Consider the following 72,089-nt stretch of genomic DNA (forward strand, 5'->3'; position numbering starts at 1 on the left):
AAAAGTGTGCAGCAAAGCCTAGGGAATCTAGCACTCATACACAGTTTTCAGTCCTTAGGGTGTGTCGGCAGCATGAACCAAGGCAGGCCTCTCCCATAGAGGAGCTTCTAGAAGAGGCTCAGTTGAGTGGGGTCCAAGTGAGTCATGGGTGTAGGATGATGTATATTTGCTAGGTCAACAGAGAGCATGAATTTAGCACCTTCCTGCACTGGACCAGCTGCTGGGAGGAGAGGTCAACAAAGGAACAATGGTGCCAGCGATTCTGTCCCTGGAGAGAATGCCTCACTCTCTGCCCTGCTCTCACCTAGAAGTTAGTCAGCTTAATTCTTCTCACATGTTCCTGTCACTTGGCCTCTGTGCTGGAGCTTAGAGTGAATGAAAGTTTGTACTGGCCCTTTAAGAGCAGCATGTCTAGTCTTGCCCCCAACCCCAAAGACTTTTGTCTGTCTGGTATGCAATCCCCACTGGTATTCATAGCCAGGTGTCATGGGGTCTCCTCTTCCCAGCACTGAATTTAGGAGCCCCAAGTGAGGCTGGGACTGAGATATCCCTCCTGTTTACTCATGACACTTGGGTGTGGGACCTGCCCTTTCTGCATCTCCACTCCTCCTACTCATCTCGATGTGATTTCTGCTTTATGTCATTAGCTATAGGAATTCTCTTCAGCTAGTATTCAGGTGGTTCTCAGTGATGGCTGTTCCACAGTTTAGCTGTAACTTTGATGTGATAGTGGGAGAAAGCAATCTACTCTGTCATCTTGACTGGATGTTGTTGTTTTTTGGTTTTGTTTTGTTTTGTTTTTCAGTCAAGAACTTTTACAAAGTTATGATACTCTCAATTTCTCCCAAGAATATAGTATTTGGTTTTTTCCCCCATTGGTGATTTTTGACAATAACTTTATTTTATGTCTGTGCATGTGTGTGTGTGTGTGTGTCTTTTTATTTTGTTTTCTTTATTGATTAGAGACAGAGAGGAAGGGAGAGAGAGAGAGAAAAAAAACATCAGTTGGCCTCCTGCATGCCCTTAGTTGGGGATCGGGCCCACAACCTGGGCATATGCCCTGACTGGGAATGGAATTGGCAACCTCTTGGTGCATGGGTCGACGCTCAACCACTGAGCCACACCAGCCGGGCTCTCTCTCTCTTTTTTCTTTCCCTGTTGCCTACTCTACAAAACTCATTTTGTGCACTAACTCAATTGATGATAAGGCACCCAATTTGCTAGAGCAAATCTAACAATAGATAGTGCTATTATTGTGGTCATGAAGCCACGTTGCTGTTACTTCTGTCAATACCTCAGATTGAAGCTCACTGTGATTGCTTTTCCATCTTTCAAATCACTCTTGGGTATAGCCCAGTAGGGCCTAAAATCCTGCCATATGTCTTAATTTTTTAATTGAGACATAACTGACATATAACATTATATTAGTTTCAGGTATACAAGAAAATGATTTCATATATGTATACATTGTGGATCCCACAAGTCTAGTTAACTCCCATCACTTCACATAATTACATTTTTTTTCATGTGATCAGAACTTGAGACCTATCATTTTAGCAACTTCAAATATACAGTACAGTATTAATAACTATAGTCACCATGCTATACATTACATCCCTAGAACTTACCTATCCTGTAACTGGGAGTTTGTATCTTTCTTTCTCTCACACAAAGAACCAAAATTTTTATAAATTTACTGTTAAAATCAGCTTATATTTTTTTCATGCCACAAGTTATATTGTGAAAATAATTATAACATCACATCAATTTATGTAGATTTGTTGATCTTGAGATTGTTTAAACTAATAAAATTAAATTTCCTGTTCCTGGTGTGTTGGAAGTCTTTTGCCTTACAAGATATTATCATATTTTTTTCAGCTGCAGAATGATCTTGAAATAAAACACAAAATCAAGGCACAAGCTTTAATTTACCCTCACTTACAGATCGTGATTCTTATATGCCATCTTACAGAGACAATGAGTATGGTATCTTGCTGACAAGGAACATGGCCATAAAATCTCTGGATTTATATATCCCTGATATTGAGACATTTCTCCAGGCAGTGAGAAGTAACCAACATATGCCTCTGGAATCAAGACATTTGTTCAAGTTTGTTAACTGGAGTATTCTCTTACCCAAGAAGTATAGAAAGAACTATGTTTATACTGAGCCAGTTCTTGGAAGAAGTAATTTTTCATTGCCAGCTCTAATGGATATTAGATTGTCACCCTTATTGGCCAATGATTCTCAGTTATAGAATTTGCCATCAACCTATATTATTACCTGTGAACATGATTTACTGAGAGATGATGGACTTATATATGTTTCAAGACTTCAAAATGTTGGAGTTCAGGTTGTTCGCGAACATATTGGGGATGGATTTCATAGGGCTTTATCATTTCTTGCATCACTCATGTATCTACATCTAGGTCTCAGGATAAGAGATATGTGTATTAGTTGGCTGGATAATAATTTATAAATATATAGAAAATATGTATGGCATCACTCGGTTGTAATTTGTGATATTCTGTAGTTATAGTACAAAGAATAATGTCATTTGTGTTATCTAAATCTACATTTAAATCAGTTAAAATTATTACTGTGTATCCTTGAACTAGTGATATTTTTGACTCACAAAACCTACATATGTAAACTGGCTATTTTCCCATTACTTACAGTTATAATTATGTTGGTCCTAATAGAGACAAATGCTTATTAAAGTTTTGAAATAACAGCAACTAAGAGAAGACAATTTCCAGACAGGTACAGAAATTGTAGTAGTAAGTGGGAAGAGAAAGAAATAAGAAAAAAATTGTAAGATGATTGTATTAGTTTCACATGGCTGATATAATAAATTACTACAAATACAAATTTTGTGCCTTAAAACAACAAAATATATTCTCTTAGAGTTCATGGGCCTGAAGTCCAATATTAGTATCACTGGGCCAAAATTATCACTAGCAAGAGACACGCTCACTCTGGATGTTGAAGATGGCTGAGCCCTTGCTTCATCCAGGGGTGGCCAGTATTCCTTGCTGCAGCCAGATCACCTTAAACTCAAAGGCCAGCATCTTCAAATCTCTCTCTGCTCCCTCTTCACATGGCCTTCTCCTCTGACTCCTCTTAAGATACATGTGTTTGCATTTAAGGTCTATCCAAATAATCCAGAACCATCTCCCCACCTCAAAATTCTTAATTTAATTACATTTGCAAATGTCTCCTTTTTTTTTTTTTTTTTTTAATCTCTATACAAGGTAACATTCATAGGGATTAGGATTTATTTGTGGGAGGCCCTCTTTGCATTTTCAGTCAAATTTAATTTTTTATGAAAAGCAACGTATCACCATTATAATTCAGTCTAATCTAAATATTCATTTGACAGTGTAGTCCTTTTGAGTATATAGTGAAAAGGTTTTCTACAAACACCCTTAAATGTATCATCCCAAAATACCCAAAAGGTAAATCACTTCTGCAAGCCTTTTGTTGAGTGGAATCATATACTAAAACTGAAGACTTACTGCTGTGAAAAAAAAAAAAATTTAGTACAGTGGTATGAATCTTAGGTATTAAGCATATTCAGTTGAGTCAAGTTAAGTTAAAAATAAAAATGTGGCAAAAAATGTGTGTGTGTGTGTGTGTGTGTGTACCTGTAAGTGGGGTGGGGTTGGGACGGGGAGAAATCTACAAGCCATTTGACCTAAGAGCAACTGAGATATCTAACTTTTTCAGTTGAGGACAGACATTATATCATACCTACTATTTTCAGAAGGCAATTAAAAATAACAATTTCAACAGTCCATAAAACATGCACTTTTTTTCTTTTTGATTTTAGAAAGAGAGAGGAAGGGAGAGGAAGAAAGAGAGAGAAACATCGATGAGAGAGAACACTGATTGGCCGCCTCCTGCATGCCCCCCACTGGTGATTGGGCCCACAACCTGGGCATGTGTCCTGACGAGGAATTGAACCAGTGACCTCTTGGTGCATGGGTCAATGCTCAACCACTGAGCCACACCAGCCGGGCAAACACATATATTTTTAATGTAGAAAGAAATAAACTATGTGCAAAAAGCTATTTCTATTCAGCTCAATTTAAGCACCCAGAAAATAAAAAAAAAATCCATGATTCTCACAAATAAAAATAAAATGAATGGTATTTGAATCAGTTACTTTTCCCCACTAAGGTTTATACAATCTATACAAAATTTGATACTATAACAAATTATATTGTCATCGTTCTAATTTCCTTTAAACTTTCTTAAAATGTATTTTTTGTTATAAATAATTTTTTTTCCGTAATACTGAATCTGATTCAGTTCTCTATTATCATTTAGAATACTGGCTAGCAGTTCTAATCAGAGAAAAAACCTCTTGGAAATCTCTTCATTATGACAGCACATTCAGCAAAAATAATGGATGTGCAAGCACATCATAGAAGTACAGCTCTCACAAAAGCATGTTTTGTCAATTGACCTACTGTCAACATTTGTCACAGTGACTCTTGATGAAAGACTGTCAATCTTGTGAGGATTTGTGCGTCATCTCACCAGCATGTAGTTTCACATCCTTGGATAGGAAAGCCAGCTCACAGCTAGAGAACAGCTCCAGGAGTTCAAGTTTTAATTCCTGCAAACCCTTACATCCTGCTGAGCAGGGAAACACTTTCCCTTTTTGTGGCATCTTATAAATGTGGCGGAAATGGATGCTAAAGTAGCCCACTCAATCCCCACTTATTTATTCTGTAAATCTGGTCTGAAAATATTTCTGGAAGAGAGACATTTTAAGGGATCCACTGCTGGGCAGGCTTTCATTGCAGCCTCCAGACCAGGCACCTGGCTATCCTATTCCGTGGTTTTATCCAGGCATTGGTTACTGTTCACATGCGGCAGGGTTCGTTTTACCAAACTGTACTCTCAAAGTTGGTTGCCTCATAGATTGTGGATTTGAACATCGTGATCAAGCCATCCAAACAAAAGTTATCTGTTGTAATTTCTTTAGTGGAAGTACAAGGGAAGACCTGATTACATTCTATAACCACACAGCTAAAAATTCCAAGCTTTTTTTTTTTAATCCTCACCCAAGAATATTTTTCCATTTATCTTCAAATAGAGTGGGAGGGGGGAGAGAGAGACATTGATGTGAGAGAGATACATTGTGGCTGCCTCCCCCATGACCCTGCCCAGTGCCAGGGACCAAATCACAACCAAGGTATGTGCCCTTGACCAGAACAGAATCCAAGACTCTTTGGTCCACCAGCATACACTCTAACCACTGAGCAATACCGGCCAGGGCTAAAAATTCCAAGCTTTTCATTTTATTTTATGGCTATGCTATCCATATATTGATTTGTTTCGACATTGTGTAACTCTCCCAAAGATAAATGCAGAATTTGAGAATCAGGATAAATCTTCTTTAAGTATCAAGAGAAGGATTTGTATTGCGGTTTGTGTCTTAGACTAAGCCTTGATGATTTATATCTATAATCTACCTTTGTAACACCTTGGGAAATGATACAGAAGAGATTCTAGACTTCATCTTTCCAAACTCATGCATGTCATCTGTTACTTTTATTGATAATCTTTCTGGAGTCTCAGAAACGTACAAAGTGTAGATTTCCAAAAATGTATATCCAACATGTAAACAAGTAACAATTTCCAAAGTATGACAACAGTTATCAACATAAAGCAAATATCAAGATTTTCTCCTTTTCAAATATTCATTCTGGCATTATATTTGTTTGCTAGGATTGCCATAACAAAGTGCCATAAACTAAGTGGCTTATACAAAATGAATATGTTATCTTACAGTTCTGAGGGGTCAAAGTTTGAAATCAAGGTGTTCACAGGGCATTGAGAAAAATTTGGATATAGCCATACTTATACCTGACAAAATAGATTTTAAGACAAAAAAAGGGAACAAAAGACAAAGATAACAAAAGATCATTATAAAATGGATAAAGGGGAAAATATACTAAAAATATATAAAACTTATTAATATATATGCACCCAATTTGGGAACACCAAAATATATAAAGCAACTACTAACAGAACTAAAGAGAGAAACTGAAAAACACAGTCATAATCGGGGAACTAAATTACTCATTGACAACCATGGATTGATAATCCAAACAGAAAATTAATAAGAAAATATTTGTCTTAAATGACACATTAGAAAATATGAACATAACTGATATTTACAGAGCCTTTCATTCCAGAACACCAAATTAAACATTTTTCTCTACTGACATAGGACATTCTCAAAAGCAGATCATATCTTGGGACACAAAACTAGGTTCCGCAAATTAAAAAAACTGAAATCAGCCCTGGCCGGTTTGGCTCAGAGGTTAGAGCGTCGGCCCATGGTCCAGAGAGACCCGGGTTTGGTTCCTGCTAAGGGCACGTACCTCGGCTGCAGTTTCTCCCTGACTCTGACTGGGGTCATGTGGGAGGCATCCACTCAATGTATCCCTTTCATGTCAATGTTTCTCTCTCTCTCTTTCCCTCCTGCTCTATCTGAACAAAAATGGAAAAATGTCCTTGAGTGAGGATAAAAAACAAACAAACTGAAATCATACCAAGCATATTCCCTAAGCTCAGTGCTTTGAAATTGAAACTCAACCACAAAAAGAAAGGAGAAAAAAATCACAAATATGTGGAGATCAAAAAATATGCTACTGAATAACAACTGGGTGAAAGAAAAATAAAAGGAGAGGTCAACGCAAGTATAGAGACAAATGAGAATAACAATACACTGTATCAAATCTTTTGGAATACAGTATAAGTGGTAATAAGAGATTTTATACCATTACAGACCTATCTCAAGAAACAAGAAAAATCTCAAATAAACAACCTAACACTGTAACTTAAAGAACTAGAAAAAATAAGAGCATATAAAGCTCAAATCAGCAGAGGAAAAGAAATGATAAAAATTAGAGCAAAATTAAAGGAAATTAGAGCAAAATTAAATGAAACGAAGGACAAAAAAGACAATAGAAAAAAATGATTCAACAAAAAGCTGATCCTTTGAAAAAATTAATAAAATTGATAAACCTCAGGCTAGACACACTAAGAAAAAAAGATAAATGACTTAAGTAAACAAATTCAGAAATGAAAGAGAAGTTAAAATGGACACCACAGGAATACAAAGAAGCATACAAAAATACTATAAAAGACTATATAGCACAAAGTTCAATAACTTAGAAGAAATGGGCAAGTTCTTAAAAATATATGATCTTCCTAGACTGTAGTATCAAGAACTGGAAAATCTAAATAGACCAATCAACAGTAAGAAAATTGAAATAATCATCTAAATCTCCCGAAAAGTAAAATTCCAGAACTAGATGGCTTCACTAGTGAATTCTACCAAACATTCAAAAAGATTTAATACCTATCCTTCCAAAGTTTCCCAAAAATTTGGAGAAGAAGCAATACTTTATAATTAATTTTATGAGGCCAAAATTGCCCTGATACCAAAACCTGGTGAAGATAAGAAAAAAAATAAAAATAAAAGAAAGAAAACTATAGACTGATATCTTTGATGAATACAGATACAAAAATTATAAACAAAATACTAGCAAGTCAAATATGAAAATACATTAAAAAGATACAATACATCATGATCAAGTGGAGTCCATTTCAGAGATGCAAGGATGGTTCAGCACATGCAAATTAATTAAAGTGATATACCACATTTAACAAAATAAAAGACAAAATCATATGAAAATATCAATAGATGCTGAAAACGCATTTGACGGGATACAATATTTATTTATGATTAAGACACAAAATCAATAAAATGGGTCTAGGAGGAAAGTACCTTAACACAACAAAGTCCATATGGGGCAAACACTCAGCTAATATCATACTCAATGGTAAAAACCTGAAAAGCTTTTCCACTAAAATCAGGAACAAGACAAGAATGCCCACTCTCACCACTGTTATTCGAAATAGTCAGAGCAATCAGGCAAGACAAAAAAAAAAAAAAAGGCATCCAAACTAGGAATGAAAAATGTCACTTTTTGCAGGTGACATGATTCTTTATATAGAAAACCCTTAAGACTCTACCAAAAATTATTAGAAACAATAAAAAAATACAGTAAATTTGCAGGATGCAAAATAAATACAAAAATACATTATGTTCCTATACAGTGACAATAAGATTTCAGAAAAATAAGTTTAAAAAATTTCTTTTTGAAATTGCAACAAACGAATAAAGTACCTAGAAATAAACACAAGAGAAGATGTGAAGGACCTATACTCTGAAAACTACAAGACATTATTACAAGTAATTGAAGAAGACACAAAGAAATGGAAACATATTCCATGTCCATGGATTGGTAGTATCAACATAGTTACAATGGCCATATTATGCAAAGCCATATACAGATCTAGTGCAATCCCCATCAAAATCCCAATGTCATTATTAAAGAAATTTTAAAAAACCCAAACACCCAGATTTGTATAAAACCACAGAATTCTAAAATATCCAAAGCAATCCTAAGAAAAAGAACAAAGCTAAAGGTTTCACACTTCCTGACTTCAAATTATACTACAAAGTGACAATAATTACAACAGCATGATATTGGGAGAAAAACACAAGAGAATAGAATTGAGAGCCCAGATATAAACCCATAAATTTACAGGCAAACATTTTCAACAAAGGCACAAAAAATATGCAGTGGAGAAAAGAAAGCCTCTAATTATTGGCACTGAAAAACTAGAAAGCCACATGCAAAAGAATAAAACTAGACTGCTATTTGTCATCATACACAAAAATGAACTCAAAATGGATCAACACCCTGAAACAATAAAATACATAAAAGAAAACATAGATACTAAACTTATGGACCTTGGATTTAGATTTTATACATTTGACCTCAGGGAAGTATAAAGTTACAACTAATGAATTGGACTATATCAAACTAAAAATCTACTGCGTAGCAAAAGAAATCAACAAAACAAAAACGCAACCAACTGAATAGAAGAGACTTGCAAACCACATCTCTGAAATATATAAAGATATTATATACATCTCAATAACAACAACAAAAAATCAAATTAAAGAATGAGCAGAGGAACAGAACAAACATTTCTCCTAGGAAGACATTAGAAATGGCCAAAGGTCCATGTAAAGGTGCTCAATTGCACTAGGTATTAGGAAAATGCAAATCAAAACCACAATGAGATACCAACTTACATCCGTTAGCATGGTTGTTATCAATAAGAAAAGAAATAAAAAGTGTTGGAGAGGTTGTGGAGAAAAAAAGAATCCTCATATACTGCTGGTGGGAAGGTAAATTAATGTAGCCTCTATGAAAAACAGTACGGAGCATTCTCAAAAAATTAAGAATAGAACTACCATATAACCCAGCAGGTTTTCTTCTGAATGTCTAATCAAAAATTTTGAAAACATTATTCATAATGATATATGCAGCCCTATGTTTATTGCAGCATTGTTTATGTGGCCAAGACATGGAAACAACCTAAGTATCTTTCGATATATGTCTGGAAAAAGAAAAAGTACTACATATATACAATGGAATAATACTCAGCCATAAGAATATATGAACTAAAACTGCTACTGCGGCAACGTAGATGAATCTTGAGAATATACTAAATATACTAAATGTCAGACGAAAGAATTCAAGAACCATATGATTTCACTTATATGTGAGATATACAACAGAAAGCAATAAATGAATAAACAAGACAAAGAAACAAACAAAAACTCATAAACACAGACAACAGTACAGTGATTACCAGAGGGTAAGCGGAGCAGCAGGAGTAAAGGCTAAAGGGAGTCAACTATACGGTGAGAGATTTGACTTTGGTGGTGAAGATACAATGCAATATACAGATGATGTATTGTAGAATGTACACTTGAAACTTATATAATCTTATTAACCAATGTCAACCCAATAAATTTAATAAAATATATATTTTTAAAAAGGTGTTTGCAGGGACATGCTCCTTCTGTAGACTCTAGAGGAGGATTTATTCCAGGTTTCTCTTCTAGCCTCTGGTAGTTCCTTGGCTTATGGTAGCAAACTCCAATCAATACTTGGTATTTTCCCTTTGTACATGTTTAAATTTTCCCCTTTTCATTTTATTTATTTATTTATCTTTAATATTTTTTCTTTATTGATTTAAGAGAGAGAGAGAAAGGGAGATGAAGAGAGAGCTAGAAACATGGATGAGAGAGAACAATTGGCCGCTTCCTTCATGCCTCCACTGGGGATCAGGCCCACAACCTGGGTATGTGTCCCGACCGGGAATTGAACCAGCAACTTTTTGGTGCATGGGTCGGTGATCAACCAGTGAGCCACACCACCCGGGCTAAATTTTCTACTTTTTATGAGAGCACCCATCATATTTGATTAGAACCCACCCTAATGACCTCATTTTAACTGTTCCCAAATAAAATCACAGCTTATTTACTGGGAACTAGAACTCCACTATATCTTTTTTTTTTTTGCGGGGGGGGGGGTACAATTCAACCCATAGCAAATATCATGTATTCCAGATTTCTTAAAAATTATTTTTGTCTGGTGAGTAAGGCCTCCTGCCATTGGTGATGTTCTGACAGAAAGACCCCCATCAGCTTTTCTTTACTCCACAGCTCTTCGGGCAACAGAGTATTAGCAAGAATTGAGGTTCCACTTGAATACACGGTAAATCACACCATAGCCTGCCATATACTCAGAAAGCATCCTTGATGTTAGATATACAACTGTTCCCTTGTCATGTTTGATGCTGGTTCAGGAAGGCTCCATCCACCGCAATAAACACTCACATGAAGATAATCATTTACCTGTAGATACAACGCTCCTTTTAAATCTAGCTGCGATCAATCCAGAGAGTTATTCCTTCTGGATTACAGAAACTAGTATTTTTAGTTTTTTCACCTAACTCTCTAGAGGTCTTTTCAAAAAGTCTCTTATTAGTATCTGTTACCAAGACAATTTCTTCTCCTATGTGATTGTTGCAGAATCACCCCCCACCATTCAGGTTCCTGAGGCCGTTGAGGGCAAAGTAAAACATTGAGACACTGGAGCGTGGAGATAAAGATTTCTTTGATTTAGCCAAAGTGAGATGATGAGAGCGCAAGATTTCTCAACCCAGCTCTCTCAAAAAGCAAAAGTAGGAAGTTTTTATGCCATTAGGGAGCAGAGGAGGGGTGTTCCAAAGAACTGAGAGATGTCTGTGTCTCTTCAGTCACAGATAATACTTTTTCCTGTCAGACTCCTGGGTGTCAGCCCCTGGTCGTGGCTACCTTGAACACTTTCTTCTTCTGCAAAACAAATTCATATATTCTCAGAGTGACCCTGAACTTATCTCCTCCTGCTTGACAAAGAGACACCACATCATAACTTACAACTACATTTGTGAAAACAAAAGTTGAGCAGGAAGAGGGTTTTAACACGTGAACAAAGCCTAATTAAGAATTAATTTATTTAATTCTAGCTGCCAAAAATAGCAGGGGCATTAAGATCACAGAGACTCGGCTACGTGCATTGGTGAGTGATTAATGACCCTATGGATAGGACAGTACAGGAAGTGGGTTCCAAGCCTCTTTGCAGAAATGCTCAGCAACCTTGTAGGAAGGTTATCTGGATGCACCTTTGTTTGACACCGTCTCCAACAGGAAGGTGCTCACTCTTTTAGGTCACTGCTGGCAAAGCAGCAGGAGCATATCCCAGCATATCCAAGTCAAGGGAGTGGCTGGGTCCACCTTGCAATATGCAAATTTATTCGCGGCATTTTAATTCAGAAGTAAAGTTTGTGTATTTATATAGACACGTATTTGTGTACATAAAGAAGCATGAAAAAATATATAAATATAAAAATATCATCATTGAAATTTCTTTTAATGCACTTGCATCAGTCATCAGCTTCATAACCTAGGTTCGAGCGCAGAGGCAAAGCCCAGTGATCCTGGGGTGCCATCTGCAGTGACGCCTCCTGAACCTGCTCTGGGCTCCCACTGTGGGCACGTAGGTGGCCAGTCCCGCCTCGGTGCCCTCTGCGCCCGCCTCCCAGCCGCCTGGGGCCAGCGGAGCGTGGCCCTCGCAGTGCCCACGAGGGTGTGTATGGCCGTGCACGGCAACCTCGTTTCTCTTTTTCTCAGGCTACCGTGGTAATTTTAAGATGGGCAGCATTTTACAACCTTCCAGAGTATTTAGGAATCTGCAGCATTCAAGTTAACGGCTGTCAGGGTGAGTAGCTTCAGATTTTATGCAAATTCAGTGGAAATTTGCTTTCAGTTGTGCGACTGTGCCTTTTGCTTGATTTTTTTGTTTGTTTCATCTCAAACCACATTCGGTTCGGTCATTTTTCTCCAGCTTGCACCAGGCAAGGCAGCCTTCAGACTCAGGCGCTGAGCCGCTGCATCACTTCAAAAAGGTGTTGGTGGACGGAGTATTTCCTATTAGTTTTTACACATAAGTTGTCACGAGGTAAGGAATGAACAGCAGAGTCCATAGTATAAGATTCTGTCACCTTTGGGGCTGTTTATTATTCTGCCTTCTTCAATAGATGGGAATATTTGAACATTAATTCTATCACAAGATGTAAAATATTTCCATAGAGATTGAAGGGAAATATTTAGCTAAATTGCTGATGTCATAGGGATTTTATGAATGTATATGTATTTAGATATATGTGTGTATATGATAATACAATATGTTATATTATAAAATATATTATAAAAAGGCACAATTAAAAATTAAATATAATATTTTAGATATACATAGAAGTAAATATCCATTAGAATGTTTCTCTAAGATTAAAATGTGGCCCATACCTTGCCATTTATTTTGTTAAACGATGGAAAAATAAATCAAAAGTTGATAATTTTTGATGACCAATAAGACAACCTGCCCCTCCTAGGTTTATAGAGAGAATTTTAAAAATATAGTATTAGGAATGAAAAAGGACATAGAAAATATGAAAATAATTATGAGAGACTGCTATACGCCAATGGGACAAAATATTTTAAAAACCGAGAGTGCATGGGTAAGATAAAAATAGATTTAAAAAATGACCCTTCCTTTCAACAATAAAGATAAATTTTTTAAAAGACCCTGCCTTAACTTATAAAGATGAAAAAATAGAAAATTAGTTAATAATGCATCCCTAGTGAAACCAGTGCCAGATGGATTCACAGTAGCATGAGTTTTATCATAATACCACCAGTTTTTTTCTAAAACTAGTTAATTCCAATGTTATTGAAATTATTCCAAGTGATAGGAAAACAATAAACAAAAATCCTCTCCTTCAAAACAACAACAACAAAAAGCAATCTAGCAGTGTATCAAAAAAAATGACATGATTAGACCAAGCAGAGTTTCTTTTAGGCATGCCATAGTATACATATATACATCCATGTAATTTATCACATCAAAAAATTAACAAAGAAACAAATGAGCAAGTCAAGAGATTTGAAAAAGGCCTGATAAAATAAATAGCTGGTCCTAATTTATACATATCCAAGTAAAATAATATATGAAAATGTGTTAGCACAATAAAGGCTAAATTACCAAACACAACTGAAAAGATTATTATAAATAATGAATGGCAAACATTTTGAATTGAAATTGTTAATAAGAAGTGATACTTATTGCCACTAATAATGTTTTTTCCTTGGATAAAATAACTCATGAGTTGATACTGATATTTCTAATTCAAAGCCAGGACTATAGCATGTTCATCAACTTTTCTACCTCACATCTGTGTCTCCTTCTCTTCGCACTGAACTTTCTGATTCTCATGTATACTGAAAAAGATGGAATTATAATATCATATGACTGTTAATCTGCTTTACCCCAAATTACACAGATATCATTTTCAGAATAATATGCTACCACCAGTAATGTTTGAAATTTTTGAAAATGTTTGAAATTTTTTCTATGTGCTGTCCCTATTTGCTTCCCATTAAAAAAATATATATATATATTTTACTTTGAAAAAATTGTAAAGGTAATGCAGAGAAATCCTGTATACCTCTCTCTTTCAGTTTCCTCTACTGTTAACATCTCATATAACCATAATACACTTATCAGCTAAGAAACCAACATTAATAAACTTCAACTAGACTCCAGCCTTTATTCAGATTTCACTGGGGTTTTTTTGTTTGTTTGTTTTTCAGGTCATTTCCTTTTGCTATTTCAGGATCTAATCCAGGATACCATATTGTATTTGATTGTTATATCTAGTTAGTCTACTCCAGTTTGTGATGCTTCCTCAGTCATTCTTTATTTTTTTTATGACCTTGACAATTTTGAGGAGCACTAGTTAAGTATTTTGTAGAAGGTCCCTCAACTTAGATCTGTCTGTGTTTTCTCATAATCAGTCTGGATTATGGGCTTTTGGAAAGAAGAGTACAGAGGTGAAATGCTCTTCTCATGAGATCATATCAGGGGATACAATGTTGTCAACATAACTCCTAACTGATCATGTTAACCTTATTCATCTGGCTGGAATAGTTTTGCTCAGATGTATCACTGTAAAGTTACTTTTTCCTTCATCTTTTCATGCTCTGTTCTTTAGAAAGACTTCATTCAGTCCAGCCACACTCAAGGCACAGGGAGAATTAAACTTTACCTCCTTCAGGACAAAAGCTACAGAAATTATTTAGAATTCTTCTGTGAGGAAGATTCATCTCTTCTTTCCTATTTGTAGATCTGTTCGATTATTTACATGTATCTTTAGGGACACATATATATTTGTTTTGTATTTGGGGTTGTATGCTGGATTCTGTTCTTTATGTTGGCACCCAAATTGTTCCAGCTTTGGTCATGGGCAGTTCTTTCAGGTTGGTTCCCCCTTAGACATACCTCTAGATCCCTTTGATATTTGAGCACCTCCCTATTTCTAACCCTATGAGAAGCTCCAGGCTCGTCTTGTATTTAACCTGCCCCAGTTCAGAAATAAGCCATTCATTCAAGGAGCTCTGGTTTCTTTTATTGGTTAATGGCCTTTAGAAACAAACATTTGGAGATCAATATGCTCATTGCTACTTTTTAAAATAGTTGTACTCTAGCTACAGTTCAGAGCAGGTAAACATTGCCTCCTATCCTCCCTCATTGATTCTAGTTTCACATGCAAATATATATTTAATGATCACGACCAGTTTTTTGTTTGTTTGTTTTTTATCCTCACTTGAGGACATTTTTTGGTATTTTGTTCAGATAGAGTGGGATGGAGAAAAACATCGACATGAAAGGGACACATAGAGTGGTTGCCACCCACACGACCCAACCAGGGCCGGGGATGAACAGCAACCGAGGTGTGCGCACCTAGTGGGAACCGAACCCGGGTCTCTCTGGACCGCAGGCCGACTCTCTAACTGCTGAGCCAAACCGGCCACGGCTCACGATCAGCTTTTATTTTGTTGTCTCTCCAGTATTTGGCTGTTTGATGCTTTCTCAATGCTGTGTGATGTGTTCATGTTAAGAATCCAAAGGAAGAACTCATGGAGGTGATATTTCTTGAGTTACTGAGTATTGTTGGTAGTTCTCCTTCAGCCTTTATATTTGAAATTAACTTCAACACCATATATGAATGTAAAATTTTCTTTTGGCCTAAAAATTGCTATAAAATGTCTGAAGACAATTTGATTTTCCTTTCTCCTATCAGTTATTTTGTCTTTGGCCTTCATATGAAAGAGTTGCTTATTTTTTTCTTTAAAGTCTAATAATTTTACTAAACTCTGTTTCAGTCTTGGTTATTTTGGTTTGACTTTCCCTAGATACTCTTATACCTCATCACTATCTAGTTTCAAATCTTTCATTTTCAATTTCAGGGACATGTTGAATTATAGTTTTTAGTAATTGTTTCATTCCCTTGCTTTAGTTTTTCTTCTACAGGAAACTTCATCATATCAAAGTTTGATGTTCTTTTCCTGTGTTCATTATTTGTTGGCTTTCAAATTCATTTAATCATGTTTCTAATCTCTTCTTCATATTCACTTTTTTATGCTTACATACTATAAAGTTCATTATAGTTGGTGCACAATCCTATGTGTTTTGAAAAATGCATAGCATCACTTAAATTCTCCCACAATGAAGGCATAGAATGACTCCATCACCCAACATAGCCTCCTTCTTCCCCTGACCCCTGGCAACTACTTGATTTGTTTTCTGTATCTGTGAATTTACCTTTTTTAGATTTTCATATTCATGCAATCATATACATAGTACCTAGCCATTAAATTCCTTTTTATTATAAACTTTTCCAATTTTTAGGCTATATTTCCCCCACGATGTTATGTGTGCTTTTTGATTTCCCTGTGTCCATCACAGAGACCCGGGTTCGGTCCCTGTGTTCTGGTCTAGTCTTCATTTTTGAAAAGGGGTTGTATTTTGTTTTTATTTTCCGAATTATTTCTTGGCTATTACTAATTAATTTTTGAGTGTTATTATTCTGTTGTATGTTGCTCTGTCATATTATAGATCATTGTCTTAATAATTTTAAATAATTTTAAAACATTTGTTAAATTTAGGTAAGTTTGAAACATGTTTTCTTATGCGTTGTGGGCAAGATTGTCTGTTATTCTTTTATTGCCTATATAGAGGCTATTCTCTTTCTTCTTGTTCTTGCTCTTATATTAATTCTGAGTGATATTAACTTCAGTTGTTTTCTGATGCTCATTTTCATGAAATTCATTGTCTTAACTTTCAGAAGTTTTTATATATTTTCTAACTTTTGGCTCTCGAGTTCCTTCTTCTGTTCCTGTGAAATACTATGTTTTATGTTCACCACAGAATCTGCATCATCTCTTTCCCTGTTCTGCTCAATTTGAGTTCTATTCCCAGCAGTTTCTTCTTAGTGTGAAGCTCTGTCCTGGAAGAGGTTTTGAATGGCTCGTGTGGAGGGGCAGCAGGGCCCAGACTGTCTCATCCCCTTCAGATCTAATTGCAGGTGGCTTGTACTCACTCACTGACAGGATGCTCAAATTGCTGCCAGTTGCAGCGGCTTTCCTGTTTGTGGCCAAGACTTCAGATGCATAGGTGTTGGTAAGAGCACTTTGCTTCCCTCTGCTCCGTCCTGCACAGATGCTGATGCTGCACAGGCCTTGGAGCTGTTGCTGGCTTGTTCATCCTTAGAGGTTGGTGTAGTACTTTACATTGTAGCTCATATTTTGCTTCATATTAGGTTGTCCACTGTTTTTTGCTTTTATTATCCAAGTTTCTCTTGGGTTCTCACAGGGAGATTGAAAGATGTTTAAAAGCTAAGGACTCATGGTGGAATATTTAACACATTGCTTTCAGAAACTGATAGAATAAACAGATAAAAGTTAGTAAGTAGAAGAGATTTTGAAAACATAATTAATAAAATTGATTTAATTTAAACATATTAAACCCAGTAACAAATGCTATCATAAAATACCTTCTTTCCAAGTACACATGCAAGCATTTTTTAAGGCGTTCTTGGCCATAAAGCAATTATTATCAAATTTAAAATGATGGAAGTCATGTGAAGAAAATCCTTTGGCTACAGTGGAATTGGCTAGAAGTTAATAACAACATGAAAATTAGAAAATCCTCATTGCTTAAAAAATAAACATATTACTAAATAATTAATCATCAAAACAGAATTCACTATAAAAATTAAAAAAGAATTTTATTTGAACAATAATCAAAACCCTGCATACATAAAAACACTTGTAGGATGCAACTAAATCTGGCCTTAGAAGGGAGTTTATAATGAAAATACATACATTAGAAGAGAAGCAAGGACAGCTGTCAGTGAGCTAAATGACCCCAAGTCTTCACCTTGCATTTCCAGACTCCTCTTTGACATTACAAAGGCCAGTCGTCAAAATAAATACCGCAAAGCCTCCCAGTCACACCACAGCCTGTGGACTTGTGTTCATATATACCCCTCTGCCTAGAAGACTGTCCTTCTACCTTCTTCTTCTGTGTAAAAACTCAAACTCATGTTATACAATCTAATCTCAGCACATGACTTACTCATACCCTTTATAAACTGACCACTACGCCCTGGCCAGTTTTGCTCAGTGGTTAGAGCGTCGGCCTGCGGTCCGAAGAGACCCGGGTTCAGTTCCCGCTAAGGGCACGTACTTCGGTTGCAGTTTGTCCCCGGCCCTGGTTGGTTGTGCGGGTGGCAGCCACTCGATGTGTCCCTTCACGTCGATGTTTCTGTCTCTCTCTCCCTTCAGCTCTCTCCCTCCCACTCTATCTGTACAAAAAATGGAAAAATATCCTCGAGTGAGGATAAAAAAATAAATAAATAAATAAACTGACCACTACATCCATTGGGCTTCCATTTTTGCTGTATAGACTTCTGTCTGTCAGTGGCTATAGCATTCTAATTATTTGTGTAGGGAATATGAATCTTATTTAAATAGTTACATCTTTGTAAATCTTTTTTCCCCTTGGAAACTAGAGGACAAGTTTGGCTGAGGAACCTAGGGTTTTTTGGGTGGGAGAGAGCCTATAAAAACATGGAAGGCCATAAATGGACTCTGTCGTATATATGAGTAGAATTGCTGACTCATATAAATTTAATGCAACATTATTTTTTAAATAGCTGTACCAATTTACATTCTTAAAAGCAATGTGTGAGCACTCCCATGAATCTGTATTTTTTCCAATAATTTTATATGTTAGACCTCTAGTTTTGCCAATCGAATTTGTGTAATTTAGTATCTTTTGTGCTTTTAGTTGCCTTTCTCTAAATACTAATGAGTTTGGTTGTCTTCCTATACTTACGGGTCTTAAGTATTTCTCTTTCATGAAATACTTATTCAAGTCTTCTGCTTGTTTTTCTATTGCTTATTCTTTTCTCATTAAGTTGTGTAGTACACAAACATATTTACAAACACAGATATATGCATATCTAGTATCCTGAATCTTTCTCATCCTCTCTCTGTATGTTACTTTTCTTCCTTCTAAGTAGGATTTTTTCATGAGTAGAAGCTGTTAATATTAAAGAAGTCAAGTTGATCAGTTATTTTTATGGTTAGTTTTGTGTCTCCCATTTAAACAAGAATTTAGTATTTAAGTTCAGAAATACATTTTTCTATATTTTCTTCTAAATATTTTAAGATTTTGCTATTCACAATTTAAATATGTACGTTGGGATTGATGTCGGGTATGGTATGAGGAAAGGGCCCAGTCTCATTTTTCAGAAATGACATCTCTGCTTATGTTGCACTGACTATACATAGATTATTTCTGGCTTTATAGCCTAATCAAATGATCCATTTGACTAGCCCGGAATCTGTGCTCAGTTCTAACTGTTACAGCTTCATAGGAAATCCTAGTATCTTGTAGGACGGTTCTTTTCCAACAGAATCTTAACTATTGATGACATTTCTTTCTTCCATGTAGCTCAGAATCAGCTTGTCAAGCTTTACTAAAAAAATTGTTAGCATTATTATTGGAACTTTTTTGACAATATGTAAATATACTTGGAGAGAACTGACATAGTTGTTACAATAGTGAGACTTTCTACTCATAAAAATGATTAATTTTAGGTCTTCTATACTACTTTCCAACTAATTTTATTACTCCCATTATAGATTATACTTTGTTGTTTTTTGTGGGGTTTTTAATATATATATATATATAGCTTTCCTTTTTATTTCAACTTCAGAAGAAATTTAGAATTTACCTTCACTTGGACAGGACTCCAATATATGTTCATGGTCTCCTCAGAGATATCTGGGCCCTCTCAAATACTGTCACCCTTATGTTAGGGACAATTTTGTCCTAATAAGTATTAAGATAGTAATTTATTAATAATATCAGAATAATTTCTCTCTGAGCAGAAACTCAAAGATTATGTCAATGCACAATAACAGAAACTGATTAATCAAACCAGCTAAAATACAGGAACCAGTTAATCAATACATTGTTTAAGAGTAACTTGGTCTGGAACCTCTAGATACATTTTACAAATGTATGGGACAAAACATAGCTGGATGAGCAAAGAAATGCAATGTCTGTGGGCTATTTGGATATATACATCAACTTTGGCTCATTTCAACTCCTATATATATTGAGTGTCTAGAAGTCATTCTGAATTTGAGTAGGGTATAGAACCAAAACGGGCCTGTACAGATGATTTTTGCTACATCCACTTCTCAGGCACTTGCAGATGAAGTCAAGCACTGCCACCCAGTGGTGTCTTTTGGAATTTGGAATTCAAAATCAACTTGATACAGTAGCAAAGTATTGCTTTTTTTGAATGACAATTGCTAGTCTATTACTGGGCCTTGGTGCAAATAGGTTCCATTATAGAAACCCACCATATCATCTTAAGAGCTGAGAAATGGACCTGGCTGGTTTGGTTCAGCCATTAGAGGCTTGACCTGCCGTCCAGAGAGACCAGGGTTTGGTTCCCACTAAGGGCACTTAACTTCAGTTGCATTTTGTTGCATTTTGTCCCGGCCCTGGTTGGGTTGTGTGGGTGGCAACCACTGGATGAGTCCCTTTCACATCGATGTTTCTCTCTTTCTCTCTCTCCCTCCCACTCTATCTGAACAAAATATGGAAAAATGTCCTCGAGGGAGGATTAAAAAAAGAACTGAGAAACGTTTTGAGTTGTGTAATTTCAAAAAGACATTCTGATAAATATGGGACAGCACAGTAGAGCTCTTTGATAACATGGAAATTGCATATACAGGACATGTCTGGATAAATATATCAATGGGTTTAAGTCATCTTACTATGCTTTCTATTTATTCCATTTGTCCATTGTTCATTTTCCTGCCTTTTCAAAATATTAGTTTGGTATGTTTATTTTATTTTACTTTTTCCTTTATTGATTTTACAGAGAAAGGAAGTGACAGGGAAAATGATAGAAACATCCATGAGACAGAACATCTATTGGCTGCCTCCTGCATGCCCCCAACTGGGGATCAGGCCCACATGAGCATGTGTCCTGCCAGAATCGAACTGGCGACCTCTTGATGTATGGGTTGACACTCAACCACTGAGCTACACTAGCAGGACAAGTTTGGTATATTAATGATTTAATTGTTTTTTCCATTATTGTGTTATTTGTTTTATTAATTTTAGTGGTTGCTTTTAAGAGTTTACAATATGTACCTTCATGTTTTCACATAACTACAAATGATATGGTAAACATAAGTAGTAAGAAATTTCCAACAGTCTAGTGCCATTTCTTCCATCTCTTCTTTTAGATTATTGTTACTATATATTTTGATTCTATGTGTTATGAACTCAACATCATATAAAAAATATTTTTGCTTTAAATAGTAATTTATTTTTTGAGATACTTTTAAAATGAAAAATAACCCGTATTGACTCACATAATCATCTTTCTGGAGCTCTTCATTCTTTTTCATAGATCAAATTTGGTTTGTATTATTTTTCTTCTGCCTAAAAAACTGTTTTTATCATGTTCTGTAGTGTAAGTTTGCTTGCAATGGATTATTTCAGCATTTTTCCTGAGTCGAGTGTTAAGGTGCCCTCATTTAACAAACTATTTCACATTGAATAGGGGTATGGTTTGATTATATTTTTCTTCAGCACTTTTAAAGATGATCTGTTGTCTTCCTACAGGTCTTCTAATGAGAAGGCTGTGATCATTCTTATCTGTGGCCTTCTGTTTGCAATGTTTCTACGTTTCTTCTCTCTGGTTGGTTTGAAGATTTGCTTTTTATCACTCTGTTTCAGCAATTTGATTATGAGATGTTTTGGTTTATATTTTTATTATTTCAATGGGATTTATTGACCTTCTTGAACCTCTTAGCTTATAGTTGCTTTTCTTCAGATTTGAGAAAATTGTGAACCTTTTAACTTCAGATAATTTACCTGTCCCCTCCTACTTCTATAATTTATTTGCTACCACTTTCTGGAGCTCCAATTACACATAGTTATTAGCTTGATATTTTCCCAGGGGTCACTGAAACTCTTTATTCTTTTCTCTCTGAGTGCTTCATTTTGAATAGTTTCTATTGTTATCCAACTTTGCTGATTTGTCCTGATTTCAAAATCTGGTTTAGTAAATACTTCAACTTTCTTCTGCTTAAGAATTGGCTATTCTATGTTCTTTGCAACAAAACAAAACCTTCTGAATCTGCTTTCCAGTTTTCCCAAAAAAAGTTTTGAGATTTTATTTAGATTTCATTAAATTTATGGATTATTTTTAGTTCAATGTTTATGTAAAATGTGCATTTTCCAATTCATGTACAAGGACTATTTGTCAATTGATTTCTTTTCCAATTTCTCTGAACAGTGTTTTCTAGTTTTCAATGTCAAGGTTTTATAAGCCTTTTTTTAGATTTAATTATGATAATTTGAGATTTTTGGTTTTTTATTTTCCTATTTTTCTAATAGTATATAGAAATATATTTACTATTTTGATATTAAGCTTAAATATTAAGATTTCACTAATTTACTTAACTCTCACATAAATTTCTTTTTTTATTTTTTTATTTTTATTTTTTTATCCTTACTTGAGGATACCATTCCATTTTTGTTCAGGGAGGGAGGGAGAGAGAAACATCGATGTGAAAGGGACACATCAAGTGGCTGCCACCCGCACGACCCAACCAGGGACGGGGACAAACTGCCACCCAGGTACATGCCCTTAGTGGGAACCGAACCCGGGTCTCTCTGGACCACAGGCCGATGTTCTAACCATTGAGCTGAACCGGCCAGGGCCATAAATTTCTTCTTACATGATGATATCATCTTCCAAGAAAGATGGTTTTATTTCTTCTTCTTCTTCTTTCTTTCTTTCTTTTTTATTTATTTTTTATTTTTTGTATTATTTTGATTTTCTTGTCTAGTCTTACTGAATTGGTCAAGACCTCCAGGACAATGTTGAGTTGAGGTAGGGAAAGTGGATATTTTTCTTTTTTACTTGACTTTAGGAATAAGGAATTTTAAATTTTGCTGTTTAAGGTAATATAATATTAGGTCCAACATTTTAATAAATATCTTGGAAGAGGTTAGAAAAACTTTTCAATAGTTGTTTGAATCCATGTAATGAAGTTTCCAAAAGTAGAAGTGAAAACAGAAATTAGAAAATAATACTGAGAGGAAAAGATGGCAGATCCCCCCTCCCCCAGTGTAGTGAAAACTAAGACTCACAAATCCAAGAACCTCATAGAACCACAATTTTAAAAATATAAAAAAGATTAGACCAAGCTGCATCAAAATTAATTCCAGATGAAGTGTAAATCTTAAAAAGACACAGAGAAAAGGGTACATGACAGAAATATAAAGAGAAACATGACCACAGATAGATTATCTAAAAATATGTAAAGAAAAGATGATGTAGACATTATTAAAGGATGCAATGGGAACAAACCAAAAGAAAATAATTGGGTAAAGTAAAACAGGGTTTATAGCATACGCAGAAGTAAGACATAAGGCAATTTTAGCACAAGTACAATGGAGGAAAATGGAAGCAGGCTGTCATAGGGTTCTTATAAAAAAAAATGAGGTGCTATGATATTTTCTGAAAAGTAACTGATAAAATAAAATGTAGCCCCACCGGTGTGGTTCAGTGGATTGAGTGATGGCCCATGGACTAAGAGGTCCCGGTTCGATTTCTGGTCAGGGAATGTGCCCTGGTTGTGGGCTCGATTCCCAGTAGGGGGTGTGCAGAAGGCACCAGATAGATGTTCTATCTTTCTCTCCCTTTCTCTCTCTCTAAAAAAATCAATTTAAAAAAACATAAAAAATTTAAATAAATAAATAAATAAATAAAATGTACATGGCAAAGCCAAACCTTGAGCATCCATTAAATATAAAATAAAAATAAAGAAATGTAGCTATTAAACTGATAATGGAGAGAAAATGGAATCATTAAAAAAAACTGTGGTAATCTAAGAGAAACAGCAAATGGAAATAAAGAGCAAGATGATAGATTTAAACTGTCACATCATGAATTATATTAAGTGTAAGTAGTATAAATCATCCCAATTAAAAGGCAGAGATGCCCTGGCCGGTTTGGCTCAGTGGTTAGAGTGTCGGCCTGCGGTCCAGAGAGACCTGGGTTTGGTCCCCTCTAAGGGCACGCACCTCGGTTGCAGTTTGTCCCCAGCCCTGGCTGAGTCGTGTGGGTGGCAGCCACTCGATGTGTCCCTTTCACGTCGATGTTTCTCTCTCTCTCTCTCTCTCTCTCTCTCTCTCTCTCTCTTCCTCTTTCTCCCTCCCACTCTGTCTGTACAAAAAATGGAAAAATGTTCTCGGGTGAGGATTAAAAAATAATAATAATAAAATATATAAATAAATAAATAAATGGCAGAGATTATCAAATTAGATTTAAAAATAGAAATAAGACACATAGACTATTTACATGAAAAACATTTTAAATATAAAGACATAAATGGCCATATAAGTAAAAGGGTGGAAACACTAAATATACTAATCAAAGGAGAATTAGACAGGCTAAGTTAAACCAACGTAGATTTCACATTAAGAACAATTACCAGAAATACAGAAAGACATATTAATGTCAAAAGCATTAATTCCTTAAAGGGACATACTCAGACATATTCCTTTAATTAACAGCAGAGCTTCCAAATAGAAGAAACAGAGACAATACAACTAAATGTTGCAATAGGTAAATTCAGAATTACAGGTGGAAAATTTAACACTATTCTCTAAGGGACTTAATGAACAATTAAACAAAAAATAAATAACGAGATAGAGGACTTGAAGAACAATCAACTACTTTGACCTCATTGGCATATAGGTAAGACTCCAGCTTTCAACAACACGGGTACATATTGACTCACGCTGCTTGGCTTTGGAGGGGAAACCCAGGCAGATGCTAGGGGTCTTCCTGATTTAAGAGGCAATGAAGAGACCAAAGACGCTAGATGTTTCAGGACAAAGTACCGGTTTGCCAGAGCAATTGTAGACTTTAAAAAGCACATTATAAATCATTAGTTCATTAGGTAGTTACTTAGTTCACCTCCTCCGTCTTGGTTAAGATAATTCAGGTGATTAGGAAGCAAGAGGTTGGCTAAGCTTGAGGACTTGTATTTTCTTGTCCAAATTCCTTCGGATAGTTTAAGACTGACTTTTAAAACATTTTTTCTAGCATAATATGTTCTAGTCAAAATATTTGTCTGATATGCTTACATCATTTTGTATTTCCCAATCACTTATCAAGATTTTCACCTTCATCAACAGGTGTGAGGGTTTCAACATCCTAGTCCAGCTAGGACGAAGTTACATCTGTTTAATTAAGAGTGTTTTTTATGGAGGCGAAACAATGTAAAGTAGTGACTCTTAGCACTATGGGAGGAAGGCCCATGTCAGAATCATTTCAGAGGATTTAAAAAATCTCCATGCCCTCCATCCCTGCCCCAAACACAGAGTGCCTGCATCATTAAAGGTTTGATGCTTTGCTCAAGGGATGCTTGAACATGTCAGTTAAATATAACCCTCACTGAAAACCATTTTTACCAATGGAATCTGATATCACTCAACCCTACTAAGGCTGGAGGACTGGAGGAAGCCACTGAAGTAAAAGAATGAGCAGAAGTTTTGTGGTCACACATATCTAGTTTTAGATCCTGGTTCTTAGTAGGAGAGTTAAGAACGAGAAATTGTCATGGCTGTATAACAAACCTCTTAGTGTAGGGCAAAACTATTATTCCTCCTTGATCATCAGTTTTCATAGTAGCAAGATTTGGTAAAATAATACATGACTCATAAAGTAGTTGTAAAAATTGAATGAGAAGGTTGTCGTAAAGTGGAACCTGGCACATTAATAGGCGTTCCTCAAACAATACTTCTCCTTTGGTCTGGATCTCAAATGGGCATAGAAATTATGTCTGCTACTCTTCCCAAATTAACACAAACAAACTCAAAAAATTAAAAGGTAAATTTATCGCCAGGTGACAATACACATCATAGGAAAAAAGTTTCACTGAGTAATTTTCGGGAGGGGGGGATGTAAAAGTCAACATTTTTAAGGCATAAGAAGGAAAGGGAGAAGCATTCATGGAGGTAATGGTAATGAATGATTAGTTAATCACTGAAAACTAGCTCAAAGTATAGGACAAAGGAGTCTGTCGGTCTTTACACGGTTGGTTAACGCGTCTCATTCCTTGGTATGAATAAATTCTTCAGTTGTGTTCAGTAGGAACTGGACTTAGAAGTTTATTAAGATCATGGTTCTTTCAGCGCTTGATGTGAAATACAGTATTTAGAAAGTAATGGTATAAACTGAAAGTTCTCATTTTGTACCTCTCCTCTATCCACACAGGAATCGCCTTAGTGACGTGGAAGAAAGTGGTCATCCAACTTCTAGACAGTCAGCACACACACACAAGTCCAGCTGTCCTGGATCAGTGCCAATGATCAATAACAAAGAGAATAAACTACAATCAGCCACAGTTGAATATTAGTTGAACTAGAACTTGATGTATGAAAGAGAAGTAGTTATATCTTAAACTGAGAATGTGTTTTAATTGGATGTATTAAATCTCCTTCAGAACTTTTTATTTTTAAATAATTTTAGCTAGAAAGCATTGCTTTCTCTAACTTACCAACCCATTATCCTTTCCAAAACATGTGTAACCTTTGCCATAAACCTTTATAATTTGTATATTATCCTGCTCATATTTATCTTGCTTCATAAAATATTTCAAAACCTTCTATAGAAATTCCTAAAGCTCCTCTACCTGGGGAGTGTTGCTTAAACAGATGTTCCCCCATAGATATGAGCAATTTAAAATCAGAAACATGTTTTTACCTTTCATTCCTAGTACCTGATACCATGCCAACCAAATAGAAAGCAGCTACACTTATATTGGCACTTAGCATATGATTCGAAAGGGTGTGGAGAGACTACAACCTGTTCAGAAGAACAAGTGCAGAAATAAAAAAGAAAGCTGATCATGGGCAAGTGTGTTCATTGATTATGTTTGGGACCAGTTAGATTTTCTTCCCAGGATTTCTATGTGAACTGTGGGAGTATAAGGTTATCACAGGAGGCTATCTGTGAAGAAAATAATCAAATCACATCATTTGCTGATTCTCATTAATATTTTGAGTGTGTTTTATTTTATTTGGACACTTCATAGACTTGATCTGTCAAGATGGACAGTAGACAGGCTTGATGTTTTGTCAGGTAATTGTGATGTTAGTTATACTTTCAGTCAGAGGCCCCAAATACCAAAATCCTCTCAGCTTTCTTAAATGATTTATTATGCCCCCAAAATAAATCTGTCTCCCAGATAAAATTGAGAATGGAAAGAAGCTGATGTCAGAATCTTCTCAGTACAGAGTTAGAGAGAAAAGACAGATTGTCAGAGTCAGGGGCTACAAGGGTGTTTTGGTGGTGAGATACCCAAGGTAAAGAAAGACCTCGAAGCCCACATCAGGAGGGATCAACAAACAGTAGCAGCATCTTTATTCCCAGCAGCAGCAGCTTCATTCAATACTTCTAACAGTTTTTATAGACTCCTGAAAGGGGATGATCAACACGGGGTGATGCGTGGCGCCTGCGTCCTGCGCTTTTGCTGTGTCATGCTTATGTAAGGAAGCAGGGTCTGTGCCTGTGCAGCCAGTTCTGGGTCATGTCCCAAACCAGGGCCTCTCTCAACAACAGGCCACTTTCCCAGGACCCAACACAGATACAGAGAGGTAAAGAGAAATAAAAGTCCTGAGAGTTCGTGAAATTGTTCAAATACAATTAAACAGACATCATGCAACATAACTAGCTCCTGTGTATTTCCACTACTCATTCGTTTGCAGAGTGTTAAGAATAAACACCTCAGAGCCGGAGGATGCAGGCCTAAATGAAAGCTTGAAAATATGTATTAATGTCACCTTGGAAAAGAAAGCCTCTCGTAATATTAGTACTTACATTTCACTGTTGATATGAGACTACATGATATAATATATTTAAAGTGGTATGAGGATTAAGTCATGCAGTACTTTAAACTTGACATAATATTTACTGGCTCCTCAAGAAAGTTCTTATGGAGTGTGTGCAAATGAACCCTTGGGTCACTTACTCCAAACTTCCTATGTTTTATGATGCTACCTTTTCAAAAGATCGTTTCCAGGTCTTATGGATTTGAACTACTTCTGTCTTGAAATGACACATTAATTTCTATCAGATCCATTGGCTACAACTAGTCCCATAACCTTACTTAACTGCTAGAGAAGGTATCTAAAAATTATGAGGGCTCAAGGACATTCAGGGAACAGTAACTGTCTTCAACACTGCTACTTGGTTTTGTAAGACCTTGACAAATTACTTCATCTTAATTTCAGTTGCTTGTCTGTGATCTGAGACTAATTGATGAACTATGTCAAGGGAGGTTTCAGTGTGCACTCATGGAAGACGTTAGTGGCTTCACACCATACTACAGAATCAGCTTGTACAACTTTCTGAACTATCTGTGGTCTGTTTCTTTCTCTCTCACATGACAATAACACTATTGAGGATTAAATAAAATTTAATTGTTTTAGTGTACTGATTGGAGTCTAGAGTAAGTGTTTAAAAACTATTAGCTGTCTCCATGATTGCTGTATAATTTTAACATAATTAGTATTACTTACTGATGTTTATCATTATAGCAAGACAATAAAATGTTATAATGATATAAAATTTGTGTGAGCACATTCCTCTGACTTTGTAAAATCTCTCAGTACATAAATATACTTGTTTTCCTTCTCCAAAAAATTTGTAATTTCAAGCATATACCTAGGTTTCTTTTATTTTCCTATGACCTGTAGGAGAAAAAAACAGGAGGGGGGGGGGGGAGAAAAGTCCAAAATAGCGGCAGGGTGAATGGAAGCGGCACAGACCATCTCCCAGGACCAAACTAGAATTACAACTAAAATAAGGACAAACCGTCAGGAAAAACCAACAGAAAAGCAGCTGGAGAGCACCCCATAACCTACAGCTTGGTAGGAACAGTGGAGGCACAAGAGGGTGGGCTGGGAGCCCATGGACAGCAGCTGTTTTAGCTGTGAGCAGCTCATTCAGACTTAAAATCCCAAGCTGTCAGCTAAAGAAAATTGTGAAACAATATGAATGTAACAACATCTGCATCATAAGAGTCCTAAAAGAAGAAGAAAAAAATGAGCAAGGGTTAGAGAATATATTTGAAGAAATAGTGACAGAAAACTTTCCTAACTTATATGCATGTATGTGTAACCAATGGACACAGACAAGAATGCTTGGTGTTGGGGTGGGGCATGGGATAGAAGGAGGGTGTCTGAGGGGAAAAAGGAGAAACATCTGTAACAAAAATAAATTAATTATTGTTTTTAAAAGAAAGAAAAAAATCTTACTTTTATTACCAAAATAAGACCTACTTATTATAAAAAGAAAACAAACTTGGAAAATAAAGGTATTCAGGGAAAAAAATCACCTATTAATTCCCATCATTCAAAGAGAAATAACTGTAACACTTTGGTGTATATTCTTTTAATTACTTTTTTATCCATATCATATATATATATACACACATACACAGATTGGTGTGTGTGTGTGTGTGTGTATAACCTCCTTTGTGAAATAACATTTTTTTTTGTAAATATCTTTTCATGGGGAACATTTAAATAAAATGTTTAATGATTATTTAGTTATATTTGTACTATCAAGGTTTTGAAGGGCTTTAAAATAAACTTTCATTTGGGAATAATTTTAGATTTAGAGAAAAGTTGCAAAGATAGCACAGATTTCCTGTACATTTTTCACCTGGTTTTCCTTAATATTGACACCTGACATAACCTTTGAACTATTTTCAGAAATAATAAATTCACCTTGATATAAAAAAGAAGAAAATAGTTCAAGTATTCTGCATGTAGTAATAATTAAGCAATACAATGTTCCTTTGACTGCCAGCAGCTTGGGCATGACGATACTTGTCAACAGTGTTGTAAGATCACAGAGATCTTCCCTCTTCTATTGCTTATTGGTCAACAGCCAATGAAACGGCACGCTGAGCAGTGGAGCTGGGTTCAGGAAGTTGGATTACACTTTATGGCACAATTGAAATTGGGCATGAAGCTTCTGTCTGTGAATATTTCAAAGTGCTGGCAAGTGGAGCAGGGAGAAACAACATGGGAAGTAAGATTATTTCGCTTCTCGTGGTGGGGGTCCTCACAGCATATTATGTTTATACCCCTCTCCCAGACAACATTGAGGAGCCATGGAAAGTCACGGGGCTGTTCATGGCAGCAAACACTATAAATGCGTTGGTAAGTACAGAATTTGATTGACTCAGTATTTAACAGTTTAATCAGGAGAACATGTCTGTTTATTTTTAACAATTTCTACTGTCTTGGAAGTTTTGTTCTTTGAGTTTGTTGATTTTTAAATCTTTTTAATATTTTAACTATTCCTTAGTGCCACCACTAACAGAATGAATATGGAGGAGGAAGTCAAGTAGTTTTAATTTTAAATACAATAGGACAAAATATACTGGCTGAGAACAGAAAGTCTTCTTGTGAGTTTCATAGCATGAACTACAGAAACGATAGGACTGAGCAATACTGTGATTAGTGACAGAATTCTATGCAGTAATCTTGTATTCAGACATGAAAATGAATTCTTACTGATATATTTGGAAACAGGCCACTGGTAAAGGCCAGGGAAATGTGTGATGTCCAATAGACAGATGAACTGCTGTGGTGACCTGGCAACTGCCTGGTTGGCTGACCACTAGGTCACCATGTCTGGCCCTGGGAGACCTATGGTTCTTTTCAAGTGAGGCTAATTACTTAGAAATGAAACCATTCATTATCTTCCTTAATCTCTGTAGCAAATCACATGTGCTGGGGGTGGAGGGGTGGGGGGAGTAATTCAATGACAATTAGCCTGAGTAATAAAACACTTGGCTTTTACTTATTTTTAAGATGTTTAATACTCTCTATTGGCATTTAACTTAGCTCCGAATCAGTGCAATATATATCTTGTTAGCATTTTCTTATTAGTGATTTGATTATTTTTAGTAATTTCAATACACATATGTTGTTGGATTTGGGTTTCACTGGAATGTAGCTTCAAGTCTTATTTTCTTAAGTTATTCTTAAATCATGTTTAAATTATAAATTTGGTGCATCGTTTTGATTTCTTTTATTATGTGGATTAGTTATGTGTATATATATTTATATGTACAGTTATACATGCACAGACATATTTATCAGTCTTCTAAACAATGTCATTTTATCTTAAGTACTTCTTTTCATTTTTCTTCCCTTTTATTTGTTTTTGTCATTTCTGTTATATACAATACCTTGAGTTTCTTTTAATTGCGTATTTATTTCTGAAATTATTTTGTCTTTTTTTTCTTATTTCTTTTCTGTGCTCTACCAGAACCAGCTTTTATCCTTTCATATTATTGACTACTGATCACTTCCTTTTATCTACTTCTATCTTTCTTGAATACATAGATTTCTGCTTTGTGATATTTCTTCTTATGTTGTTTTAAAATTTTTATTTTATAATATTGTGTAATATACTGTATCCACTTTGCAGTGACTTTTTCTAATGTGTTTTCTTAATGTACTGGAGACTTATTTTTTTTTATACTACACAGTACCTTCATTAACGTTATATATACAATTATTGTGTTATTTCTATTTGAATGAGACAACTTTTTTAAATTAATTAATTTATTTTTGTTACAGATGTTTCTCCTTTTCCCCCCACTGATTCCTTCTCCCCCTCCCTCCCCGCCCTGTCCCCAGTTTGTTGTCCATGTCCACTGTTCACGCATACATGCATATAAGTTCTGTGGTTTATCTCTCCCCCACCACCCCCTCTCCTGGGGATTGTCTATCTGTACCCCACTTCCACGTCTGAATGAGACAACTTTTTTGGACAAATTTTTAACGATATCCCGGGGAATAGAGGTGGGACCAGGACATTTTGTGTTTCAGTTTTTGTGCTGAAGAACTCTTATCAGATAGATAGATAGATAGATAGATAGATAGATAGATAGATAGATAATAGATAGACAGACATATCTTTGCAACTTCTCACCTTTAAAATTTTCTCCATCCCCCCTGAATCCCCTGTTTCATCACCGGCTGTTGTTGGCAAGGAATACAGCCCTGCTTTCCCAGTGTTATCCTCCACTTTCAATTTCTGAAATCAGTGGCCTCTGGAACTTGCTGGCTGACTTCTGAGTTTCTTTAGCTACTTCTCTCAGTAATCAGGCCTCTTAATGTCTCCTGCTCCTGGATCCTATGATCATCACAAGCTTCCTTCACTCTTGGAATAAATGGTCATTGTCCTTCCGCAGGATTTCCCTCCTTCAGAGCCCTCCACTGTCCTTTTCCTGCCTTTCGCGTTGCCCCAGCAACAGGCTTCTGTGCAAGTCCGCTGGTTGCGCTTGCTTTGATCCAATACTGCACGGAATTTGCAGTTTAAGGGTTTCCTGTGACTCTTAGTTCTTGGAAGAAATAGTTTATCTTTTTGACTATTTAATTGATTTTTTTGTTTATTTATTTTTCTCTTTCCTCCTTTCCTCCCTCCCTCTTTCTGTCCCTCCCTCCCTCCTCCCTTCCTCCCTTTCCTTCCTTCCTCCCTTCCTCCCTTCCTTCCTTCCTTCCTTCCTTCCTTCCTCCCTTCCTCCCTTCCTCCCTTCCTCCCTTCCTCCCTTCCTCCCTTCCTCCCTTCCTCCCTTCCTCCCTTCCTCCCTTCCTTCCTTCCTTCCTTCCTTCCCTGTGTGCTCTCCTATAGAAGAAAAATGTAGATTTACCTGAAAGCACTCATTCTCATTTTTTTTAAAAGTCCTCACCAGAAGATATTTTTCCATTTATCTTCAGATGGAGTGGGAAGGAGGGAGAGAGAGAGACATCGATGTGAGAGGGACACATCAAGTGGCTGCCTCCCACATGACCCCGACCAGAGCTAGGGACCAAACTGGAACTGAGGTACATGCCCTTGACAGGAATCAACCCCAAGACTCTTTGGTCTGAGGGCCGATGCTCTAACCACTGAACCAAACCAGCCATGTCCTCATTCCCATTTTTTTAAGAAAATAATATTTTTTTTGCTAAGGACAACAGACTACCATATCATATGTCATCTTTTCAAAACCTTTAAAAGTGTATCATCCCATTGATGAAGTAGATGAATTTTTTTCTAATTATTTTCCCCTCCACTCAGCTAGAGAAAAAAAAACAAAAACCTTCACAACTTCTTGCTTGAATTAAAGCTCTTTCGTACTACTTCATTCTTTACCAATCAACTTGAGCATAAAAATAAAGAATGATAATTCAAACTTTTAATAATTCAGTGATGAAGATAAAGAGAAGGCATTGAATAGAATCACTGTCCACTAGTCTGCCATACAGACAATCTCCAAAGGTCAGAATTTCAAAGACAGGTAACTGCAGTGCCCACTCTGATAGATTGCTCAGCCGTATCCTGAAGGACTCTGAGGTTGCATATGGGCTTGGGAAGATAACACTAGCAGACCTACCCTGGGTTCAAGATCACATGCACTTGTGAAAAGTGTTTTCCACCCTGAACCAGATTGTACAGGTTTTCCTTACGTGCATTGGGACAGCTTGAAGCTTCCAGGTTTGAGATTATTTTTTAAAAATATTGCTTTTATCACCTTTTTGTACATTTTTGTGTTGAATTTATTGGGGTGACATTGGTTAATAAAATTATATAGGTTTTAGGTATATAATTCTATAATATATCATTTGTACACGGTATTGTGTGTTCACCACCCCAAGCCAAGTCTCCTTCCGTCACCATCTACCCCCTTGGCCGTCTTCTACCTCCCTCCACCCCTGTCCCTCTGGCAATCACCGTATTGTAGTCTGTCCATAAACCATTTTTTTTTTCTTTGCTTAAGATCTTCACCCTTCTGACACAGCCCTCAGCCCCCACCCCTCTGACAATGTCAGTCTTTCTCTGTATCCATGAGTCTCCACTTTGTTCTACATATTTGCCATTCATTCTTCCAGCCCTACTTAGATCTTTATGCTGCTCTGGCCTTCTCAACAATACACTGGTTAGCCTGCGAAAGGTGAACATTTTGAAGTCCAATGATCATTTCAGTTTCCAAATTCCCAAATAACCACACTTAATATGCAAAACTCTAATTTGGGTGAAGTCACTGGCATAGGCAGTTTCTCAACTTTGAATCATTTGATATCTCAAGAATTCTTTAAATATCTTTAAAAAAAAAAATCTGGGGCATCTATTATGGCAAAGATTCTGAATCTCTAATATTTCTGTGTCATTCAGATTCCCCTGTGGCAATACACAGGACCACTGGGAGCATTTTTGCATGCTTCTATGTTCCTACACAACATTGGCATTTGCTGTTTGTCACCTGGCATAGTGTTTTTTTTTCTCTCTATCCTTTTAGGCTCACTTTGGTGAACTACTGGGAATCAGCCATTACTTGAAGACTCTAAATTTCTTCGTGAGCTTGCTAGATGTCCCAGCCAGATCAGACGAAAATGTCACTGTGACGGAGACAACTTTCAACAATGTTCCTGTCCGTGTTTATATACCGAATCGAAAGTCAGAGGCACTAAGAAGGGCCATATTTTATATTCATGGTGGTGGTTATTGTTTAGGGAGTTTTGGTATGTGCCCCTTGTGGCAATTTTTATATATTCTACAGCATATATTTTATTAAGATATTTACTCAGACATATCAGGTAAATATTATCGCAGCTAACAAAATTCTCCAGCTATCTAAAATTTATTTCTTTGCAACAATGTTAATTTAAAAAATTATTTCAAATTTCTGTCTGAAAGGAAGTAATCAATATTAAAAGCTATACCAAATCTCAGGTAAGAAGAGAAACTGTTTCATGCACATAGAACATTATTATTAAACTTGTTAATTGCCAAAATTATGGAATGTTGTAATGAAAACAAAAATTGAATTTAATAGTGAATGAGAAAAGAGGAAATAAATTTAGATATGAAAGACACGGTTTTAGGTAGAAAAGAAGCACAGAGTTGACTAAATAGACTTTATTTTTATTTAATATAAAATGTATGTACAACCCTGAGTGGTGTGGCTCCATATTTATATCTAGAAGGTCTATGAACACATTTATAAGCAGACGGTAAAGATGGCAGTAAATGGAAGTATGTTGAAAAAATGTGGGAGGGGCACTGGAGTGTGGGAGGAAGTTTGCCTGATGTGTGGGATGTGGGAGGGAATTGGATTCCATACAGAGTGGAAGTATTGACTCCAATCATGAGGAGGAACATAACTTCCTGTGTTATGTTTTCTTCCTTCCTTTTCAGGAGAAAAAGAGGATTGATGAGTTTTGGTGTAGATTGGAAATGTAAATTGGAGCAGTAGAGAGTGGGATCCTAATATTTTCTATAACTTCAGACAGTAAAATCATCACCTGGCAACGAAGCGATGTTTTTAGGACTAAATATGAAAAATAAAATTTTTAAAAATCTGACTATGCCATGCTTCAGTTAGTTTCCATGAGTTTCTGCTGCCCAAAGCAGTTTATTAAAAATCTTTCCATCTGTGCTCACCAAGATAAAGAAGTAAAGAATAGGCTCATAAATAAAATAGTATTTGCTTTCTCTTTCAATATTAAAGAAAAATACAAAAATCTGTGTTTCAATCCAAAATATAAACATTATTTTCAATAGTAAATATTAGAAGTTTTAAACGTAGTTGTATTTTATTTAAGAATGTTCAGCACCCAACTTTGGAAACATCACAAGAGACTATGTACTCCTCTTTTTATGACCTTCTGCAACAACTTCATATCCTGATATTTTCCTATTATGATCTCACCCTCCTCTGGTTACTGTCAAATTCTATTTTTCTCCTCAAAATTTTTTTATGGGTACTTTCCCAACCACAATAGCAAACATGTGCCATCTCCACCCCATACGCATGGACAAAAACACCCCAACTAACACAAATCTTCTTGTCTGCCTAGGAAATATAGATGCATAAATCAGGTCTCAGCTGTTCCCTATTTCCTTCCTGCTCTTCCTTAACTTCCTCTGGCAGTTCTAATAAAGTCTAATACTATTCCATAGAGCACTCTCTCCACACTTCCATTAAAGCAACTGGTATGTTGCATTATTGCTCTTAGTTTATACACCTGCTCCTCCCTAGTCCTGTCTCCAGTAGACTGTGACTTCCTGAAAATCAGGGAGGTATATTTATGTTTATTCTTTCAACAACTAACCCCTGCTGATGGAAGAGAGCACAGATTAATCTTGAGGAGAATGAAGTTAGCTTAAATTATACAGTGTGAAATGTGGGGAGGGACAAGCAAACTGACAACGCACATGTGAAAGGAACACTAAGTAAAAGAATTCATGTTCTATAGCTATGAGGACATATAAGAAGTATCTTTCCAGAACATTTTAATGAAGAACAAAGTGTCCTAGTAGGCTTTTTGCTGAAAAACAAACAAACAAAAAACACATCAAAGTATTTTTCAGTGTCTGATGTTATTTTCTTTTCTTTCAGCTAATTTGAATTATGACACGCTGTCAAGACAAACAGTTAATAGACTTGATGCCGTCGTCATTTCAACCAAGTAAGAGCCCTGTTAGTGTGTTTGTGTTTGAGCCAGGTGCCTTACATAGTAAGATGTTTTCAGCCATCCTGGTCATTCCTTGGTTATGCCAGATGTGTTTCAAATGAACATGAGAAGGTGAGAATAGAAAAAGTGAGCTTGGCCCTGGCCAGTTTGGCTCAGCGGTTAGAGCGTCGGCCTGCGGTCCTGAGAGACCCGGGTTCGGTTCCCGCTAAGGGCATGTACCTTGGTTGCAGTTTGTCCCCGGCCCTGGTTGGTCGTGCGGGTGGCAGCCACTCGATGTGTCTCTTTCACATCGATGTTTCCCTCTCTCTCTCTTCCTCTCTCTCCCTCCCACTCTGTCTGTACAAAAAATGGAAAAATGTCCTCGGGTGAGGATAAAAAAAAATAAATAAATAAATAAAAGAAAAAGTGAGCTTGGGCATGACCAGAAAGAGACACAGAGAGAAGACTTGCATAGTTGGGTCAAGTGAGAATCAAAAACAGGAAGTCAAGAAATTGTTAGAATAAAATTAAAGTTTTAAACTTTGCTGACAACTTGCCTTTGCTGGATTTCTACCCTACTTGTAATTAGCAGTGTGAATAAGGAGGACGGCTGCAGAGTGAGTGACTCAGCTTCAAAATGTGCACAGAGAGTTACCTGAGTGACTTTGTGACAGTCGAATCTCATTTTAGCTCCATTTTCTCATATGTAAACTGGGCGTCATATAATATTTTCTATATCATAGAGCTGTTTTGAGAATTAGGTGATAAAATACATTTAAAGCAATTAGTATAGTATATTTCATGGTATAATTCTTCATTAAAAGGAATTAATAACTAGATAATGTGGGAATACTGGCAAAATCTATTCTAAAAAGCATTCTAGATCAATAATCAGTAATAGAAAATAAAAAACATAGTCATGATTGCATGCCAACTTGATCATTAGATTAAATTGGATTAGAATGATTTCTAAGATTTTTTTTTTTTTTACATTTATTGGTTAGTAATAAAGTGTAATGGTTCCAAAGAAAATAACATTTGGGAGACATTTACTTAGTTATCATCTGGGATTTGTTTTTGTTTTTGTTTTTCTTAAATCTAATCCAAGTTTTGCATTCAAGCCTTTATTAGTGTGAAAATGACATTTCTGAAAGTTTTCATATTAAGCATTATCATTAGGATAAAGTCTGTCTTTGAATTAATTATGATTCCAAATATGTTTGTTAAAGAAAAATTTTACTTTTGATTTTAGGGTTAGAGCATGCACACAAACATGTATGCACACACACAACACACACACACACATTTTTATTAAAAATATTGACTTAAATAACATTGATTTTCTGCCCTCAGCTACAGACTTTCACCTCAATACCACTTTCCAAGTCAATTTGAAGATATATATAATTCATTAAAGTGGTTCCTACGCCCAGATGTTCTTAAAAAATATGGTGTTGATCCTGAAAGAATTGGTGTTTCTGGAGATAGTGCTGGAGGAAACTCAGCTGCAGCAATATCTCAACAGGTATGTTGCTGAGATTTGTTTCAATTCAAAGATAGCCTACACTAAACATATTTCAAACATTAAAATAGTCAAGCAAATATATTATATTAATATATTAGAAATACATAGAGATCATATTAGAGAACATCAGTATACATCATAGTGCTTCTATTCCAACTTTCTGCTAGATTTTTAAAAATAAAATAATAAAATTCCCTCTCTAGATCATTGGTTTCAACTTAATAGATATGGTCAGGTAAGTACCATAGTGTTTGTTACATTAGGGGATGTATTTGTGAAATCAATCAATGACACTAATTCACATAACTAGAGAATCAGATGATTGCAGTATTCTTTAGTGGAATATGCCAACTTCCATGAAAATTGTTATCAGAATAATACAATTACCAACTGACAAAAATGTTAGCAGGTTCATAAATACTATTTACTTGCAGAAGGAACTATACTTTTCAGATATTAATTATTACACTATTTCTATGATGTTTAGCTAAAATTGGACACCTATTAACTATAAATTTAATGTGGTAATAATTCATTATAATTAATCTAATAGATTATGAGTTAAATTGCTTTTGATACTGGTTTATCTAACCAAAGAAATAAACTCAGTACTAATGGCTTAGAAGCAATGTTCTTGTAGGGTGAAAAAATTCTAATATATTTGCAAAACATGTCTACAATTTAATTCTAGTCATAAATATTGCACATAAATTTATTGTGCAATAAAACAAACCTTGCACTTATTTTTATTATATATTTTATACACATTTTAAAGTATATAAATTTTGACTATTAGTATTTTTAGAATAACCTTTTTATTATTACCAGCCAAAGTAAAGATAAAACTTATAGGATTTGTTCTAAGTATACTACAGAAAAGATATTTGTTACTCCTCAGAAATTGAGTTCTACATTGCTACTCATTGTCTCTCTGAGAGGCACCCTGATGCAGTGCAAAGAATACATCAGAGACATGGATTTTGGAAGCTAAAGTAATGTCCAGCTGTGGCCTGAGACAAGCTGCCTAACCATTTCAAGCATCAATTTCTATTGAGTGTGTTGCATAATAAACCCTTTGTCATATGTAGTTCAGGTGCCTATCACAGTGCACAATTCATTCTAGCCCATAATTATTAAAAATCAGGATAAAATACCTTATAACATTCTGGAACGTATCAAAAAGTGCAGAAGATGGAAATTTCTAAGTCAAATGTTTTTTAAAAGATGAAGAAAAAAAACCATAAAATAACTCCAGCACTCAATATCTCTTTAACCTAAAGGGTTATGGCAAACAGAAGGAAACTGTTCAAACAAGATGAGCTTTGGAACCCTTTCAGAAGCAGAGTCAAGGTCAAATATGTGGGTGCTCATCAACCACTCCTCACTGTAAGTGAGGCCTTAAGAGAGATGATCTCAGGGTCAGGGTGAACCTGTTGTAAAACAAACCTCATGTGCATATTGGGAAGGAAGACAATTAACCAATCACACTCAGAAAACTAAAAGATTATTATTATGAATAAAATATTAGAAAAATATATGTCATATATATACACCTTAAGCAAGTTACTAGTAATGCAAGGAAAAGTACAATTTATTTATTTATTTGTCCCCATTTTATTATTATTATTATTATATTTTATATTTGTTACAGATGTTTCTCCTTTTTTACCCCATTGACACCCTCCTCCCCATCCCCCTGGTCCCATCTCCGGCTTTGTTGTCCATGTCCATTGGTTATGCATACATGCATGTAAGTTCTGTGGTTTATCTCTTCCAACCCCCCACCCCCCCTCTTCTGAGAGTTGTCAGTCTGTACCCTACAATTTATTTTTAAGTGAATTTTACATTAATAGATTAAATAAGCAAAATCATATATCATTGATGCAGAAAAGCATTTAGGAAAACTCACAATAATAGTTATTGCTTAACTAGAATAGATGGAACTTATATAATCAACTAAACTACATTGATTAAGAACAAGTAAAAGGGGTTTAATTTTTTAAAAACACAGTAATCAATTCCATAGTGAAGAACAGTGGTCATGGGGAAGCAAGAAGGGTGTGCCATCAGGTCAGGTCATATGGAGAACTTCCTGATTCTTCAACACATTTATTATATTTTATATTTGTGTCTTATAACATCATGTACTTGATTTTATGTGTATTATACTTAACTCTATAGTTTTTAAAAAATATATTTTCAAGATTTCTGGTCAAGACGGCGGAGTAGATAAACACTGGTACTCCCATCCTCTCACAATCACATCAGAATCGGAACTACACTACCGAACAACCAGCCCTGAGAACCACCCGCAGTCTAGCTGAACAGAACTCCTCTCATTAAGAATATAAAGAAGCAGCCACATCAAGGCTGGTAGGAGGAAGAGGGATGCAGAAAGGGCCAGCCCCACACCCACCTGTGGTGATTAAAAATCAGGAGGGATATTTCAGTTTCTGAGGAGGAATGGCCCCAGCACCACAGCAGGTGCACCAGTATCAGGAAGGCAAGTCCCCATAACCTGCGGATGTAAAAGCAGCAGGGACTGGGGCTGAGAAGACTGGCTGAGCAAGAGGCTGCTGGAGACCAAGGGCAGTTCTCTCAAAGGGCCCACACATACACTTACTCATTGATGAACTCACTCACTCTGAGCTTCAGTTCTGGGGCAGCGGCTGGAAAAGTGCCAAGAACATACAAGGAGGAACTGAATTGTTTGGTTTAAGGAGAGAGCCTCAGGGGCAGCTTTCTCCCCAAGGGAAATGCTGAGAGAAGCCATTGTACGTTTGCTGACCCCTTCCCTCATCCAGCCGCAGTCACAGGTGAGCACCAACTTGGTCAGCCTGGGTAACACAGTTTGCCATTCCCTGGTGACACCCTGAGACCCCACCTCACCCAACTTTTGAGCACAACCAGGATACTTCCAGTGGCTTTTCCATACAAACAGCGTGTCTTGGCTCATGCTGCAGACTTTTCTCAAATCTAGCAAAGATTCACAAACCCCAATAAGCAGTGTTGGGCCTCACTAGTCCTCATACCTCTTGCTAAGTGACCTCAAGTTCAACCTTAGCAGCAGTTTAACCTCTACTAGGTACCTCCAATCTTAGCACAAGCAGTAACCATCTGAAGATCACTTTGTAGCTCATAACAGGTGGCCCTGGTCACGGCACAGGCAGTGATTGACATTGGTTTGCATGAGAGCTCCTGAGACCCTAGAACCAATACAGCAGGCAGCCAGCTTCATACCATACCAGATACCATCTAACCACCTCCGCTAATGACACAAAGAGGAGACTCAGCAGGCGTTACAGCCCTGCTAAAGTGAATCTTGGTTCATGGGGTCAGCCCTTGCACAATAGCTCCTCTGTTATAGTCATACCCAGTCTTCATAGTCAATCAGCTTAAGAGCCAATTCCTGCCAATGATGTGCCAACAGCAATCAGGGCTCAACTACAATAGAAGGGCACATACAATCCACCCAAGGGGCACTCCTGGAACACCTGGCTCAGGTGACCTGGAGACTGTGCCACTGGGTGTCACAAGATACTTACTACCCATGTCCATTATACCAAGGTGACATAGCAGCTCTACTGAATGCATATCGCAAACACAAGGAGGCAGATAAAATGAGGAGACAAAGACATATGTCCCAAATGAAAGAACAAAACTCTAGAAAAAGAATTAAGCATAGTGAAGACAATCTACCGGATGCAAAGTTCAAAACACTGATTATAGGGATGTTCAATAAACTTAGGGGAAGAGTAGATGAAGTCAATTAGAACTTTAACAAATATATAGGAAACATAAAAATTGGAGATAGAAAACAAAAAGGAACCAGTCTGAAGTGAAGAATGCAAGAACTGAAATAAAGACTACAATACAGGGAATCAACATAGCATTAGATGAAGCAGGGGATCAAATCAGTGATTTGGAAGGCAAGGTGGCAGAAAACACCCAATTAGAACAGAAAAAAAATAAAAATAAAGAATTTAAAAAATGAGGATAGCTTCAGGGACCTCTGGGACAGCATCAAGTATACCAACATTGAAAACCTATTTGAAGAAACAGTTACAGAAAACGTCCCTAACTTGGTGTAGGAAATAGACAGACAGGTCCAGGAAGTGCAGAATCTCAAGTAAGAGGAATTCCAAGAGACCCACACCAAGACACATCATAATTAAGAGGGAAAAGATTAAAGATGGAGAGTATGTTAAAAGCAGCCAGAGAAATTCAGTATACCTACAAGTGAGCTCCAATAAGATTGTCAGCTTATTTCTCAACAGAAACTGTGCAGGGCTAGAGGGATTGTAGAACTATTCAAAATGATGAAAAGCAACAACCTACAACCAAGTTTACTCTACCAGCAAGGCTTCATTTAAAATTAAATGACAGATTAAAAACTACTCTGACAAGAAAAAGCTAAAGGAGTTCACCACCACCAAACCAGTATTATAAGAAATGTTAAGGGGACTTCTTTAAAAAGAAGAATAAAAAAAGATAAGAAAATAAGAATAACAAAATGGCAATAACTACATTAATGATTACTTTAAATGAAAATGGATTAAATGCTCTAATCAAAAGACACAGGGTGGCTGAATGGATAAGAAAACAAGACCCATATATATGCTGCCTACAGGAGACCCACTTCAGATTGAAAGACACACAAAGACTGAAAGTAAAGAGATGAAAAAAATGTTATTTCATGCAAATGGCATCAACGACGAAAAGCTGGGATAACAATACTTGTATCAGACAAAATAGACTTTAAAACAAGGCTGTAACAAAGAACAAGGAAGGACCCAACAATTCCAGCTCTGGTATTTATCTGAATAAACCCAAAACATTAATTAAAAAGACATATGCATGCCTATGTTCATTGCAGCATTGTTTACAATGGCCAAGATATGGAAGCAACCTAAGTGTCTATCGATGAATGAATGAATAAAGAAGAGATGGTACATGTGTACAATGGAATATTACTCACCCATATAAAAGAATGAAATCTTATGCTAAGTGAAATGGGTCAGACACAGAAAGACAATGCCATGTGATTTCACTTATATGTGAAATTTAAAAAACAAAATAAATTAGCAAACAAAACAGAAATTCATAGATATGGAGAACATTTTAATGGTTTCCAGATGGGAGGGAGCTCGGGGGATGAATGAAAATGGGAAAGGGATTAAGATGTGCAAATTGCCAGTTATAAAAACAGACACAGGATGTAAGGTACAGAATAGGGAATATAGTCAATAATATTTTAATAACTATGTATGGTGTCAGGTGTGTACTTGATTAATTGGGCTGATTACTTTATAAGTTATACAAATGTTTAATCACTATGTTGTACACCTGAAACTAATATAATATTGTTGTCAACTGTAAAATTATTACTTCAACAACTTGCTTTAAATAATTTGCAGCTCCTAGATGATCCAGATGTCAAGATCAAACTCAAGATACAGTCTTTAATTTATCCTAGCCTTCAGTTTCTTGATATGGATTTACCATCTACTCGGGAAAATGGACATTTCCCAGCTTTGACCAAATCACTTTTGGTCAGGTTTTGGAGCGAATACTTCACCACGGACAGATCACTTGAAAAAGCCATGTTCTTCAATCAACATGTACCAGTGGAATCAAGCTATCTCTTCAAATTTGTTAATTGGAGTTCTTTACTCCCAGAGAAGTTTAAGAAAGGGCACACTTATAACAGTCCAACTTATGGTACCTCTGAGCTATCTAAAAAGTATCCAGGGTTCCTAGATGTGAGGGCAGCCCCTCTGTTGGCTGAGGACAACAAGTTGCGTAGTTTACCCTTGACCTATGTCATCACCTGTCAACATGATGTTATAAGAGATGAGGGAGTCATGTATGTCACCCGACTTCGGAATGCTGGAGTTAGGGTGACCCATAACCACATTGAAGATGGATTCCATGGAATACTTTCTTTTTATGGATTGAAAATTACAGATAGATTAAAAAATCAGTATCTGAGTTGGTTAAGTGAAAATTTGTAATGAAAATCTCAACTGTGGTTTATAAAAATACGTAAGCCTCAAATAGAAAACAAATTAGAAGCAAAAGGTGGTGCTTATATTTCTTTTTATTACTTGTGACCTTTATAAGGTCCTCATGGCCACTGTAGGGTTTTCTGGTGATTGTTGGTTTCTGTTTTGTTTCTTTACTCCATGGATTCTTCTCTATTCTATATCCTAAGTGTTGTTTACTCACCTCTGTATCTTAGAAAATATCTACTGTATCATATATTCTTTTCTTGCTACTAAAACGCCTAAGAGATCCTTGGCATTAATTTTGGCATCCTAGTGCAGAAATAGGCTTGCTGGCTTTAAGAAGTGAATTTTATAGTAGTAGGTGGCAAATGTTGTAAACAGTTGGCACATGAGTCTTATTTGTGCCTACACGGCTGCTGCAGTGCTTTAAATACATCCCAGTAAAAGCTTTGGCATTTCACAAGCCAGATGTGTTTGTTTAAACCCTTTTCTCAAAGTAATACTATTCGACAATAAAAAAAACTAAGGTGATAAATTAGAGCTATAAGAAATGAGTAACAGTTTATTTGGAAATAAAATGGATATCAAAAAGCTATTTGTTTTGAGAAAACAAGTTTCGAGGACTTATAGATTGCAAGACAATGTAAAGCTACTGTAATCAGGATAGTGTGACATTTCAATGAGGATAGGAAAGTAGATGATACAATGGAGACCAGAAGTCAGTTTAGAGTCAATTGCTGAAATAAAGTTGACAAAGTAATTCAATTCCAAAAGTATAATATATTTTTTAAATATTTAAATATTCATATAAAATATCCTTAACCCTGACCTATACTTACTTTACATCATTGACAAAAATTAACTCAAAATGAATCATTGATCTAAATATGAAAACCTAAATTTTAAAATCCCTAGAAAAAGTTTTATTTTTTTTTTTTTAGGTAGGACTACGTGTTACTTGAACTGTTGCATCAAGCTATCATTGCATTACAGTGTCAGGTGTGTGGACCATTTCCAGTATTATACAAAAAACCACAATCGCCCTGGCCAGTTTGGCTCAGCAGTTAGAGTGTCGGCCTGCGGTCCAGAGAGACCCGGGTTCAGTTCTCGCTAAGGGCATGTACCTTGGTCGCAGTTTGTCCCCGGCCCGGTGCGGGTGGCAACCACTCGATGTGTCCCTTTCACGTTGATGTTTCTCTCTCTCTCTCCCTCCCACTCTATCTGAACAAAAAACGAAAAAATGTTCTCGGGTGAGGGGAAAAAAAAACAAACACCACAATCTAGGTAGTGTCAATGAATTGATTTAGTACAAATGATATTTTTAAACACTGAAGTAGCTTTGAAATGTATATATTTGAATATTTCATGAAGAAAGCAGGAGCTATGTGATACTTTTGTAAATCTCAGTTGGAAATTACATCGAAATAGTTAATGACTTTATTTACAATTCAGTCATTTTTTTAGTTTGAAAAAATAACTTGGACACATTTTAACACCTAAAATAAATGCATACTACTGATGCAGTCTCTAACAATGTATAAGCTAGTGCAATTCTTGAGACAGCTACAAAAAAAAGAGACTGGAAGAAAGTGTATTGAAAACTACAATAAGTAGCAATTGGAATTTTCTGTAGCAGAGAAAAACCAGAGGCTACTTGTCTATTGGATAAAATAAATTATAAAAATAACAATGTGGATAATACAGATATACATATTAGCAAATGCATAATTTTGATAACTTCCTTTTTAAGACTTAAAAAAAAAGATAATCAATACATTACCTAAAAACAGAATTAAATGTTCAAGAAAATTTTTCTAAATTATTTTTAATGCAATCTGAGCTTAAAACTTTGGCCAAATATAAATTAGTTTGAGCTCTTACACAAAAAGGAAAATCATTTTTAGATAGAGAGATGGTAAAACTAATATATATAATTTTTACATAATATATATTACTATATATATAGTTTTACATAATATATATTATTGTGTTTATGGGGTTTATGTTAGAAAAATTATGGAATAAATACTAAATTGTTTTAAAAAGTGAAATATTTTTAATTCAGACACTAAAAAATTATATGTAGAATACCAAATATCTGTAATAATACCAAAGATCAGTTAATTAAAAATTTAAAGAAGTACAAGCACTTTTGGTTTCAGATGAGTTGTATGATATGAAACTCTGCCCAATTAATAATTTCGGTTATCTTTTGTCTCAAAAAATTCTACAGGTAGATAGTCTACTTGTGACCAAAATTAATGAACTCATGGCATGAATATATATGAATATTTTACATCCATGAAAGAATAATTTTAACTAGTCATGAAAAAAATTATCATGACAAAAAGGGCTCCATTTATGTATGTTAGGTCAAGATTCAGACTTAGTGGAATTTTAAAACGGGACAAAGTTTCCATGCTGCTTCATTAACCTATGATACAGACTGAGGGGGGTTGGCTTACTTTCTGAAGACGACTGTGGAATGTACTATGGAGACTCCTTTTGAATTGTTCAGTGCATGCCTGAAAATGTTATGACTCATTGCCAATTTATGAATCTATTGAAATAAATAGAATGCAATGATTTTAATCATCTTGTGTTCTTGAAACAATACTTGTTGAGTCATTGAAGAGTTTTACAAAGATTCATTATACTGCTAACTTCATTTCGAGGTTTTCTTGAAACAAAAGGGATGTTTGCCAAATGTACAATATATATTTTACGGAGAACAGCAGTGTGGCTTATGTTTCTCATATGAATGAGCTAATTCTGAATCTCCAAGTAAAGAAAGGCTTCTTTGTGACCTAGCTAGATAGCTACAAATTTTTGTATTAAATTCACTCTTTTTATTATAAGAATCAGTGATAATGATTTTCACACATCTCTAACAGAAATCAATAGACAGAAGGTGTTAATATATAGTTAATAGCATTATATAAATTGGCTGCAAAAAGAACAAGAAATATTGGAGAACATGTAATAGATACTGATAAATTTAGAACTGTTTTTCTCTTTAGTCATTATTCTGTAATAATCTGCTCCTATCACTTTGTCCTGATTAAATAAAGAAAAGGCCAACTATGAAGCTTTCAGAGCAACCTGAGGAAGTACCAACTGGCCCGATGCACCTCTAAATGAATGTGTCCTCTAAGAGAATTTGTTAGTTTTTAGAACTCAGATAATAGAACGAATAGCAGGATAGATGTGTGCTGACCCCGTTCACCCAGTTCCCTTTCGCCTCAGCTCCCTCCCCCCTCCGTTCCCTCCTGCTTAGTGCTAACTGCCTCGGCTTCTGTACACGCAGCTTGCTTGCTCTGCTGAACTCTTGAGTGACCCCTGCCCTATATAAGCAACCCTCCCCGAGCTCGGGGCTGCAGTTCTCCTCTGTGTAGTTTGGCTGCAGTCCCTGCGCAGGTAATAAAGCTCCTAATATTCAAAATTACTCTGTGTCCGGAGAGAAAAAATGGCGGCGGAGTGAATGGAGATACACAGACCATCTCCCAGGACCAAACTGGGTTCACAACGAAAATAAAGGCAAATCGTCAGGAAGGGGCAACCGAAAGGCAGCCTGGAGGACCACACAACCAGGGACACCGACTCAATCCTGGTCGGCTTGCGAGGACACGAGAGGGGGCCGGAGCCCACGGTCTGCAGCAGCCTGGCCTGGGCAGGGACCAGCGGACTCAGCGGGAAGCTGCTGCCGCCTCGGGCGACCAGGGCTGGGTCCTTTGGCTTCGGCTGAGCCCTATGCCCTCGGTTGGTGCCACAGCCTCGGCCGCCCTTGGCTGGAAGCAGTGCCCTCGGGATAAAAGTCCCACGCGGCTCCATGACGCAGAGTCGAGACTGAGGCTAAATTGGCAGCAGCCACTCACCTTGGGCTCCGGCAGAGGGAAGGCAGACTGGACTGGAACTGTGTGGGGACACTCGGGATTTGGACGGTGCTCAGAGCTTTTGCTGAGTGCAGCCACGCAGGACTATGGTCATCTTACTCCTTCCCAGGGCCCTGGGGAGAGGCGGCAGCCCCTCCCTCAGAGATTCAACCCCACCTGGTGGCCATTGAAATGCTAATTGAGGCCCATTAACAACCAGCATATGCCCCACCCTTGGAAATCCTCTTACACAGAGCACCTGAGGAAGTTTTTCAGGCAACTCAGAAACCAAGGTTCTTCATTCAGGTGACCTCTACTAATAGCCTCCAGGCAAAAAAAAATACTAGAGGATAACTACCATTCCCTGGGCTAGCAACACTAACCAGGAAAGCTAAGACTTGACAGTGGTGTTTAAAGTGGGTCCTCCCTGCTTCATCCAAACCCAGGAGAGGGAGCCACAAACAGCAGAACACCAACACCCACAGGGAAAATTTGGCAGACTCCAAAGCCCACTGTGATAGCCAAAATGGTGAGAAACAGAAACAAAAGACAAATAAAAGAACAAGAGACCTCTACTGAAGATGAGATGAATGAGGTGCAGTTAAGCAAGTTAACAGAACTAGAATTTAGAGCCATGATTTGCGGATGCTCAACAGCATGTGTAAGGACATGAGCACCATGACTAAAGACATAGAAATATTGAAAATCAACCAGTTGGAAATTAAAAACCACCAAGAAGAAATGAAGAATGACATATCAGAAATGAAAAACACATTGGAAGGTCTAAAAAGCAGAGGAGAGGAAGCTGAGGACCGGATCAGTGAATTAGAAGACAGCGTAGAAAAAATCAACCAATCAGAAAACCAAAAAGAAAAAATGATTAAAAAACAGGAAGACAGCTTAAGAGAACTGTGGGACAACTGGAAATATAATAATATTCACATCATAGGAGTCCCCGAAGAAGAAGAAAATGAGCAAGTGTTAGAGAATATATTCTAAGAAATAGTGACAGAAAACTTCCCTAATTTGGTGAAGGAAGAAGGCATTCAAGTTCAAGAAGCACAGAGAGCCCCAAGTAAGAAGAACCCAAACAGGCCCACACCAAGACACATAGTAATCAAACTGCCAAAAATTAAAGACAAAGAGAGAATCCTAAAAGCAGCAACAGATAAACAACAGGTTACCTATAAAGTAAACCCCATAAGGCTCTCAGCTGACTTCTCACAAGAAACACTACAGGCCAGAAGAGAATGGCATGAAGTAATCAAAGTCATGAAAAACAAGGATTTGAATCCAAGACTACTCTACCCAGCAAGGCTATCATTCAAAATAGAAGGCCAAACAAAAAGCTACCCAGACAAAAAAAGGCTAAGGGAATACATTAGCACCAAGCAAGCACTGCAAGAAATGTTAAAAGGACTGCTGTAATTAGCAGAAGAAATGGGAAGAAAAATAGAACAAAACAAAAATGGCAATAAATAAGGACATATCAATAATCACCTTAAATGTAAATGGATTGAATGCTCCCATAAAAAGACACATAGTACTTGATTGGATAAGAAAGCATGACTCATCTATATGTTGTTTACAAGAGACTCACCTCACAACAAAAGACTCACATAGATTGAAAGTGAAGATATGCAAAAAAATCTTCCAAGCAAACGGAAAAGAAAAAAAAGCTGGAGTAGCAATACTCATATCTGATAAAATAGATTTCAAAATGAAGGCCATAACTAGAGAAAAGGAAGACCACTACATAATATTGCAAGGATCTATCCAACAGGAAGATATAACCTTGATAAACATATATGCACCCAATATAGGAACACCAAAATATATTAAAAATCTTCTGGAGGACTTCAGAGGAGAAATCGATGACAATACAATCATAGCAGGGGACTTCAACACCCTGCTGACATCAATGGATAGATCTTCTAGACAAAAAATTAGCAAGGAAACAGAGACTCTAAATGAAGCACTAGACCAAATGGATTTAATAGATATCTACAGAGATTTACACCCCAAAACTACAGAATTCACATTCTTCTCAAGTGCACATGGGACATTCTCAAAGATAGACCACAGGTTAGGACACAAACTAAGTCTCTACAAGTTCAAGAAGACTGAAATCATATCAAGCATCTTCTCAGATCACAATGGCATGAAACTAGAAATCAATTGCGACAAAAACATGCAAAGATATTTGAACACATGGAGGCTAAATAGCATGCTATTAAACAATGAATGGGATACCATGGAGATCAAGGAAGAAATTAAACACTTCCTGGAAACCAATGAAAATGAACACACAACAACACAAAATCTATGGGATGCAGCGAAAGCAGTTCATAGCACTACAGGCCTACCTCAAAAAACTAGAAAAAATCTCTAATAGACTATCTAACCTCACAACTTAAAAAACTAGAGAGCGAACAAACAAACAAACAAACAAAAACCCAGAGCAAGTAGAAGGGAGGAAATAGTAAAGATCAGAGCAGAAATAAATGACAAAGAGACCAAAAAAAAAAAAACAAAAAAACCATTCAAAGGATCAATGAAACAAAGAGCTGGTTTTTCGAAAAGATAAACAAGATTGATGGGCCATTAGCTAGACTCACCAAGAAACAAAGAGAGAGAACCCAAATACACAAAATCAAAAATGAAAGAGGAGAGATAACAACTGACACCACAGAAATACAAAAGATCGTTAACAGCTGCTAGGAACAATTATATGGCAACAAATTCGACAATCTAAGTGAAATGGAAAAATTTCTAGAAACACACACTCTGCCAAAACTGGACCAGGAAGAGATAGAAAACTTGAACAAACCAATAACAACAGAAAAAATTAAAGATGTAATCAAGACTCTCTCAGCAAACAAAAGCCCAGGCCCGGATGGCTTCACAGGGGAGTTTTACAGAACATTCAAAGAACTAATACCTATTCTCCTCAAACTATTTCAAAAAATTCAAGAAGAAGGAAGACTTCCAAACTCGTTTTATGAAGCCATCATAATTCTAATGCCAAAACCAGGAAAAGACACTACAAAGAAAGAAAACTACAGACCAATATCCCTGATGAACTTAGATGCCAAAATCCTGAACAAAATACTAACTAGCAAATCGAATCCAGCAATACACCAAAAAAATTATCCACCATGACCAAGTGGGATTCATCCCAGGGATGCAAGACTGGTACAATATTTGCAAATCAATACATGTGATACACCACATAAATAAAATGAAGAATAAAAACCACATGACCATATCAATAGATGCCGAAAAAGCCTTCGACAAAATCCAGCATCCATTTCTGATAAAAACGCTCAGCAATGTGGGAATAGAGGGATCATATCTAGACATAATAAAGGCCATATATGAAAGACCTACAGCCAACATCATACTCAATGGCCAAAAACTAAAAGCATTTCCCTTAAAAACAGGAACAAGGCAAGGATGCCCACTTTCGCCACTCTTATTTAACATAGTACTGGAAGTCTTATCCACAGCAATCAGGCAGGAATTAAAAATAAAAGGGATCCAAATTGGAAATGAGAAAGTGAAACTGTCATTATTTGCAGACATGATACTATACGTAGAAAACACCAAAGACTCCATCAAAAGTTTACTAGACTTAATAAATGATTTGGCAAAGTAGCAAGATACAAAATTAATGTCAAGAAATCGATGGCATTCCTATACACCAATGATGAACTCACAGAAAGAGAAACTATGAAAATAATCCCATTTACCATTGTGACAAAAAAATTAAGTTACCTATGAATAAACTTAACCAAAGAAATAAAGGACCTATTCACAGAAACTACAGGTTATTGAAAAAAGAAATAGAGGAAGATATAAAAAAGTGGAAGCATATACCCTGTTCATGGATTGGGAGAATTAACATCATTAAAATGTCCATATTACCCAAAGCAATCTATAGATTCAACGCAATCCCCATCAAAATACCAACAGCATACTTCACAGAATTAGAACAAGTACTTCAAAAGTTCATATGGAACCAAAAAGACCTCGAATAGCCACAGCAATATTGAAAAGGAAGAACAAAGTTGGAGGGATCACATTACCAGATTTCAGGTTATACTATAAAGCCACTGTAATCAAAACAGCCTGGTAGTGGCACAAGAACAGGCATATAGACCAGTGGAACAGAACAGAGAACCCAGAAATGGACCCAAGGCAATATGCTCAATTAATATTTGACAGAGGTGGCAAGAACATACAGTGGAGTAAGGATAGCCTCTTTAATAAATGGTGCTGGGAAAATTGGACAGGTACATTCAGAAAAATAAAACTACACCATCAACTGACACCCTACACAAGAATAAACTCAAAATGGATAAAAGACTTAAATGTGACTCATGAATCCATAAAAGTCCTAGAAGAAACTGTAGGCAACAAAATTTCAGACATCATACACAACAGAATTTTCACTGACACATCACCTAAGGCAACAGAAACAAAGCAGAAAATGAACACATGGGACTACATCAAACTCAAAAGCTTCTACACAGCGAAAGCTACAATCATCAAAACGGAAAGGCTACCCACTGTATGGGAGAGCATAATTGCCAATGATATATCAGATAAGGGGTTAATTTCCAATATATATAGAGTGCTCATACAACTCCACAAAAGGAAGACAAAGAACCCAATTACAAAATGGGCAGAGGAACTAAATAGACACCTCTCCAAACAGGACATACAAATGGCTAAGAGACATATGAAGAAATGCTCATCATCACTAATCATCAGAGAGATGCAAATTAAAACAACAATGAGGTATCACCTCACACCTGTCAGAATGGCCGCCATCAACAAATCATCAAACAACAAGTGTTGGCGACGTTGTAGAGAAACGGGGACTCTAGTGCACTGCTGGTGGGAATGCAGATGGGTGCAGCCACTATGGAAAACAATATGGTGTTACCTCAAAAAATTAAAAATTGAACTTCCATTTGACCCAGTGATCCCGTGTCTAGGAATATACCCTAAGAAGCCTGAAACACCAATCAGAAAGAATATATGTACCCCCATGTTTATAGCAGCACTATTTATAATAGCTAAGATCTGGAAACAGCCCAAGTGTCCATCAATAGATGAATGGATAAAAAAGCAGTGGTACATATACACAATGGAGCACTACACAGCTGTAAGAAAGAAAGATCTCTTATCCTTTGAGACTACATGGAGGGACCTGGAAAGTATCATCCTAAGTGAAACAAGCCAAACAGAGAAAGACAAGTTTCATATGATCTCACTTATTTGTGGAATATAATGAACATAACAGTCTGAGGAATGGGGTAGTCCCAGAGACGTGGAAGTGGGGTACAGACTGACAATCCCCAGAAGAGGGGGTGGTAGTGGAGAGATAAACCACAGAACTTATTTGCATGTATGCATGAACAGTGGACATGGACAACACACTGGGGACAGGGCGGGAGGGAGGGGGAGGGGGTATCGGTGGGGGAAAAGGAGAAACATCTGTAACAAAAATTAATTAATAAAATAATAAAATAAAAAAATCTTATATTCAATATACAATCTTGCTTATCTTTAATTAGATATATTCCTCAGTATTTGATATTTTAGATGCTATTGTTGATGGTATAATTTTTCAAATTTTTAGTTCATTTTACTTTTTTATATTGATCTTATGTCTAGTAATCTTGCTAAGTTAATTTATTTCTAATAAAGTTGCTTCTGAAAAAAAAAATTACTTTGTGTCCAAATGAGGTTGACTCTCCTGGGTTACAACAATTCCTATTAATTATATTGAGTTGACACAAGAGTTTTTGAATTTACTTACATTGGACAGATACAGTTTTGAAACTGATATGTTTTTGCTTAAAAGTCAGATTAATTATTTTTTAAAGATGAAACAATTTGTCAATATGGATGGAAGTAAATTTTAAAGGAAAATAGTTTTTTTATATTCAAATCAGTTACTGAAAAACTTTTAAGTGTGGTTATGAAAATTTGAGTATGTGGCCCTGGCCGGTTTGGCTCAGCGGTTAGAGCATCAGCCTGCGGTCCAGAGAGATCAGGGTTTGGTTCCCGCTAAGGGCGTGTACCTCGGTTGCAGTTTGTCTCTGGCCCTGGTTGGTCGTGCGCGTGGCAGCCACTCGATATGTACCTTTCAGGTCGATGTTTCTCTCTGTCTCTTACTCTCTCTCCCTCCTGCTCTATCTGAACAAAAAATTAAAAAATGTCCTCGGGTGAGGATAAAAAAAAAAAAAAATTTTGAGTATGTGATTCTGTAGTTTCAATCATAATTTCATCAAGGCTTAGTATAAAAATATCTTATTGTTTTTATTTTTTATTTTTATTTATTTATTTATTTTTTTTATCCTCACCCAAGGACATTTTTCCATTTTTTTGCTCAGGTAGAGTGGGAGGGAGAGAGAGGAACAGAGAGAGAGAGAGAAACATCGATGTGAAAGGGACACATCGAGTGGCTGCCACCCGCACAACCGACCAGGGCCGGGGACAAACTGCAACCGAGGTACGCGCCCTTAGCGGGAACCAAATCCGGGTCTCTCAGGACCGCAGGCCGACGCTCTAACCGCTGAGCCAAACCGGCCAGGGCTATCTTATTGTTTTTATATTGTTATATATTAGTAAACTTAAACCCTTTTTACCTTTTCTTGATTTTTATTCTAGAAAATTTAAAATTACATATGTGGCTTGCATTTGTAGCTCACATGTTTCTAAAGAGAAGCATTGACACAGATTATTCTTAACTTGTTTTTATTATGTATGGAATTTATTAGAAAGTTTATCACATTCTAAAAAAGTAGTTCTAAATAATATATGTTCATATTTTGGAAGGTATGTGGGCATTTCAAATAAATTAGTTCTCTTTGGCTAGGAAAAGACATTTGGGGTATATTTTAATGTTAACTTTACATATTTAGAAAGATCCTGGTATATATTTTACTGTATTGTTTATATTTGAATATTTTATTACATGTGTAGTTACAACTTCTTGTTAGAAGAAATACTAAGCCCTGGCCAGGGAGCTCAGTGATTGCAGTGTTGTCCTGATACACTGAGGTAATGAGTTCAATTCACTGTCGGGGCACGTACAAGAATCAACCAATGAATGCATAAATGAGTGAACAACAAGTCGATGCCTTTCTCTCCTTCTCTCTTCTTCTTCTTCTCCTCTCTCAAATCTAAAAATTTTTAAGAAGAGATACCAAAAAGAAAGCAAACCTTTAAAAAGAGGTTTAATTTCTTTGTATTTAAGAAAGGCATTATAATTCCCTTTCAGTTAATGAAACATTTATTTATTAAACGAACATTCTGCAAGGCTACCACGCATCAGCCTCTGAGTTCGGGATTGAACACATTACCATGAAACAAGTTCTGAACGTAAAGTCTCTGCTGATAGATAAAAACAGGGAGAGAAATTAAAACATGACTTGTGCTTTCATAGAAATATATCTGTGAATGTATGGGTGCAAGGATTAGAGTCCAGCCTGTTCAGATGCTCTCTTCAGTGAGGCAGAGATGTCCACTCATATCATAAACCCCACTGCACTTAGAATGTTTTCGAAGCCACAGAACTTGCCGTAGTGAGAACATTACAAAGAAAGGTGACAGCAACAGCGATGCCGTCAGCCGTGTGCAAGCAGGCGAAGCCGCCCTGCTCAGAGCCGCACTCGACAGCTGGCAGTCCGACTGTGGGAAAGCAGCCAGGAGTGTTAGGGCTTTCTGACCTGCAGCGTGTTACCCAGGCCAGGAAGCATGGAGCCCAGTGCCCGTCCCCAGGTCTTTCCTTCTCCCTCTCACACAGCTGGTGTCCCTGCCAGGGTGAGACACTGCATTGCAATATGAACAATTGCCTTATTTCTGAGCGCTTGTGGGCCTGCATCATGACTCATGGCAGTGTTGGCCAGAGGTTTTTGGTTGCAATAAATATCACTTTAGTTAAATATCTTTGGTCCGTCAACAACTAATGAGAACCCATTTGATAAATCAATTACTTGGAGTCAAGCTATTTTTTCCTAAATGGGGTGAGAAGAGTGAGGAGAGTAAATGCTACCAAATCCGTGTTTTTTTGTTTTTTTTTTTTTTTACAATATCCATAAAATTTCAAGTTCGTGAAGAGATTTCTGAATCCTTGCAAAGAAAGTTAGGTTTTAATTGAAATGCTGAATTGAATTTACTGAAAATCATACTCTCAAACTGCGACCTTCACTTAATGGGGTCACAGAAAATAGAAGCCTAGATTTTAGATATCATGTAAATTCCAAATGGCAAACATTTTGGAAACTTATTCACACCTACAAGATTGGAAGTCAGACATATTTCCTGCCTGGGTGAAAGTTTCTTTGAATATGAATGAAATTGATATCAGAGAAAAAGTCAAGAATTTGGTTTACCAACAAGCTCATATGTCATTATTTTTTCAGTGTGGTGTATGACAGCGTGTTGTGCCATTATTCTTATTTCCTTTTTTGTTGTTATTGTCTAGTACACAGATCCATGTTAGGAGAAAATGTTATTTTCCTAGTGAGCAACATTCTTCCCTAAGATACATTTCCTGTGCGCCACGCTTCTCTATACTCAACATTTGCCCACAGGTAACGAGGAAGGCTTTTCCATCAATTCACACTTGGAAGCATACCTTGCTTGCTTAAATCTTATATAATGTGTACTATCTAAAAGGAACAATGTGGTCCTGGGGATGATGGGGAAAACAATCAACAAAAATGTCTTCATATTCATGTAAACACTCCATTCCTTTAATTCATCGAATTCCACTTAGAATACATGTGTCTTTTTGCTTTCTAAAAAAATAATTTTACTTTATTTGTTTCATCACCATTTATCTTCTCTATGTCTCTTCCACCTCTGCCTTCCCCAGCATCCCCACAATCACCACTCTGTTGCCCATAGTCCATGAGTTCTTTCTCTTTTTTTTCTTTTTTGCTCAATCCCTTTTCCCTATTTTTTAATGGACTCATAATAATCTATTGCCTGGCTGGTGTGGCTCAGTGGTTGAGAGTCAACCCATGCACCAAGAGGTCACTGGTTTAATTCCCAGTCAGGGCGCATGCCCAGGTTGTGGGCTTGATCCCCAGTGGAGGGCCTGCAGGAGGTGGCCAATCAATGTTCTCTCTCCTCTATGTTCCTCTCTCTCTCTCCCTTCCTCTCTCTTTAAAAATCAATAAATTTTTTTTTTTAATCTATCAACAGTGAAGGTGTAGGAGGTTTTGGTTCTCATTGGTCACTACACCTTTATTCAACTACACTTTCTGCATTGTGTACACTCTTGGCCTTTTCTATGTTGCTACTCACTTTGCAGGAGCATTTCAGCTCCTAGGCTTCATGTGTTAAATTGTTACTCTTCATATTTCAATCCCGCAGTTTAGGCAACACCAAGGAGTACATTTTTTAAAATGGGGAATAGGCTAAATCGGATCCATCTGGACATAAATTTAGATTGTATTCATTTCTCACTGTAATGTTAATGATAGTATTGTGTGCAGTGATAATAATAGTAGTTACATTACCATTTATTGAGAATGCCCTGGATGCCAAGAGCTATACTTAGTTTTTTACACTCATTAGTAGTTTAATTCAAATGAGCCTATTAGATATGAATGAACAAGCCTTTATTATAAATGACATTATTGCATCAAGAATAATCTAAGAAATATCCTGGTAATCATACAGGTAGTGGTTAGGTAACTTTCAATTACAATATATTTTAACTGTTAAGCATAATACAGACATTCTATTTTTTAAACAATAAGTACCATTATAACATAGGCTGGATTGAGCAGAGGAGGGCTTCTTTAGCTTTCTATACACCGATCTTACTCAGAACTCCAGCTTCTCGATTCTAGCACATGGTAAACTTTTGATCACATTGGAATTAAACTGGCCTCAAAGTGATGAACGCCAGAGAGCACCCTGCTGGAATTCCAGCTGGAGTACACGGATCTTAGCATTCTTTCTTCATGTAGCCTTTGAATTCCTTTCTTCTTTCTTGGGGTTATGTAAATGAAACATAGAAGTTGGTTAGAAGAAATTCATTAGGGCTTTCAGCTCAGACAGTGACACTCATTCAAAAGACAACCTGCTCAAAATTGTGATCTTTTGAAAATGCACACATGTACACACAGTTGGGGAGAATCTCATGGTGTCATCTGAGAGAGGAACAGCAGCTGCGGCAGAAGAGGGAGAGAAGGCGATCAGGACCTTTACCTTCTTTTTCTCTTAATAAATAAAAGCTTATCCCAGCCAGTTGGCCCAGTGGATTGAGCCCAGTCTCATGGACTGAGAGGAACTGGTCCAATTCCTGGTCAGGGCACATGCTCAGGTTGCAGGTTTGATCCTCCACAGGGGGCCAATCAATGTTTCTCTGTCACATCAATGTTTCTATCTCTCCCTTCCTTTCTCTCTAAAAAACAAATCAATAAAAACGTATTTTTACAAAAGCTAGGCATGAGAAGAGGGCAGCAGACACCGTTGTCCTTCTGCACTGTTGAGAACACACTGCCTCCATCATAAAGGAACGAAAACCAGCATCAGCAGCGACAATGAAAACTTTCTACACTGTGGGGAGAAGCAGCATTTAAAATAAAAATATTACAAGTTAATAAAATAATCTTTTTAAAGCTTTATTGAAGTATAATTGACAAATACAATTGTGAGATATTTAACATACACATTTTTATTACATTACTCCGACTTATTGCTAATCTTCAATGTTCTTAAAATTATAATATATATTTAAAAGCTGTGTTGAACAAGGCAAAAATATATGAAAGAATAAAAAATGTGATCTTCAAATATTTCCCGAGTCTTAAGCTGCCATTTATTGCTGCCCAAATGCCTTCTCTGCTCAAATAATAAAACAAAGACTATATAATATATTTATCTATATCTATCTATATTTCTGTCTATCATATAGTTAATGCCGAACTAATTGCCAGGTAGACAAAAAATTCACTGAGTCATTTCCTGAGGAGAAAAAAATACATAGACATTTTTAAGTATTAAAAAATGAAAGACTATGATCCAAATGGGCTGTGATAATTGAGAATTGAAAACCAGCTTTCTATCTAGTAGGGATGAGTCCATATGTCTGTCTATACCCAATAAGTTAAAACACGTAAGTCCCAGGACTCTTGATCATGGAAGAATCTTCAATTGGATTCAGGTCAGGGTTATTCAAATTTGTGCTTCTTTAGGAGCATTAGCATCAGGAGAGTTCTAGTGAAACACAGCACTGAGTTTTGATTCTCTCGGGGCAAGAATTGCTAAAAGGTGAAATTTGTGCTTTTATACCACCTACTCTCCATGCAGGAATTGCCCTGACAACACAGAAAAAGGTGGATATCCAAATGATTTTCCCTGTTTTCCTAGAAAGTAGAACAGTGACAAAAACATAAAATAATTTTTTTTTTTTATCTTACATTAAAATCAGCAGAATTAGCTTAAGGAAACACCTAGAACGTTTGCATTTCTGGTAGAGTTCAATGGAGTTACTTAACACTGTGTAAATATTAACCAAGATAGATTTGAAAAGGCAATAAGTTATATAAGTTATATATTAAGCTGAGAAATGCACATTAAAAATTTGACTTACGCCATTTACTTCAATGCCTTTTATTTTGCAAGGTCATTTGTCTTTCCCTAGTCTACCAAACAGCGGATATTTCTAAGACTTGTCTCAGTTACCTTTGCAACAAAGTTTTTCATTATTCCCTTCAAACTACTCCAATTACTACATAACACTTAAGATGTTCAATCTGCTTATAATTATTTGGCTTTTATTAAAGATATGAGAAAAATAAAGATATATATTAATAATACTCTAAAACCTAAGTTTGGATCCCTTTGCTTTCCTCTCTTCCAAAGAGAATGTGCTTCTTAATATTTTCCAGAATCTGAGAATGAATACGTTCTTCTCCAAGATGCTGTTCCACAAATATCTTTCCAGTGTCTATCTGTTCTTCTCCAAGTTGCTGTTCCACAAATATCTTTCCAGTGTCTATCTGTTCTTCTCCAAGTTGCTGTTCCACAAATATCTTTCCAGTGTCTATCTGTTCTTCTCCAAGTTGCTGTTCCACAAATATCTTTCCAGTGTCTATCTGAAAGCACAATCATGTTGCAGATGTAACAGAGCCTGCCAGAGAGGAGTGTTTTCTGCTACAAAGTGCACCAGCTGATACATGGGAATCTGGAGCTCTGAGGCTGGGAAGTTAGATCCTAGTTTCAGACGAGGGTTTGCGCAATGTCTTTTTAGTTGCAGCATTGAAGTAAAGTGTAATACAGTCTTGTTGAAGAAACAATAGAGGTACAATATGGGGGGAAATCCTTTACTTTCGGATATTGGGAGTCCTCATGGCATATTATACTTGTATATGGCGTCTAGATAATGTTGAAGAACGGTGGAAAATAGTGTTACTTAATGGCATTATATTTGGTAAGCAAAACTGTTTATCAATCAAGAGAGGTAAGTTTTCTAGAATTCTACTTTTTGTTTTGTTTTTTTTTGTGTTGTTTTGTTCAAGTTCTACATACCTGTAGCCTCTTATTATCAAATTTTGCTCACTTTTTTTTTATTATATCTCTGAATGATCTCAAGGCAGACCACTAAAAAGTACCATGGTGGCATTCAGGTTGTATTTCTAAAATGATTCATTCCAGTAGCAGATCTTTGGTAGGGGGCGTGTAGGAAGCAGCCAATCGATGTTTTGCGCTCACATTGATGTTTCACTTTCTCCCTCTTCCTTCCTCTGTCTCAAAAAAAAAAACAAACAAAAAAAAAAATCTTAAAAGAAAACCATAACTTTTATTTAATAGCAAAAAAATTCAAATATCATGTTGGTAAAAACATAATTTTACTTTTGATTTTGTATTGGGAGTACATGCCTTGTTTTGGTTCCTGAGTGACAACTAATGATTAAGGAAACTTCCTAAATTGGAAAAAGTATATAAACAAAAACATAAAAAAAAAAAAATCACACTTAATGTTCATTATTAAACATTCTCATGAAATTGGATATATACTACCACTCAAAATTATACCTGAAGTCTTGGCTAGTGGTCTAGCTGTTAAGAGAACAGTCCGCAGGCTGATGCTCCAACCGCTGAGCCAAACTGGCCAGGGCAAAGACAACCTTTTGAAAGTCTGAATGATGTTGCGAATTTACCCAAACACTACTAAGTTCGGAAAAAAAAACACCTGGATTGTTAGATACAATGAGATACAATGATCATTTTGTTCAAGAAGCACATTGCAGGGAAATTAGGTTTAAAGAAAACTGTAAAAAATGTATTGTGCCTTAGGGACTAGACTTAGAAAAGACAGAGCAGTGCTCAAACAATTAAAAATTAATAGTTCCACATGATTTAGATTTATCCAAGATCTAACATTTCCTTAGTATCAGAGCTAAAAAAGAAATAACATTCTATCATATCTCAATGTTTGTCGACCTATTAACATATTTAAATATTCTTAATAATGAGAAAGAGACTAAAATATAAGTAATTGTTCAAATTATAAGTCTGGGCTATATAAGTATGAAACTAACATTGTAAGAAAAGATCTTATACATTTTATGAAGAGTGGTGCTGATTTTTTGTTTGTTTTAGAAATTAAAACTTACATTTAATTTAAGAATATCTACTACTAAAACCTATTTGATATTAACACTTTTCATCAAGATGTGTATTATGTATTTTTAGGGATTTTAAATTTATGAATACATTTTTACATTGTAATTATTTTATTATTTTATTTTTTATTTTTTTATCCTCACCCGAGGATATTTTTCCATTTTTTTGTACAGATAGAGTGGGAGGAAGAGAGAGAGAGAAACATCAACGTGAAGGGACACATCGAGTGGCTGCCACCCGCACGACCAACCAGGGCCAGGGACAAACTGCAACCGAAGTACGTGCCCTTAGCGGGAACCGAACCCGGGTCTCTCCAGACCGCAGGCCGACACTCTAACCGCTGAGCCAAACTGGCCAGGGCTATTTTATTATTTTAATTAAATTGATTTGTTTAAGCAACACAGTCTAATTTTTATTTAACTCTTAAGACCTACATATCAAGATCAAAGTAAAGATCAGTCTTTAATATATTCTCTCCTTCAAGATTTTGATATGAATTCACCATCATATTGAGAAAATTTACATTTTTCAATTTGGCCTATATCACTCCTGGTCAGGTTCTGGAGCGAATATTTTATTACAGATCCATCGCCTGAGAAAGCAATGCTTTCCAACCAGCACATACTTCTAGAACAGCAATTTTTAACCAATGTGCTGCAAAACATTTTAAAACATATAATACCTGACTATTTAGCCAGGAGCAATGACAACCTTTCCTTTAGACTGTCAAATAAAAAAATGACCACAGCCAACACAATAATAACCATCTGGTGTGAATGAATCAAAATTATTCCTTTTTTTTCCCCCTTGGTCAGATCAGCAAAAAATCTAATATATTTTTTGGTGTGCCCCAGAATGCGTGCCATGAGGTGGAAAAGGTTGAAAATCACTGCTTTATAAAGAAGTCATCTCTTCAATTTTACTAGTTGGAGGGAGGTCCTTGCTCCCTTGCGAGTTTAAGAAAGGCCAGATTTATATGACTTTAACTTACGGTGGTAGTTCAGAGGTGGATAAAAATTATCCAGGGTTCCTAGTTGTGAGTGCTTCACCTTCAGTGGATAAAGACAGCAAACGAGTTGCATGATTTACCCCTGACCTGCATCATCACTTGTCAGTGTGATGTCTTAAGAGACCATGACTCATGTATGTTTCTTGACTTCGGAATTCTAGAGTTCAGTTCATTCATAACCTCATAAAAGATGCATTCCATGGAAAGATTTCTCTTCTGCTTATGCAAATCAGCTATAGAAAAGCCAATCAGTGTATTAGTTGGCTACATGAAAACCTGTAGTAAAATCTTATCAATATGGAAATGCACAAGTCCCAGTATTTCAGGAAAAAGAACAAAGACCCTAAATTGATGTTAGGAACATGTTTTATTCAAAACTCTTCCTAAATCCACATGTTCATAATAGTTGTTACTGCCAGTGAATGATTTTTATACATTAGTTTGAGAATAATCCACTTTTGTTCCTTAGAGTATATTAGATTTTATTTTCTGTTATCATTATTATTTAAAAATTTCTAATATTTTACATCCCCCCCTTTTTTTTTACTTGATAAATTTTACCACAGTCAGAAGAAATGTCTGCTTACTTAATATCAAAGCTTCACTTAGAATGGTTTCAGATCCCTAGAGAAGCCCCATGTACCAAAGGTGTGAATAAAGTTGTCAACCTTTCCCAAAGTATTTGTCCCAATTTTGATATCACCTGAATGGCATTGTAAAATATGCTTCTCCATGCACAACCCAACCCCTTGTCCAGGACAACAAAATTTAAACGATTATGTATTAAAGATATCTGTGGCTCTCTTGATGTTTTGATCAGAGGATAGAGAGCTTGTCTTAGCCAGACAAAAATAACAATTAAGTTTGATTAATCTGTGATCATTAGACAATATATAGAAATATTAAATTATTATGTTGTACATTGAAATTAATCTAATGTTCTATGTCAATTATATCTCAATATAAAATAATAAAACATAAAGTTGGTTAATTGGGACCTGGAGGTTGTCAAAGAGCCAATAAGAGAAAATAGCTCTAAATATGAGTGGCTGAACATTGATGAGAAACTCAACTCAAAATTCGTATCTCATAGCAATATGTATTTTAAATAATTCTGGACAACAGTGTGGTGATTGCAGGGGGGAGGATAAGTGGAAGAGGGCATAGAAGGGATAAATGATAATAAAAATAAATGGATTAAAATAAAAAATGGATTTCTATGAATCATCATTTGATAAAATTTCAAACATCTAAAAAAGGTACAGTAGCCAGCAAAGTGCTTACTTTGCTGGTTAATTTATTCACTCACCTTTTTCTTTACTGCCTACTGAGGCCAGGCCTATATTTAGCACTAAGATATAAAATTGTTGAGCACATCAGAAGCAGACTGGACCCGTGCAGAATTTACTCTCCAAACCACTTAATGCCTTTCCCTAAGTAGGTATAATTCTGAGAGAACTTTGTCAAAAAGAAAGTTTATTTTACCTCTCTGAACACAAGTTCCAGAGTGGCTTACAGAACGCTTCATCTAGAAATTAAGCAATAATTTTGGGAAAATAAGTTGAGTAAAGAAATAGTAATTTTGAGGATGTTATATAAAATAGTTTTTTTTATTTAAAGTGCTATGTACACCTACACATAGAGCCTTTCTGAAATATGATGAACTAAGTAATTTAAATACAGCCTTTAAAAAGTATTTTTGTTGAGTCCATTTGTGACTGGTGTGTGCCAGTTATTCATCCTCTGCCCTCCTTAAAGGAGGACATGATGCTACAACAGAAAAACTTAGCATTTAAAATAAAGCCAGTGCCGCCTAGCTGGTGAGGCTCAGAGGTTGAGCATCGACCCATGCACAAAGAGGTCACTGGTTTGATTCCCGGTCAGGGCACATGCCCAGGTTGTGGGCCAAATCCCCAGTGGGGGGCATGCAGGAAGCAGCCAATCGATGTTCTTTCTCATCGATGTTTCTATCTCTCACCCTCTCCCTTCCCCTCTCTCTCTAATATCAATAAAGAAAAAATATATGTATATAAAGACACCAGTGCCAATGTTAACCAGAGTTTAACGTACTAAAAATATTTGCTTGACTGAATCACCATAATATTACATGTGATACTTCACATAAAACAGGCAAAATTATTGCCAAATAAATGAATGGATATGGATTGAATAAGAACAAAGGTCTAGAGACATAACTGTACTTATGTACATTTTGGTACATTTGTACTGGTATATTTCTCATCTCTAAAATATAGAAGCACAGTTAATTTTTATATCTTGATTTTGTATCCTAAGACCTTGCTTAATTCACTTATTAGTTCTGATAACTTTTAGTGTATGATTTATAATTTTCTACATAGATAATCATTGTATTCAATTATATTAAACTGAATAGAAAAGAAAAAAAAGAAACCTAACCACATATCACATTGGTAACATTACCAAAAGAATGAATTTTTAGCAACTTTATTGAGTACTTAACTCAAGTGGAAGAATTTAAGGTAGAAAATATTAAAAACAAATTTGATTATCCCGGGGTAATTTTATTGATAGTAGGAATATTATTATTGAAATAATGAGATAATTTATTGTATTTTAGTGTAAAGTGAAGATGAAATAATATTAGCAAAAAAAAAATCATGATAATAAAGATATACAACTAATGAGTGTTGAAGTAAATGCAAATCCAAGCTGTCTTGCTCCAAAGACATTGGAGGGTGAGAAAAGACATAATTCTACATTGAAGAAATAGATTCTGCATTAGTAATAAGAAACTATTATGGTAGAAAAAGATAATTAAGTCTGTGCCTTTGGTAAGTTAGTTCATCTTTCTGTGCTGCACTTTCCTTTTTTTTAATATGTAGATGGTATCAATTAATCAATGCTTGTGAGGAGAATTAAGTGAGAAAGCCAAATAATATCATTAAAATTAGATTTAATTATTATTTTTTCTACTGATCAGTTTCCTTACACGAAGAAAGCAAGACTGCTAGAGTGTTCTTTAAAGAAAAGACCTCTAGAACCCCTTGAATGGTGAGAACATAATCCCTAGGGGTCAAATGGGAGGTTCAATGACAAGGGCAACAGATTCAATCCATTTCAGGGAAGAAACCGTCCTCATGGAGAGCACCACAAACAAGAAATTACAGAATGTTCCAACAGGTATAATCCAGGATGGAACAGGTAGACAGACCCTTCAGTCAGGTTGCTGGAATGCAAGTAAGATAGACTTGGCATTCGTTTACTATTATTTACTTAACCTTGAACTTGTACTCACATGATTATGTCTTGGTAGGCAGTGAAATTTAAATCTTATTATGCCAACCCTAAAACTAAACTAAGTGAGCAACTCTGCGTTCAAATATTAAATGAAGCTTCCTTGGTGGGGGGCGGGGTGGGGACCGAAGCATGCTGGCTAAGTGCACTATGCTGAAACAGTAGTAAGTTCCCTGTTTCTGAAGCCAGAGGGGCAGAGGACCACATCATGGGAAGAAAATCCCTGTACCTTCTGGTCGTGAGTTCCTTTTAGCATATTATGTTTACTTGCCTCTGCCAAATGATTTTGCGGAGCCACGGAGAACATGATTGAACACATATGAAAACTATAGTACATTTGGTAAGTTTGGAGTTTTATGGATTTACATGTGCACATGCAAGCCCCTTTTTGACCTGGAGAATTCATTTTTCTAGGATTTTGTTTCTTTCGTGGGTTTCTTTTTTTTATGATCTATTGGTTGATTGATTTATTCACCTTTTATAAACAAATCCTGTATCTTTTATCTATTTACTCTTTAGAAACATTGTTGCTTTGTTTGCTTGGTTTCCAGTTTCTTTATCTGAACCATGTTAAAAATAAGAAAATAAGGGAGGAGGCATTTGAGTAGCTTTTACTAAATATGCTTTGTCTAGGTAGTATTAATGTCATGAGAGTGATGTTCATTTGAAATTAAATACTGGTTGCCATCTTAGGTGTTGTTCAGTTTTTAATTCACCAGAAAATCAGAGACTTTTATGCAATCATTTTAGAATCCAGAGTATAGACTAAGAACATGTAAGTAGGTTCTCAAGGAAATACTCTGTAAGCCTACTGGTTGGCAGGGGTTAATGATGAGAGGCATGATGTACAGATATGGAAGAGGGGGAGGGGGAGACCCTCCGGTGTCATGGCAACTGCCTGCCTGCCTATGGCTCTGGTGCTAGCCAGCAAAAAGTAAGATGTGACACTCTGGCTTCTTGGGGAAGTTTTTCTATTCCTTCTTTATTTAAAAAAATCTCTCTCTCTCTCTCTCTCTCTCTCTCTCTCTCTCTCTATATATATATATATACACATATATATATATATATATATAATCTTTCTAGAAGATAAAACATTAACAGATAGATGTTGTAACTCCCAGGTTGATCTTTTATTTCTCATTTACTCAACAAGTGAACTCTCTAGCAAATCCTATCAGGTAAAGAAAGAGTCTATTCTCACAGAACTTACTTTCTAGGGGTGGAGAAAAAAACCAATTAGAATCCAATGGATGATGAGAAGTAGCTTTAAGGAGATAAGCAGGAGGAAAAGAAATTTGGGCCAATGATAGGGGCAGAGTGGCTGTGTGTAAGGTCAGAGAACACATCTTGGAAGGAGAAACACCTGCTTAGAGACCAGACCAGAAAAAGGAACCAACCAGACTAGATATTGAGGGGCAAGTTTCCCAGCAGAGTCAGGAGCAAGTGCAATGCCCCACCTACAAAATTTTCATAAATTCAAGGAATCATGTGAATCATTGGGATTCGTAGGGGAGGAGTTGTAATTCAGTTGGGAGAGGTCAGATGTCATATCACACCATGTTCTGTGAGCAATGGCCTCAAGTTTTGATTTAATGCTATGTGTAATGTAGACCTAGCATAGTTCAAGAAGTAGAACTTTTTGTTTTTTGCTCTTCTTTGCACTTTTTGCTTATAATTTGTGAGAAGTCCTTGATTAATTTTTTTAGTCCTTCTATTAATTACTTTTTAAAAATTTATTTAAGCAGCTATATTTCTGTACTATTTTTTTTTTTAACTTTTCTTCTTCTCTGGCATCCTTTTTACTCCTACAGCATATCCACCATTTATGAATGTAATAGATTTTCAAAGTTCTCAAAGGATAGACATTATAAAAACTGTTTTAAAGTCTTTTTTTATTCCTGGAAAATTTATATATATATATATTTTTGTGGTCAATTATTCTCTTGATTCATCTTGTTTTTCCTGACTAGTTTGGCTGGCTTCCTTCTCTGGCAATTCTTGAGTATCTGTTCACATCTTTTATTGAAAGAGTACGCTATGTCCATTAAATAAAAATCAAAGCACTGGATTTTGAATTCTGGTAAATATCACTTACTAAGCTGTGTGACTTTGGACTACTTATTTAATCTCTCTGGGTTTATTTTCCTCATATCTGAATATGATAATATTACCAATCTCATATGTATGTGAGTTGTTAATATTACTGAGATGAATATATATCAAGTGCTTCAGACACTGATCTATTGGAGGGTGAAAGTGTTAGCAGCAGTGTTAGACCTCGGTTCTTGAGTTCAGCAAAGAAAGAATTTAGAGTTAGGAACTGTAGCGCAAGAAGTTTATTTAGCCTTTTAGAAAGAAAGCTACAGAGGCAGAAGAAATGAGCCACCTGGGCTGTGTGGACTCAGGAAAAAAGTTATAGATGCAAAAGAAAAACCCTTAAAGCTTAGGTAAAAGAAAGCAAAGGGTACATGGTTGAGCAAAGGGTACAGGGAAGGTGCAGGCATGCTTCAGACAAAGAGAGAGTGTACCCCGAGTCCCTTGTGTTAAGGGTTTTTATCTGTGTTCTAAAGGCAGGAATTTGAGGAGAGGTCTCAAGGAAGGACCTAAGTAGAATATTTCTCAGCTTTCCAGGTGTGTCCTTTCAGGGTCACAGTCCCTACTGTTGATGCCGTTGCAATCAACCTAGTTATGAAAACAGGAAAGGTTCAGAGAGTAGGCCTAGTAGTGTAGGCATGTCACTTGTGCAGCTTTGCCAGGAAGCTGCAGTTTAACACTCCCCAGGAAGACACCGGTCTGTCCCCTATGGGGGAAAGAACTGAACAGGTTAGAGAAGAGACACCAGCCCAGTAATGTCTGGGTGAAATAAGGAAGGTACTTTCCTGTCAGTCACACCTGGGAACAGGTCCCTGGCCAGCGTATAAATGGCCACTGTAAGCAGGATGTTGCTTCATCTGGTTTTGCTGATTTTCTGGCCCTGGAGATGAAACACATCTGAGGCCTAGATGTTATCTCCAGTTTGACTAAAACTCTGTCTCTGTAGTCAATCAGAACCTCATCGTCCTGGGGGCTTAAAGCTTCAGGGAGTGGACATGCAAGGGAGAAGGAAGCAGGAAGCTCAGGATGCTGGAAGGGGCCAGTTTGAGTCAGCTATCTGTCACAGTTTCCCCATTTCACTTGCCAAGGAAATTCCCTAGCTTATTATCCAGCCTGGAAAGGACAGTTTGCAGTAGCAGGCTGGCCTTCCCTTGTTCTCCCACCCGCTGCTTAACGCCCACCCCCAACTCCCACCCCATGTACATCCAGATTTACAACCTTACATCCCTAGATCAACAAAAGCTTCCCCATTTGCAAACTAAACTAGTTTCTCGGCCTGGAAGGGTTTTTTCTTTCTTTGTGTTTAACCAAGTTCTTAAGGAAAAGTCTTACTTCCAAAACTCAGATAAAATTAAACTTCCTGTTTGAAACTCTCTTCCATTTGCTACTCCAGCAGACACCTGCTGTGTGCTCCCAAATTACTGTGTGCCAAGCTTTATGGCAGCATTTACATTTTTAACAGTTTACTTATCTGTCTTTCCAACTTAACTCTGAGGTTCTTGGAAAGAGCATTTCTCATGCTCTCATCCGTGTAACCCTGAAGCTTAGTAGAGAACCAACACATTTTTGTGGGATAAGTGTAATAAGTGGGGTGCCTTCTGCACCTCAACCTGTTGCTGGTGGAAGAGGAGCTCTTGGGGTACCACGACAAGAGTTTCTTGAGGCCCCATGGGAGGATAAGGAAAGCTTTATTGACTATGCAAGATTAAGAGGGTTCCCTTCCACGCTCCCATCTTCCTCCATCTTGTCATGGAAAAAGTCTAGCTGTGTCTTCAGCAGAGCTAAAATGAAAGCCACTGCCCAGAGACTTCACTCCATATTAAAGCACAGGCCAGTCCAGCATATGGCTAGCTTAGCATGTGTTCCCATTGTTTCCAGGGCCCTTTGGCTATGGAGCAAACACAGACAAGTGTGGGTCACGGAACCAGTGAGAAACAGGAGTGCTTAAGTAAGCAAGCAAGAGAGAGAAAACTCTTTGGGGATTATAATTAAGAGTTTAACCAATTACCTATTCAGGATTTCATGTGCTTGCAGTGGCTCTGACCCCTAGCCAATGATCTTTGTTCCCCAGGCTAGACTGACAGTCTAGCACCTTCCTTACATCACCCCAACTTCAGTACGCATGCAGCCATCTTATTTCCCCTTTGTTTGATCCCTTTCCCCAGTGATCTGCAAGGAATGGACAGGTGGTTCCCTGGAGAGTGTAAAGCTTGCAGCCTCCTGGTGAAGCTGCCCAGATGAGCATGTTTATGATGTCTGGCCTCCCCTTTGCTCTCTTCCTATATTAATATTAGCTAGCTAATTATGACAATAGCATAAGGACTAAATATGTACATAATCTCTGCACTTCTGGTTCTTCCAAAGTACTGAAGGGGATGTGTATGAATATTTAGTGCATTGCATTTGAACTTATTAAAAGGGTAATGTATTGAAGGGACCAAAATTCTGCCACTCTGAAGCTTCTTTTTGAGATAAGGATTTTAAGTTCTTTATTAAGAAACAAAAAGATTCAGGAAAAAATTTTGACCCTGCCCCCCTTTCCTGCCCAAGAGGTTCTGAAGGAGAAAACTCCTTCAGGAAGGAGATTTTAGGAGGTTCCTCTTAGCCTAACTTGAATTAAGTGTGGTAGACAGAGGGCTTCAGGAAGGTGCCTGTTAGCTTGACATCCTTTGTGTCCCATTGTTTCTGAGTTGCCAACAAGAATATGTTTCCTCAACTACCTGTTAATTGTCTATTCTCACTTCTGAAATCTGAAACCCTGTGCTCCCCCTACACTTGTCTCCTTTGTGCAAAACATCTTATATACCAATGTTGCCTCACTGTCTGGAATTTTCATGCTTATGTGACTTCTCCATGCACATACATTAAACTGTGATTTTTCTCCTGTTAATCTGTCTCAGTTAATTTGGTTATTAGCACAGACTAACAGAACATAGAAGGAGGGAGGGAAGGTATTAATATATATTTTAGCCCCCGCAGTGTACCTATATGTCCATAGATCTCTGACATTTGGAATTTGAATTCTGAGATGTTAGAGATTCATTTTTAAGCTGAATTTCTTGAGCTGCTAGGACTTAACAATTTTGTTGATTCCTTGACTATTTTTTTGAGTTTTAATAAAGTTCTACCAACCTCAGATGAAAATATCATTGTAACTGAGACAACTTTCAACCACACCCCTGTCCTTGTATATGTGCCAACGAGGAAGTCAGAGGCACTAAGAAGTGGTATGTTCTATAACCATGGTGGTGGCTGGTGTCATGGAAGTGCTGGTAAGTGAATGCTCTCACTGGAAAAGCATGCAACACTTTTATTAGAAAATAATGTCTTCATTAAATTTACAATGCACTTCTGTTTGGACACTAGTCTCTTTTGTCTTCTCTTGTTTTGTTCTCCTGGCAGCGTTTTACTTTTCCTTGAAGCTTTAAATGACTGTCTTTCATATATCCTTTTCTCATCAACTTGAACTGAGAAGACAAAAGTTTTCATATGTACTGCCAATACTCTAAGAGAACATGCTTTGTTACTTTTCCCTCTGACATTAGAGGGATATCTGATGTGTTAACTCATTTACTCACATATTTACTACCTCCTGACAATATTTTAGGAGATTACATTCTAATGGGAACAAACTTTAATCAGATGATAAACATGTAAATCATACAATGTGCTATATAGTGATAAATACAGAAAATAATAGACCAAGGTAATCAAGATTACGTATGTAGGTTGCAAATTTCACAACATACAGAATTATAATAGAAAGAGAAATATTTAGAAGTGCAGCACTGGAACATAGTTCCCAATGTGTGACTTTGAGAAAATCACCCAACTGCCCTGAGCCGAAGAGTGCTTGATATGCATCTGCTTACTTTAGATGAATGGGATATAGACCAACTGAGGGAATGCAGATTGGACTAAGGTGTAATTTAAGAACTCTGAGCTCCAGAGAGGAAGAATAAATTAGTCTAGACAACAAATAATACAGTCTAGAAATTAAGCAAATTTCTTAAGAAAGAGAAATTAATAAAAAGTACCAAATGGTATAGAGATACCGAAAAGTGAGAGGTGAGGAACTGAGAAGAAGGAATGCTGGCTTTAATGGGGCTTGGTTTTGGAAGGAATAAGCAAGTGAATTATAGATTGAAAGGAGAGTTAAGTAAGAG

General features: G+C 36.4%; 2 protein-coding genes and 1 pseudogene across 2 annotated transcripts in view; all 3 read left to right on the top strand.

Annotated features, from left to right (window-relative positions):
* The window catches only part of AADACL2 (arylacetamide deacetylase like 2), a 23,664-nt gene extending 21,184 nt beyond the window's left edge, over positions 1 to 2,480 (top strand). The window contains 2 exon segments of the mRNA XM_036242317.1: positions 1,879 to 1,945; positions 1,948 to 2,480. Of these exon segments, the coding sequence (XP_036098210.1) occupies positions 1,879 to 1,945; positions 1,948 to 2,480 (600 nt within the window).
* Positions 2,481 to 29,984: 27,504 nt separating this feature from the next.
* Positions 29,985 to 44,724, top strand: LOC118617395 (arylacetamide deacetylase-like). Its single transcript, XM_036243313.1, has 5 exons — positions 29,985 to 30,180; positions 34,317 to 34,539; positions 36,420 to 36,489; positions 37,828 to 37,999; positions 43,417 to 44,724. The coding sequence occupies exons 1-5, from the start codon at positions 30,043 to 30,045 to the stop codon at positions 44,011 to 44,013; spliced, it is 1,200 nt and encodes a 399-aa protein (XP_036099206.1). The 5' UTR covers positions 29,985 to 30,042; the 3' UTR covers positions 44,014 to 44,724.
* Positions 44,725 to 65,672: 20,948 nt separating this feature from the next.
* The window catches only part of LOC118617661, a 13,896-nt pseudogene continuing 7,479 nt past the window's right edge, over positions 65,673 to 72,089 (top strand).

Source organism: Molossus molossus, unplaced genomic scaffold, assembly GCF_014108415.1.
Source record: "Molossus molossus isolate mMolMol1 unplaced genomic scaffold, mMolMol1.p scaffold_m16_p_5, whole genome shotgun sequence".
In the NCBI taxonomy this organism is placed as follows: Eukaryota; Metazoa; Chordata; class Mammalia; order Chiroptera; family Molossidae; genus Molossus; species Molossus molossus.

Coding starts and splice junctions, on each gene's coding strand:
- LOC118617395 (XM_036243313.1), top strand. CDS start 30,043: ATGGGAAGTAAGATTATTTCGCTTCTCGTGGTGGGGGTCCTCACAGCA. Junction 30,181..34,316: donor CAAACACTATAAATGCGTTG/GTAAGTACAGAA, acceptor CTATCCTTTTAG/GCTCACTTTGGTGAACTACT. Junction 38,000..43,416: donor CTGCAGCAATATCTCAACAG/GTATGTTGCTGA, acceptor AATAATTTGCAG/CTCCTAGATGATCCAGATGT.